The 72089-nt window shown below is 41.1% G+C and overlaps 2 protein-coding genes across 7 annotated transcripts in view; both read right to left on the minus strand.

Moving 5' to 3' along the window:
- Nucleotides 1–3537: 3537 nt before the first annotated feature.
- Nucleotides 3538–40181, minus strand: TBC1D8B (TBC1 domain family, member 8B (with GRAM domain)). Of its 5 annotated transcripts, none has more exons than XM_014955188.1 (21): nt 40017–40181; nt 33693–33803; nt 29850–29968; nt 29001–29226; nt 27836–28076; nt 26218–26425; nt 24643–24810; nt 23473–23622; nt 16829–16979; nt 15262–15476; nt 14705–14822; nt 13727–14012; nt 12223–12352; nt 8890–8988; nt 7673–7741; nt 7218–7458; nt 6260–6325; nt 5881–5964; nt 4973–5029; nt 4555–4655; nt 3538–4210 (listed from the first exon to the last, which is right to left on the minus strand). In XM_014955188.1, the coding sequence occupies exons 1-21, from the start codon at nt 40144–40146 to the stop codon at nt 3800–3802; spliced, it is 3381 nt and encodes a 1126-aa protein (XP_014810674.1). In that variant the 5' UTR covers nt 40147–40181; the 3' UTR covers nt 3538–3799. The 5 variants fall into 5 exon arrangements, 3 of the variants coding, with proteins under 3 accessions (XP_014810674.1, XP_014810675.1, XP_014810676.1); XM_014955189.1 differs by having other exon boundaries at nt 4555–4652; nt 40017–40169; XR_001413475.1 differs by lacking the exons at nt 3538–4210; nt 4555–4655; nt 4973–5029; ... (1 more) ...; nt 6260–6325; nt 7218–7458 and having other exon boundaries at nt 12207–12352; nt 40017–40169.
- Nucleotides 40182–46590: 6409 nt separating this feature from the next.
- Nucleotides 46591–72089, minus strand: part of RNF128 (ring finger protein 128, E3 ubiquitin protein ligase) — a 48814-nt gene continuing 23315 nt past the window's right edge. For both annotated transcript variants that reach the window (XM_014955372.1, XM_014955371.1), the window contains exons 2-7: nt 59806–60053; nt 53498–53569; nt 52825–52907; nt 50162–50258; nt 49148–49316; nt 46591–48146 (exon numbers count right to left, since the gene is read on the minus strand). In XM_014955372.1, coding sequence (XP_014810858.1) covers nt 48028–48146; nt 49148–49316; nt 50162–50258; nt 52825–52907; nt 53498–53569; nt 59806–60053 — 788 coding nt within the window. In that variant the 3' untranslated portion in view covers nt 46591–48027. The remainder of the gene's footprint in view (nt 48147–49147; nt 49317–50161; nt 50259–52824; nt 52908–53497; nt 53570–59805; nt 60054–72089) is intronic.

A 72089-nucleotide genomic window follows, 5' to 3' on the forward strand; every position in this document is an offset into this window, starting at 1 on the left:
CTTGTTCTAGGAATGGACACTGAATGCTTTTTCTGAATCACATGGCACTATTTCCATGTGCCGGGAAATGCTACCGGTTGAATTCCAAGCAGTTCTCCCCCACGGTGGAAAGGGCTCATATTCTTATTCCTATTAGTTGAGCTATTCCCTCACCTCGTGTGTTCAAGCCCTGAAATGGGCACAGACAGAGGTCAAGCAGCCAGGTCCTCCTGGTGGCCAGGGCTTCCACCATTCACCTGGGAAGGTGACAGGCTCCCTGAGCCACACACCAAGACCCAGACAACATCGTGGCTCTGCTGGCCACCCCCCTGGGCTAACGATTACATTTGACAAAAGGCATCTTATGTGCAAAACCACAGTAATCAACGGCCCAGCCATGAGAAGGGAAGTGCGGTGGGTGCTCAGAGCCACCGCGAATATTTGAGGATAACTCCCCAGGGCAGAGCTGCCAAGTCACACTAGTGACGCTGCAGCAGGTAGTGCAAGTTTAAAACTGTATAAACAGCATCACTAGTGTTAGCAATCTAGACCCTACCTACAACTGTCTATTTTGTACAGATAACTTCATGTAAACTGTTACAGAAAAAACCCACCCACCATAGATGATGAACTGACGCATCAGTACCGGTAGGTACTCTCTCACACTGCTTCCTCTTTGTGCAGGAACTGTTGAAAGAAAGACACATCTAAACACTTCCAAGTTACAATTTGAATGGAAATTCCCCCCGCTTTGGGAAGTGGCTGAGTAACTGTGGGTCAGACACCCTGTAACCTCTTGTTGGCACTTCTGCTTTGTTCCCAGCTACATGTGGCAGCCGATCTCCTGCGACAGACGTGTGCGCACCCGCGGCCGCCTGATGCAAGGGGGTGTGATCTGGGGTCATCTTTGCATCACTGAGAACTTCAGCTGGCCAAAAAAGCTGTATCACAGCTTTTGGGGAGCTCTGTCCCTGACTATGCAGGGCCTTGAAGGCAGGGCATCACCCTTTGGGACTGAAGAGCTTCTGTTGCCCTAGCTCCCCCAGTCCCAGCTGTGCCTGTGTGTATTTGTGAGCCAGCCTGTTCCACAGTGGGGAAGGGACCGAGCTGGACACTAACTCCAGAGTTACTCCACCACAAGCAAAGCAAGCACAAGTGCCCCGCCATGTTATGGCACACTGTGGAAGCAGCCCCAGCAAACACACCTCTGGGTCACACTCCGTGGAAATAGCTGGCATTTCTTACATCTAGATCTAACCCCAGGATCAGCTTGGGATCCACAGGCTCCCAAAGGAAGAACCTGCCAGGGAGGCAGTTGCCTGAGTGCTGCCAGCCTGCAAACTGAACAGAAAAACCCATGCAGTTAATAAAATTTAGTGTTCCCCTACATATCCTAACTTTTCACCTTAAATCTATTTTTTTAATATATATGTATATGCTGGTATTGTCTCTTTATACATGGATATGACAGCTGACAAGAGCTAATACATAATTGGTAACAGCTCTACTGTCTCTTGGATTGACACTAATAGAAAACAGTACTTTAAAAAGGTGCTCAGTTTTGCATAACGAGACCAAGTAATGTCACAAGGCTACTGTATTTTGCATATTCCTTCAGTACAGGCTTCCGTACTTAGATCTTAACATCTTGGCTGTCAATCAATAAATGTCATTGAGTTTTAAGACTTTCATATCTCTGGGCTACCTTGCTTAGCAAATAGTTCATAGCTTTGACTACTTCTTAAAATTAACAGCATCAGTCATAAACTTACAAAGCTTTTTGGGTGGGCAGCTGCATCTATTTTCATGGGGCTCCATTAATTTCAGCACGGCTGTTTGCAGAAGAATTACTCACTGAGCAAACCTTATCTGAGTACGTCCTGGACCAGAACAACAATATCATCTGCTTTGTATTTCTAAAACAACATTAGGAAAACAGTGAGTAAATACATTTTAAAATTAACACAGTGTTGCCTTACTTTGCCTCAGAAACATAGCTATATGAATGGATATATTAGTTTTTATATGGTATGCATACAAATACAAATCAGTATTTTATTGTATCAAGTGTAATTACTTTGTGAAGGCTTCTGAAAAAAGCTTCCTCGTTTCTCATATGTATAATATAGTTTTTGGAGTTACTGTTCATTCAATAAAACTTTATTTTACATTAATACCTGAGAGTATGGGGGAGAGTAGAAGAAATAATTCATAAATTCATTGCTCCTAAGCAAACATGTATTCGTTAGAAGCAGCATGGGAACTTTAACACCAATTGCAATGATGGATTTCACCAAGTGCTTATAACATAAGTCCGAATTTCATTTTACTCTTTGTTCATATTAGTATTGCAAGAAAAGCCTCTGTGAATGATACCATCCCCATTCTGCTTCTTTACAAAAAAAGCATGCACAGTATAAAAATAATGCTGCTCTGCAGAGGAAGATTGTCATACAGGCTTTAGAAACAGCCATTTTTAACTAGTTTAGCAGAAAGTCTCAGTTTACTTTTTCATTGTTAAAATACAAGCTCTTCCACTCTTTCTCTAAACCTATTATAGCACCAGCTACTGAAGGTTCAAGGTCAATATTTATCAGCACTAACACTGGCAGAGCTGGCTTCCACAGGATCTTTACTATATCATTTTTTAGATATTAAAAATTTCAAGTTACATTCCAAAGGATTTTCTTGTTGTCGCAAATCCTGGCATATAGACAATGTTACAGCAGCAATAATCCAGAGAGCTATAGAAAACAAAAAATAATTCCTAGGTTGAGGTATGGACTCACTCAGGGTCGGCAAAGGAGCAAGTGCAGTCAGTCCCTAGCAGCTCGATAGCCAGCATTCAGCTAACTATGAAGCAGCTACAGATGGTCTGGGCTTGGGCTTTCCAAACACAAGCAAAACTATAAATTTCATGAACGTGGTCCTAAAAAGCCAACAATGGCTCCTCTTGCAAGATGAACGACAACCACCACATGGTCAGACAGGCTTAGCCACTGCTTTCCCTTGATTTCAACCACTTATTCTAGCTTTTGCTAGACATGCTGCTGGTGTGCAGCCTGGATGACCAAACAAGCTTCCAACCTTTTCACCCCTACTGTAGGAGGATTGGTATAAAAATGGGAAAGAGACCTCTCAAATAGGCTGAGCTAGAAACGCAGGAAACCAGCTGTTTGCTGCAAAAACTGAGACGTGGGCTGGGAGAATGCAGTCTGCAAACTGCCAACGAGGGGCTGGAATCTGCAAGAGCCCAGGACCACCGGTAACACCAAAGCAGAGGAATTGAGAGCAGGGCAACTTCCTTCTCTAACCTCATGCTCTTGTGCCCACCATAGCCTCTATTCTTAGTCTTCAGGCTGCTTTGATCCCAGTCCACATACAAGTTTGGAAATAACTAATTAAACTAACCTGGAAGACAACCTCTAAGCTGTCAATACTCCTTTTAAACGAAAATGGCTGGAAGTCATTCTTTTTATCACAGTAATAGAAATGAACCTCTCACCCACACTGTAAAAGCTGTCATTCAGATAGGTTTGCAATAGGTCACATCCAATATTTCCAAGCAATATTGCATATTTTAATAACACAGTAAAGACAGTTGATTATTCAGTACTTTTTCGGGGAGTGAAAATTATGAACAATGCATGAAAGTGATTGTGCTTCAAACTATTTTTATTTACATTACATACCAGTAATCTGATATTTAAAGCTAACTCTTCAAACTCCATTCTCTATGTAAACACCAGACTCAGTTTCCATAGTAACAACCTTCATTTTTAAGTGCTTGATGCTGTGATGAATTCAAAGGTAAAGAAACTTACACGCTGATTCTTGCTTTAAATTGTAAATTTTTAGCACTCTCTATTTTAACTTTTATGTCATGAGGTTTCTCAAAAAATCTCACAAAGACTGGCTCATTTAATAAGGACGCCAGAATCTGTTCAAAGGCAAAAGACCATTCATGGCTCCCTCTCAAACCCTGTGCTCTGCTGCCTTCAGTCTGCTCAGAGCTGCTTTCCTCCTGCCCTTTTCTGGGGTTTTCAGCAGGCACTTCCACAATGGCAACTGGACTTTTGACTGGTGACGTGGGACTCTGCAGCCTTCTCCCAGCTTCTTCCATTTTCAGCAGGAGGCTGGTGACCACCGCTATAGCCCGATATAACAGCTCCTCCTCGGGATCCCCGTGGAACAGATTGTACAGAGTTTTTGAGAACTGGATGAACTGGGACTACAGAGAGATACAGAGGAGATTATTCAGAGAAAACACAACTGTCCTGTTTCACTACACGTTGTGATCTCAATCCAGTGCCTGCTGCTGCTGGGCACTTGGTACAACAACTGCTCCAATGACAATATGGGCATGGACCAGCCCTGATAAACCTAAGTGTGCCTTAAAGTCCCTCTCTTCATAAGCTCACAGGTACAGCAGTTTAAAAAAAACCCAGTCTAATGATTAACATGAAGTTCTGAAATTTAAGGGATCCTACAAATCCTTTAGAAAACTACTAATAGGACTTAAAGGATAAACAGCAGTCAAAGACAGACTTAAACAGACTCAGACAGACAGTTTACCTGATTCATTCTTGGCAAATCCTTAATGTTTTCTTCTTTTTTAAGAAGTTCATCTTGCCATTGCTTCAGATATGCCTGAATATCAACCTTCCCCTTCCCTACTTGAAAAAAAGAGAAGAAAAAAAAAAAAAAACCAAAAAAAGGAGGAAGTGATCAAACAAGAACTAAGAGGTTCCTGTGAGGGATGATGAGCAAAAGAACTGGTTTCCTTCTCAACAGAGTGGTGGGACCAAGGACTAAACAGGATCAGAGTTTCGATTACCTCCTCACCCCCCAGGACTAGACTTATAGAAGTGGATATAATGTTAACACTATGCTAGAGATGACACTACTCAGTATGTTTTGTCACCACACACTTTCCCATTTCTACTCAACCAAAAGACACACAGTTACCAAATGTTTCTCCAGGATTCTTTACCTTTCTCTGGGCTGCTCTTCAAGGAATCACTTTCAAGACTATCCCCAACAGGTGAAACTACAGTTTTTAGGGGAGAAAAAGAAGAAAGAGTTATTTATTAGAGAAAGGAGGATCAATGGTTGGTTTTTTCAAAAATTCCTTCCTTAAGGAGCATGATCCTCACCGACCCTCAATTTCTCAACACAGATTAGGCCAAGAAGAAACCACATGGTATACTTTGTACACTTTCTATACAAATAGAAGCCACCATGAGGCTGGAGATCACAAAAGAAACTGCAACCAGCAAATAATCTTCTTAATGTTCATGGCCCATGTCTTGAACAGTGTTGAGAACAGTACTCCTATATTATAGATAAGGTACTTTGGGGTCGTTTTTAAAAACCAAAAAGGATCAGTCTTCCAAAGAAGTAAAACCACCCAACTTTCCAAACAGAATATTTTATCAACTCCATAAACTTAGACCCCATAGAACTTATTTCAGCTTACCTATTTTAAGATGGAAGCAAGCGATTTTGAAATACTTGCTTATGTATCACAAAATAATTATAGATTACAATATTTTATTTCTTGAGGTAGGAAATATCATCCCTTTATGCTTTGAATGCAAAAGTGAAATGGCCATCACATCAACCACCACGTCAACAGGGTGCCCACTACGCTGCAAAATGCTGACCAAATACACTCCCCTGTTCCCATGTAAACGCCCTTGGCCTTTGAATTCAATCATCAGGCCAGCTGTCCACAAGTTCTGCACTGCTTTGTAAAAATGTAACTATCTACAGAAGATCTTTGCAGAGGATTCATGTTAACAGTGATATGACTTACTAGATCTACTAGTTCTCAACACAAGATAATTAATAGATTCCTTCTAATAGTCTGCAAGCAAAGCCTCACACTCTGGAGCTTACCACTGAGTTGGCTGAAGTGGATCAGTTCTTCTTTTGAAAGACCACCACCTTTGGAAGGGCTTAGAGATTCTACTTCAGTAAAAGCTACAATAAATAAATGAATAAAGTGGTTTAGGGGCTCTCAAAACAGTGATAAAAACCAAAGCTTTGTACAGACAAATGGTCCCTATGAAGAGAAATGGTGTTGGAGCAGACTGGTCATTCCCAAAGAATATATCACTCTGGAAGAAATACATATCTGCATAACAACTATGGGACTGTACTGTAGCCAGCACTGGTGGCAACAGGAAGAAAAGTAAAGCTAAGGAAAAGAAAAACCCCCACAAAGATGATAAAAGCCAGGAACAGCCCTCCCCAAATGCCAATGTCTCTCACTTACCTGGAGGGATGTGCAACTTAAAAAGAAGCTTGAGTTTGTCAGTGAAACTTCCATTATACATGATATCTGTTAGAGGAAAGAGGCAAGACAGTCTGTTTAACTGGACCAAAATTTAAAACACCTTCATCACCTAATGAAATACAACCCAGGGAGGCTGGATCTGTACGTGTGTTCTACCTTATGTGGAATGCAGTTAGAGATGAAGCTTAAGGAAGGCAGTATCACCTGCAGCTGAGCCTAGGGTTTGCCTACACTGAGGAAAGAACACTGTGACTCAACTACAATGAAATCACAGCACTGAAGAAATATAGCACTAATGTCTTCTTAGAATTTTCCCTTTAATTTTCGCTCCCTGAACAATACCACTTTGAAAACATGATGAAAGGAACAGAAGAGTAAGTCAAGAAAACTTTCAGTTCCCCAGAGATATAAGGTATTGGTCATCTTGCATGATGTGTGCATGGGATAGCTTAGTATGAGGAAGCATTTATCATCAACCAGACAGTCTGGGAAATGAGATCATACCATTTCCTAAATTTCTGATATTTTGATGGTAAAGCCACATTTTAAATTTAATCTCAAATAGGAGATTATTCTCCAGGGGATTAATGTCTCAGAAAAGTTACTACTTTGTAAAGCCTTGTGTTAGCTATTTCATGGTGAAATACACCCAAGAAAATGAGAACACAGTTCTGTACCCCAAAGCTTTTATCATTCACTTAAACAGTGTAGCTCCCATTCCCAATCTTATAAATATACTTGTGAGTATTTGGCTTGCCACTTAAACAGTCTCTGCATTGTAATGTCACATGATAAAAATCAAGACTATTTGACCCTAAGTTAAGAGGCTGGTCTCCTCAGGCTCTTTATATAATGTATGGCAGGTGATAGACTCCTGGACTACTCCCAGGATGGCGTTCCCTTGTGAATGCACTACATGCATGTGTTGTTCTCATACCAAGCACACAGGCAAATTGTTTGAAGTTTATAAGGCAGTCAGAGCTCTCATCCATCAGTCTGAACGTCCACAAGGCAAGTGAGTCTCTGTTTGCACAGTGTGACCAGGGGCTCAAGAGATGACAGAGAATCCTGAATTGCTGGCAATCAATCCGATACTGGTCAAGATACGGCAGACTGGCATCATGATGTTGCAAGACAGGACTATTTACATTCCAATAACAGGAAAGAAAGTGCTCCTTCTGCAAAGGAAAGACATAATGTTAGATTTTCTAAAATAACAACTTTCTCTGGGTGAAACATGTGGGAAATGAGCTATGTAATTTGCTTTAAATCTGACATGTAAAACATATGTTGAATCCAGCTTCTACCTCAATTTGTTAAAACTGTTTCACGCCCATAACACAGTCCCCCATTCAGATGGCTGTCTGGTAAGTGAGGAAAATGGCACATTACCTTGAACAATTCATAAAGCTCTTCAAGATCACTAGGACTGAATTTTACATCCTGGGCCACAACACGTAGCTGAAACAAAAATAAGAGAAAATTAATTAATGAGTCTTCTCTCTTTGGAATAAGCCCATAGAATAAAGTAATGAGAAACTTAACCTTACATTAAAAGACATTGTTTGAATATTCCAGGTTTTGGCATGTTATATTAGGAGTAAGAACAGAACTTCTTTTTATAAGCAATCAGAGGATTATAGACTGAAAGAAATAATTTCTCCCCCAAAAAGGGAGCTTAAAACTAGTCACATTACCTGCATACCTGGAGCCTACACTATGAAACCCAGGAGATAAAATTCAATTATTTATAGTGATATAACATACAGTTTCCTGTATAAAGGGCAAATGGATGTTCAGCTCTCAACAGCGAAGCTGAATCCTCATTTTTTAAATAAAAAAAAAAATTGTTCACAGCTTTTTAAAACAAAGTTAGCTACAAGACCAAGTTCTAGCTTCACAGTATGTATGTTTGCAAAATGAAATACAACACTTATCGTCTTAGCACAACCAACAGCATTTAGTATCAGTTACTACAAGCTACATTTACTACAGAAAGAACTGCTTTTACTATCATCAGTTATTGGAAATGAGCTGCTGAAGAAAACAAAGGAAGTACCTTGTAGTCTCTACCTTCTTTCAAAAATCTGAACCTAAAGGATGATATTGGCAGCTGAGGAGCCCCCACACCACACACACGCTACCAGACATCCACACACACCACAGACAAAATGCAACCCTTGTTGAATTAAGTACAATAATCTCTTCTGTGACATTTGGGATTGCTTCCCGGAGTAAAAATGCAGATGATTAACTGTGGACATTTTATGGTGCTCTATGCCTCCAAGAGAAATGCATTAACAATTTAACAACAGCAGATAGACACATAGGTCAGCCTGTTCCAATCAATGCAAAGTCTCAGAGGTATTCCAGCCTTTAGAAGTTGTCTGCGATGATGTTACTTGTGACAAGACCAGAAGGTCCTGCTGTGATTCACAGACTGAAAACGTCACATGCCGAACCTCAGATAACAGAAACCCTGCAGACGAGAGGGATTTCAGCACATAAAATTAAATATTTGGCCCTGGAAAACGTAGCCCTTCTCAGAATTTTCCAAAAGGCAACGAAATTTTATTTCATATTTTTTTTTAGCTCTTCCAATCACTCACCACATTCTGCTTAGTCGTAGCTTCTAACGTCTGGATGACATAAAGCCTGTTCCTGCAGCGCATGCTCTCAACATCCTCATATCGAATATCGCCGTATCTCTAAGAAGAAAAGCATTATTCCATGAAATCAACTATTGCTAAACACGTCTAAGCAGATATTTTTTGTCTTTCTGGCATCCACACAAAGGAAGATCCCAGAAACTCTGAGCAAAAAATAATTTATTGGAGCACTAACATTCTCCCTAAAGAGTGTCACTTTTAAAAGGGCAAGTGTTTCAACCAGGGATGGAGAAAGAAGAAACTGGAAAGTTCACTGCGTGGGAAGACAAAGGAAGGGATTTTACTGTGTGTCAGCTCTTTATCCAGCCCTGCTGTGACACGGTGACTGCTACTGCAGGGTAGCAATGTCTGAGATGTGTACGTTATCAGGGCTTGTAGTTCACTCTAGTGAACTTCAGAAATAAGCTGAAGTCATTTCTGAACCATTCCTAGCTACCTCTGAAATTTCTGAAGGAGACAGGGAAGGTGCCTGTGCATTGGAGTAGAATAACTACATTTACCTTTAAAGAAAAGTGGGATAGTAGGCAAAAACTAGAAACAAATTCCCAGAGAAATCACGGAACAAATTATTAAACAATTAAAATCCAAATAGAAACAGCTAAGATAAATCAAAATAGACCAACAACCTTTATCAAGATCACGTCCAGTCAATTTAATTTCCTCCTATGAGAAATTCAGTCTAGTGTGTAGAAATGGAACAGTGGATAGGACACATCTTTACTTCTGTAATTTTTTTGACACTCTTCAGCAATGCATAACTAGGAAGACATGGCCTAACCATGACCACCATGCACCACATGCACAACTGGTCCCAATAATAAATTTTGAGAACAAGTGAGTGATAAATGACTAAACAAGGCAGGATTTTCAGACGGTTTTCCACAGTGTGTTTTGTTCCCCTTTTCAGCAATGCACTTTAAACAAGATATGAAAAACTGCAACACGGCCATAAAGAGTCTGAGCACATAAGCTTTGAGGAAAGGTTAGAAAAACTGGTGATGGTGAATCTAGAAAAAGAAAAGATTGGAGTTAAAGGGGTAAATGATGAACAACAACAGCCTAATAGCAACAAGGAACTGCAGAGAAAACTGCAGTTGACTATCCTCGATAACACTTCATGAGCATCCAAGAGGAACTATGCTGAATATTAGGATATTTTCTGCAAGAGCAGAGACACCCTACAATGGGCTAAAGTTTTTGCAGATTCTCTTTTGTTGAAGAGTTTTAACAACATTAGATGTTTTTCAAGGATGATCTGGGTGTATGCTTAACAGGGAGCTGAACTGGGTGACCTGTGGAGTTCTCTTCCAGAACTGTATTTCTATGTTCCTGTGAAGACCTCTACCAGCATTCTTCTGACTTGGAACAAAGACAAAGCAGAGAAAAATTGTGTCTCCAGGCAACTCATTCACTGGTCTGGCCTCTGGGCTCTGATATCGTGCCATGGCCTCAGTAAGAATATAATCTAACTGAATTAGTGTGAGGTGACAAAATGTTACACGTTCTTCCGTTCACTAGTTAAACATGACTTCTTCATACCTGACTGGACTGCCAAAGAATGAGTCTTGCATTTGTGCCTAAGCCATAATGGCATGAAATGAACATAATTTTAAAAATTCAACTCTGTATCTTTTCACTTAACCTCATTTACTTTGTGAACACCCACACGAGGCAATAGGATCACAAAGAACATCTCTGTTTACTTGTTATTCATAATTTGTAACTAGACCTGTCTGCAGAATGACAACTCTCCATTGCAGCAATCTTCCCATTTTGCAATTTGTTTTATTTTACTTCCGTAGTGATATGAAAAGAAAACCCTTCACCCAAACAGAATTGTGTTGAAATTAACTGTCTGGTCAAAATGGGAAGCAGGAAACTCTCACTTTGTATCAGCAGTACTCAAACAAGAGGTTGTGACACTTACCAGCATTGAAGAAATTCAGTTTCAACGGAAGATAAAAATTTGCATCCAAAAAAGGGGCTATGAGATAGAAATGGGGAACAGGGCTGTCAACTTGGCAGTGGGAGACTCATGTTCAAGGATCTGCCCAAATCAATGTTCAAAAGCCATACCAAATCAGAAGCTATTGCTTTGGTCCAGTCACCTGCCTGCAAAGGCAGGGGAAAAGAAAGAGAGTTTGTTTTGCTTTGTCTTTCAGTAATGACTCCATTTATGTGAAAGCTTCAGCTTACACTTCAGGACGCAATATATAGCACTTCATTATTTACCACCTCTGTTTTAACTCTCCTCCTTTTGAGATCCTTCAGAGTTTTTATATCATTAGCTCAATGCTACAAAGACACTTCAAAAGAACTTGAATTTCTGATTCTTGTCTTTGTTCACCCAACTAAGGGCAAAGCCCTCTTCTCAGTAAAAAGCATAAGAAAGAGCTCCTAAATTATACAAATTATGGTTACTTAATCTTTTCTGAGTCAAGGCCAGGACATTTTTCCAAAAGAGATGGATTGTGGATCTTCCACTAGAAACACATAACTGAGAATCAGATAAGAAGAAAAGAAAAAGAAAAAGTATTATATAAATAAAAGAAATCAGCTAATAGAAAAAACAAAACGTGAACAAATCTTTTCTCTCAACTTGCCTTTCACTTCAGGTGGGCTGAGGAGAAAGCTATCTCCAAATGAATTAATACCCTGATACAAATCATGCCTCATGAAAATCTGAGGACAAAAGGAGAAGCCAGACCTATCTCTTCCCTAGAGCAGAGCTGCAAATCTAGATGCTGCAGAAATCAAATGTGCAAATTGAAAGAAAGTGCTAAAAGATCGTAACTTGTCTTCCTCACCCAACACATCTCTAACCAGTCATTCAACCCATACAATAAACTACTCAAGTACACAGTTTCCTGCACGGGTTGTTATGTCAAGTGTTACCACTACCTGCAATGTGCAGTGAGCAGTTTCAAATTAGTAAACGCAACGGCCATTTTTACTGTACTTTGTCATTTTGCTGACATACTAATAAAATGAATAAGAGGTGGTAATACATAACCTGTGACGAACCTAGGGAACTCCACTCAGGACAGCTTACCAAGCATATTCCAGGTAGTTAAACAAAACAATACCAAACCAAACCTATCCCAAAACCTATAGGGTTTTCAGTGAAGCTCAACAAAATACTGAACCCAATTTCTACCAATCTTGACAGATTTTTCTACTCTATTTTGTACGACGCAGCTGCACAATTTTAAGGTAGCCCATGCAACACAAACGCTGCACGGGATGGGAAAACATACCCACAAGAACACATACTTCATTTGACTCTCGGATCAAATCAGTAATGTCCACTTTTGGATGGTCACTCTTCGTATCGCTGAGGTTGGAGCCCTGCTGCACAGCTGGAGGCAAAGGACTGTCTTTGTTAGTGACACTCTCAAAAAATCTGCACAAAGCAAACACATGAGAAATCAGCAGGAACCAGTTTATCACAACAAAACAATAACAATAACATCTCCTGAACAAAAAGTGTGCAGAGAAAGGGAAATAGCAAGGAATATCAGAATGAGTAGCACAAATATTCTGTAATAGTAACAATGATACACAAACATGGGAACTGGCTACCCAGAGAAGACAGCTCCATCCTGGAGGCTGGCCAATTCCTTTGCCAGCATCGAGGAACACATATCTACAGACTGATGGCCTCCTTTTTCTTGAGGAGAGGCAAACTACCATAATAATTTCTTAAATATACCAGCAACGTGCAGGCCGGATTAACTGTGCAACAGAAGTGTTACAGCCAGATAAAACGCTGAAAGCAAGGCTTCAAAAGGAGTTCATAATAACCATCAAAATCTTGGGTGTCAAGTGGAAAGAGCAGCTTGTTTCATTCATATGAAAATTTAAATTTCATCCCACTTTCAGATTTTAAATTTTAATAGATTTAAACTGGGTGAATGTGCTCTAACTGTTAGGTTTTTTAAGTGTTAAATATTTAAATGAGTACAGCTAGGTTTTACAATAAATACCAGGCTGCATGGTCTCCTATAATAAAAATTACATTTTCCTCATTAATTCTGTAGCTCTTCCCCTATTCAAACATGCAACATTTAAGAGTCTCACTAAAAGGAAATTCTTATTATCAGTTCTTAACAGTCATAACTTGGAGGCTCCTATAGCACAGTCATTTTGATGTTTTAATACTCCTTGATACACAATCACAGCAGCAACAACAGAATTTAGGTAGGTAGTGAAGCAAAAACTCTGCAAGTTTGGCTTGCAATACCTCAGTTTAAAATGCACTTTATGTTGCGTATTTGAATTTATTCTTCAAATGTTAATACAGAATGAACATCTAGTCATGATTGTCCTCACTGCCTTTTTCTTGCCTTATTTCTATTTTAAGCCATTAGCAGCAGAGGTGCCCGTAGCCTAAACTACAAGAACTGAGCTGTAAAATATGTTGTCAGTAAGCTGATGGGTGAACTGTCTTAGTGTGCTCGAGATTCCCTCACCATTAAGGAAAGCCACCTTTTATAAGTGATATAAATTCGAAGTGAAAATCACGTTGTTTCTACTTTAAAATATACAAAATAGCAATGGCTTTAGATGAACTTTAATGGAGGATGGGACTTTCAGAGGCTCCAGGCACACTTTCCAGCCATCCCTTCCAGAATTCCAGCTTGAGATGAACACTTAATTTCTTTAAAGCCTTTGGAAGTCTTGGCCTGATGTCTTCTCAGCTGCCCCAGAATGACTTATCTGTTTGCAATTATAGCAGCTGCTACACAGCCTGTAAGAATAACAGTTGCACTGATACCTGTTAAGAACAGTGACTGCTTCTGCATCATCCTTACAAGTCAGCAACTTCTCCATGTTGTATTCCAGCACTGCAAGACCCAGCTGCAAGATTGCCTTTATTCCATCATAGAAGAAACAGTCCACCACATTGACTGCACTTTCAATGGGCAGCACGCTGATAAAAAGGGTAAGGAACCAGGAGAGAGAGACCGAGGAGAAAAAAGTCATGTCCGTCATGTGGTCTGTCAACTGAGGCAGGTGAACCCTGATGAGCTCCTCAAACACTGCCTGATCTACCAAGGCACCTGCAGGGAAAGGATAACAAAACCACCACCCAAATCTTAATACAGAGAAGCATACTTTTCTCAGAGCACCGGCCAGAAACAAAGCCCCTGCCCTCACATAACTTTGTTGTAAAAACAGGCACAGGCCCAGCTGCGTGGAACCATTGGCTTCCTTCTCTGTGCTGAAAGCTCTGCGCTCTGTGCATGGCTCCAGAGCCTTGCCATGCACTGTAAAGTGTTAGCCCTTTCCTGAGTGTGTGGCTACTTCAGTGATTCTCCTGAGAGCCCATATGTCCCCTCTGCAATTAGAAACGTCACATCCAATTTTCTTCTAGCATATACACCTGCAAGTACTGAGTTCATGACATCAAAGACTAAGTCTGAACCTGAAGTAACTCTTTTTCCTTTATTTAGGCTAAGTTTCAAATGATAGTATGAATTCCAAATAGTTATAATTCCAAAAGAACAGTCTAATAGACTATTTCCTGAGTAGTTATGCCTAGAATAATGACAACATCTGAAAATCAAATCCACTCCCGCTTAAGGAGTCATCTTAGCATGTTCTCTGGAACTTCCATTTTCTACTTCACAATACTAAACCAAATGCAACAGTTTCTCTCCACCGTTCAGCCTTCAGCTCATTCCTTATTTGTTCTTAATGCATCCTCATTTACATTCAATTCTAGATAGATAAAAGGACAGACGGATGTTACCAATGATTCGACGATTGAAATAATCGGGTAGCATCCTTTCACACACAGCAACCAAAAGCCAGAATGCTTCCTCCTCTTTAGCGTACAGCAGAAGCACTGATGTCAAAATATTCATTGCCTATAACATTTAAGGAAAAGAAGCAGTTATGAGGAAAGATGGTGAAAACACAACCGTTGTCATTTGTAAAATCTGTATTTCTGAAAGCACTTCACAGCACATTTTCAGAGTGCTAGGACAACCTACAGCCATATCCAGTAAAAGACTTTTACCTCTATATTATTAAATACAGTGCATAGTATTTAAACCACATAAAAATATTTAAGGTGTATTAAGAATGCAAAGGCACATATGAAGTGGACGCAACAGCATTTATCAACAAATTCAAGCACAATGTAAAAACTCAAGTTACATAGCGGGATGAAATTAGCAAAATAAGTGAACCATTGAGCAAGAAACCATTACATATTTATGTGACTGATTTTATGAGGTGCCACTATACTGACATCATGAACTAATATTTAGGCAACCAATACCAAGAGTCTCAAAACTACTGTACCTGACAATATCCAATCTGGGGGTTCCTGTATGCATAAGCTGTAAGAACTCTCCTGAGGGCAGAAATTCCTGTGTCACTTTGAAAAGCAGGATGCTCGGGTAAGGAGCGACGTAAATCTCGTTCAATTTCATCAGTAGCTAAAGTGCATGTTCCTAAGGACTTTTCCACCAACTCAGTGTAATAACCAGGGTTGGATGCCATATCATTTACAGCACCTGTCAATACAGTGTATTGCACAGTATTAGAGAACAACTGTAAAGTAGCTACATGATTGTCTGCAATTTGTATAAAAAATTTCGGTGACTACTGAGGTACTTCATGAGTCTCCAGATGTTACTGCAGTAATTCTACTGAAATTAAGGGAATTACTCTGAAATGAAAATAAAAAAGCAAAACGAAATAAGGCTTGAAAGAAATCTAAGTAACTTTCCATTATAAAGTTGATTTTTACTTACTTTTTTGTTTTCACTGGGGACAGGGGGAAGCTTCCTTTGCACCTACAATTTTGCCCAAGTTTTCTGGCAAACACAATACCTTTCCATTTGAAGAGCTGGGAACAGATTGGAAAAACTAGGCAAAGGACTGATATTTACCTAATTAATTCCGTAACTTTTATGTCAACCCCTTCCAAGACAGAAATATCGGTCAGGTAATAGAAGCATAAATGCTTATGTAAATGCTCAAAGAACACTAGCAAAGATAAATCCATGTTCACGTGTCCTCACATGTAGGGTGAATGAAGAGTATAAATTGCATCCGTTATGTTAAACAGATCCTCTGGAACAGAAGGAAGCTCTGCCCAGGGGAACAGAGCGGGTACAGCTGGCAGATAAGGGTGGCTCCTCAGAATCTGCAGCTCATTTTCTGACTCTGACACAGGCTTCCTGTATGACCCTGATCAAGTCCGTAGCTGTTGCTTTTCTAAGTGAACAGGAGAAGAAAGAGCACAGAGGTGTTGTAAAGCACCGTCTTAATTCCCTGGGCCTCCATTTCCTCAAGTGAAGTGCTCTGACACAGGTGTGTTCTACAGAAAAAAGGCCCAAAAGCACATTCAGAGCTTTGGCAAGAGATCCCATGTGCGTAAGAAAGTCCACAATTCCTGTGTATCTCACTTTTTAAACCAAGCAACAGCATATAGCAAAGAGCTGCCGATAACTGGGGCCGAATTCTGTCAGGAAAACACTTTTTTTGTGCATCTGGTAACACTATCCCCCTCTCAGAAAGCTTAAACCAAAAGAATTGAAACATAGTCCCATAAACATGCTATTCTTTTTAGCAAGTAAAGAGGCTTTGCTGAAACTGACTGTCCCCTGGAACAGCATGTATTCTTTTCCTTATGTTTCCATTGAGTATGTTGTAAAAGAAACAGATGCAGGTTTAGTTTGAGTCAATACAAAATAAATAATAGACGAAATTATCCTGTTCATCATTTTGAAGTGCCCTTCTTCAGAAAGATTTGGATAAATTGCCAGAGGTAACAGCATTTTTTGTCAGACTGCATTCAGTCAGTAACTAGAACATCCATACAGCAGAGTCCACACAATGAATCAACTTTACTATGCAATACCTGAGAAGAGCAGCCAGAGCTCCCCTCTCAATGCCTCCGGGATCCCTCTTACAACTAGGTCCCGAGTCTTCTTTGTTCGAAACATACTGACACCATGTCCACGTTCAACAAAGAGGATGTTCCAGGACTGTTCTTTCATTTTTTCTTTCAACTACAAAGACAACAAGCATTAAGCAGACTGATAAATTTTTCTTACATTTCAGAGAATAAAACCAAATTTTGCTCTCAGTTATATTCATATAAACTGGAAATGACAGCATAGGCACTCATACTGATACGTGAAATAAATGTTGATGCAAATCAGAGCAAAATTTAACCTGTCACCTCCTCAGCAGGGACAATCTCTGGACTTAACAACATACAGCAGATTTTTACCTGCAAATTGCCATCTGAACCCAGACAAACCTGCTGCCTCCTAACTTCACTTGAAGCTCCCCAGTTGCTGCATTAAGACAGCAAATAATCACTCCCTTTCACCTTTTCCAAGCCACTCCTAAGATCTACTTTTTTCCTTAACACCTACTTGAGAATGATTCCAACCCGTAAACAGTATGCAAGCTGGATTTTCATTTTAAATGAAGTCATCAGTATCTATTTGTTATGTTTTGTTGTTCGCTGTTCTGCTAAACTTTTTTTTCTTTTTTTTTAAATAAATCAATAGGTAGACACTCCTATTTGTTACCTTTAGGTTGAACCATTGACACCACATCAGCAAAACCTACATTATTATCCAAGGAACAAAAAGTACTAGGGGCTTAAAAGGAGTCAGTGGCCAGTGATAAGCAGTAAGTACCTTGCAGGTAACCCGTGCAAGGTGTAACTGTGCAGACAAATTCTACCATCACAGTTCTCCTGAGGCATTCCAAAAATGCATTGCCAGCATAATAGATTAGAAAATTTAACATGTGATATAATTCATATGGCAAAAAATAGAGGTACATTAAAACTTCCTCTTCTAAGATTCTTTTTCAGTTATTTCCATGTATATATATATATATGCATGATACATACATACAAACAAAACTGCTTATTGTAACTTGGGCCAATTTTAAAATATCCCATTTTTTGTTGCTGCTTTGTGATAAACATCATAACTTTTTCTTGGTAAAGGGTAAATCAATAGAAGGAAAAAAAATGAAATTGAATGAAAACAATAGAGAAGACAAGCAGGAAAATCAGGGTGAAGAGAAGGTTCAGATTGCTTATGTGTGGTGGCAGATTTCTCTGCACTGAAGACAAAAAGCATTAAGCAGACTGAAAGATTTTTCATTTCAGAGAATAAAACCAAATTTATCTCAGTTATATTCATATAAACTGGAAATGACAGCATAGGCACTCATACTGATACGTGAAATAAATGTTGATGCAAATCAGAGCAAAATCTAACCTGTGCATAGTATAAGTTTGGCATACAATGCAAGCTCCTACAAGACCTACTATTCTTTAAAGTATATTATTACACGAATGGCTACACCAGATCAGATGAAATGTAAATCTAAGCCAGTATCCATCTGGCAGAAACCAACAGCAAGTGCCACAGGACAGTAAGGACAAGCAAACATCTTCAAAATCCTTCTCCACCCTCCAGCAAACAAAGCACAGGCACCTCCTCAGCAGGGGCAATCTCCGGATTTAACAAAATACAGCAGATTTTTACCTGCAAATTGCCATCTGAACGCAGACAAACCTGCTGCCTCCTAACTTCACTTGAAGCTCCCCAGTTGCTGCATTAAGACAGCAAATAATCACTCCCTTTCACCTTTTCCAAGCCACTCCTAAGATCTACTTTTTTCCTTAACACCTACTTGAGAATGATTCCAACCCGTAAACAGTATGCAAGCTGGATTTTCATTTTAAATGAAGTCATCAGTATCAATTTGTTATGTTTTATTGTTCGCTATTTTGCTAAACTTTTTTTTTTTTTTAAATAAATCAATAGGTAGACACTCCTATTTGTTACCTTTAGGTTGAACCATTTGCAACTTTGACACCACATCAGCAAAAACTAATTATCCAAGGACCAAAAAGTACTAGGGGCTTAAAAGGAGTCAGTGGCCAGTGATAAGCAGTAAGTACCTTGCAGGTAACCCGTGCAAGGTGTAACTGTGCAGACAAATTCTACCATTACAGTTCTCCAATTTGTTATGTTTTATTGTTCGCTATTTTGCTAAACTTTTTTTTTTTTTTAACAAAGACAACAAGCATTAAGCAGACTGATAAATTTTTCTTACATTTCAGAGAATAAAACCAAATTTTGCTCTCAGTTATATTCATATAAACTGGAAATGACAGCATAGGCACTCATACTGATACGTGAAATAAATGTTGATGCAAATCAGAGCAAAATTTAACCTGTCACCTCCTCAGCAGGGACAATCTCTGGACTTAACAACATACAGCAGATTTTTACCTGCAAATTGCCATCTGAACCCAGACAAACCTGCTGCCTCCTAACTTCACTTGAAGCTCCCCAGTTGCTGCATTAAGACAGCAAATAATCACTCCCTTCCACCTTTTCCAAGCCACTCCCAAGATCTACTTTTTTCCTTAACACCTACTTGAGAATGATTCCAACCCGTAAACAGTATGCAAGCTGGATTTTCATTTTAAATGAAGTCATCAGTATCAATTTGTTATGTTTTATTGTTCGCTATTTTGCTAATTTTTTTTTTTTTTTTAAATAAATCAATAGGTAGACACTCCTATTTGTTACCTTTAGGTTGAACCATTTGCAACTTTGACACCACATCAGCAAAAACTAATTATCCAAGGACCAAAAAGTACTAGGGGCTTAAAAGGAGTCAGTGGCCAGTGATAAGCAGTAAGTACCTTGCAGGTAACCCGTGCAAGGTGTAACTGTGCAGACAAATTCTACCATTACAGTTCTCCTGAGGCATTCCATAAATGCATTGCCAGCATAATGGATTAGAAAATTTAACATGTGATATAATTTGTATGGCAAAAAATAGAGGTACATTAAAACTTCCACTTCTAAGATTGACAGCATAGGCACTCATACTGATACGTGAAATAAATGTTGATGCAAATCAGAGCAAAATTTAACCTGTCACCTCCTCAGCAGGGACAATCTCTGGACTTAACAACATACAGCAGATTTTTACCTGCAAATTGCCATCTGAACGCAGACAAACCTGCTGCCTCCTAACTTCACTTGAAGCTCCCCAGTTGCTGCATTAAGACAGCAAATAATCACTCCCTTTCACCTTTTCCAAGCCACTCCTAAGATCTACTTTTTTCCTTAACACCTACTTGAGAATGATTCCAACCCGTAAACAGTATGCAAGCTGGATTTTCATTTTAAATGAAGTCATCAGTATCTATTTGTTATGTTTTGTTGTTCGCTGTTCTGCTAAACTTTTTTTTCTTTTTTTTTAAATAAATCAATAGGTAGACACTTAACCTGTCACCTCCTCAGCAGGGACAATCTCTGGACTTAACAACATACAGCAGATTTTTACCTGCAAATTGCCATCTGAACGCAGACAAACCTGCTGCCTCCTAACTTCACTTGAAGCTCCCCAGTTGCTGCATTAAGACAGCAAATAATCACTCCCTTTCACCTTTTCCAAGCCACTCCTAAGATCTACTTTTTTCCTTAACACCTACTTGAGAATGATTCCAACCCGTAAACAGTATGCAAGCTGGATTTTCATTTTAAATGAAGTCATCAGTATCTATTTGTTATGTTTTGTTGTTCGCTGTTCTGCTAAACTTTTTTTTCTTTTTTTTTAAATAAATCAATAGGTAGACACTCCTATTTGTTACCTTTAGGTTGAACCATTGACACCACATCAGCAAAACCTACATTATTATCCAAGGAACAAAAAGTACTAGGGGCTTAAAAGGAGTCAGCTAACCTGTGCATAGTATAAGTTTGGCATACAATGCAAGCTCCTACAAGACCTACTATTCTTTAAAGTATATTATTACACGAATGGCTACACCAGATCAGATGAAATGTAAATCTAAGCCAGTATCCATCTGGCAGAAACCAACAGCAAGTGCCACAGGACAGTAAGGACAAGCAAACATCTTCAAAATCCTTCTCCACCCTCCAGCAAACAAAGCACAGGCACCTCCTCAGCAGGGGCAATCTCCGGATTTAACAAAATACAGCAGATTTTTACCTGCAAATTGCCATCTGAACGCAGACAAACCTGCTGCCTCCTAACTTCACTTGAAGCTCCCCAGTTGCTGCATTAAGACAGCAAATAATCACTCCCTTTCACCTTTTCCAAGCCACTCCTAAGATCTACTTTTTTCCTTAACACCTACTTGAGAATGATTCCAACCCGTAAACAGTATGCAAGCTGGATTTTCATTTTAAATGAAGTCATCAGTATCTATTTGTTATGTTTTGTTGTTCGCTGTTCTGCTAAACTTTTTTTTCTTTTTTTTTAAATAAATCAATAGGTAGACACTCCTATTTGTTACCTTTAGGTTGAACCATTTGCAACTTTGACACCACATCAGCAAAAACTAATTATCCAAGGACCAAAAAGTACTAGGGGCTTAAAAGGAGTCAGTGGCCAGTGATAAGCAGTAAGTACCTTGCAGGTAACCCGTGCAAGGTGTAACTGTGCAGACAAATTCTACCATTACAGTTCTCCTGAGGCATTCCATAAATGCATTGCCAGCATAATGGATTAGAAAATTTAACATGTGATATAATTTGTATGGCAAAAAATAGAGGTACATTAAAACTTCCTCTTCTAAGATTCTTTTTCAGTTATTTCCATACATATATATATATATGCATGATACATACATACAAACAAAACTGCTCATTGTAACTTGGGCCAATTTTAAAATATCCCATTTTTTGTTGCTGCTTTGTGATAAACATCATAACTTTTTCTTGGTAAAGGGTAAATCAATAGAAGGAAAAAAAATGAAATTGAATGAAAACAATAGAGAAGACAAGCAGGAAAATCAGGGTGAAGAGAAGGTTCAGATTGCTTATGTGTGGTGGCAGATTTCTCTGCACTAATTTGAGATCTCTAAAAATCAAACTATGAGAAAAATTATTTGGCAATGATGGCACAATGAAATCAAGCAAGTGATTATTTGTAAAGTCAAGTCATTGTCACAGACACCTGCTTAATTACTCTGATAAATTAACATATTTTTATTTCAATGTGTCTATGAACTGTTCTTGGCTAACAGCAAAAAAAAAGTACTAACTCTGTTACGGATGAAATAATATTTCACAGAAAATCAACAGGCAAAACAAGTTGCTGGCTTTTTTTGATTCATCATGCTTTGTTGCATTATACTAGTTGACAGATTTGGAACAGAACAGCTACAAATGGTGGAAAGCACACAGAGGGATGGCATGACGTCAGTGACATTATTCTCCCACAGTTTCTCAACCTTTCCTCAGTTTATTTACATGAGCTCCAAATAGCACTAGGAGAGAATAAATAATCACAAAAATTTGCAGGAGAATGAAGTTTAGTTGCATTAAGGAGGGGAAACTAATAGGTGGAAACACTTATGCCCATATAGGTTTTACGTTTAATCAAGTATTTATCAACCAGATGGCATGTTTTTACAAACAAGCAATTTCTGTCAACAGAGAAGATAACACTGTATGCAGGTAGGACAACAACACAGGTAAAACCTGTTTCACATAAGAAAAACTGGCAAAAAATTCCCCATTCAAACAAAATTGAAGTTACAGGCACTTTACCTGCAGAGTAGGAGAAGGCAGAGATTGTAGAAACAGCAAAATAGATCGTTTTAAAATTACAAGACTACTTATAAACTATTGACTATGCGCCAAAACACAATTCAGTTTCTCTGGAGCAAAGCAACTGATGATCAGATGCTCCAACTCATTCGAGGCTCCAGGGCTGAGATAGGGTGAATGCTGCCACTGCGTCTCTGTGCATGGAGCAGTAAGATTTAACATTGGTAAAGCAATTAAAGGTGCCAAAATGAAAAGCAGATTTAGTCCACTTCTGTTCAACATACTATAAAAAGCAGAACTTAAAAAATCTGGACTCCCTGTTCTCCTGTCCAAAGGGTGTACATATTTTTATATTTCTAATATCAAAAATTCCGTAACTTAATCTACCCAATTCTGCTGAAAGACTTAAAGAAACCTTTCTGTCTTCTTGCACACACTATGGAGAATCAAAAATAGGATGTCCTACTGCAAAAAACATTAAAAAAAAAACCAAAGAAAAAAACAATCTTCAGAGGATATCTTTTCTAGACAGAAGTGCAAAAGAATGGAGCAAGGAAGAAATGAAGTCAATTTCTTGATAACATTCTCCTTGCTCCCAAAGAGTTTGTAGCGACATTGTATCCTGACAATTCAGTTAGATATGAAACATGCTCACTATCACAGAACAAACAGCCAACTCTTCCCTGAGGGGTGGAAGAGCAGGAGGCATTAGCTCCATGAAGATAAGGCATATCATTATTGAACAAGATGAGCAGAAAATTGAATGGAGCCATGAAGAAGCACCCTGTGGACTCCAAATACAGAAAATGCAGATGAAAGAAGATTGGCAAAGCCCCAGAGGAAATCAGCAGCCTTGCTGGAATATATTTTGAAGATACTTCAGACCTTTCCAATTAAGATTCCAAAAACTGTTGGCCGTTTTATCCCTTACCATTTTAGAGTCTAGATTCTCAGCATCCTGAGGATGGTAGACAGTCATTAGGGCTTCTGTGCTGACAGTTTTGCTGTTATCTCTCTGATCCATCTTCGACGATCCCGCCTCAAAATCCTTTGGAACATCAGAGGCAGAACCAGCTGCAACCTTGAAAAAAAATTTAACAGTGGTGTTTATAAATGCCAAACAATCCTTCAAGAAGCAGCACTGATAGCAGAAACCGTTTTGCTTCTAGACCATCATTGCTCATTACATTAAGTTACAGGTACCAGATACAGATTTCAAAATAAATGAAAAACAGCAATCCCTGCTCCGCACAGTTGGGCTTTCAGGAGGCTGCACTTAAAAAAATAATCCATCTCTTCAGCCAAAAACTTAATTATGAAAGGACAAATATTAATAATGAGAACTGTAATAGATAGGGAGGCCTGACCATCAACCACCACTGAAGTCAGAAGACAGACACTAATTTAAATAGAGCTATATTCAGAACTATACAGAAATGCTGAGAGCATTTAAAAAATACACTAGAACCTGGATTGCTTTTCAAATCCTGATGGAAAACAAACTAAAAGAACCCAAACCAGAATGCATTTAGAAAAGAATATATTCTTTTTCATATGGGCACAGAGTTATTTATTTTTCCACACCTTAAAAAAAAATAAAATTACTTAGCATGGTATGTCAAAATAATCCACAGGAAAATCAGGGAAGAGATACAGCATCTATAATAAGTAATGCTTGGTAAGGATATTTTGTCATTTCTTATTTCTCATGCATGAAACTACACATGCAGATATTTTCGCACCTAGAAAGAATCTTACAATCATTCCATCAACTTTAGGAGTCAAATAGTCAGCTGGCAAAAACAGACACAGCTACACCTAATATGACATCAAACTGGTGGACTTTCGTTTTAATGTGAAAGGTCTGAAGGCAAGAGATGGGAACACGAGTCTTTAAAAAGAAAAAAAAAAGATTTAGACAACTTGAAATATAGAGGTCCAGCAGACATTGTTACTTATCTTGTGTCTAGACTCAGGCTTAAATATAACTGTATTGCACTACACAGCAAAACACTGACATTGACACATAAACTCTTAGTAAGACTACACACCTTATTCCTAGGAACAGGTACTAAGAAATTAGAATTAACAGAGCAGTTACCTCTGTATTTATGACATGTTGTGGACTTGAAGTTGCACTGCATTTCATTCTGAGCTTTGCCACAAGCTGTTCAAAATCTCTAACCTCCGTGAAACGAAAAGCTGTTTTTCCTTTGGTACTAATGCTGACTCCTCTGTTGGCTGGATCTGCCTTATCCACCCCCGTGACCTATGGAAGCAAGGATAAATAAATTAGGCAAGAAATTTTACCAGCTTACTTCCAAAAGAGAAAATCTGCATATATGAAACAGTTAGTATGAAGCACCATTACTTTAAAGCTCAGTGGTCTGCAGCTCTTTTAGCACAAGGTATTATGTGATAGATTTTTGACAGAGTACCAAAAATCTTTGAAAACATTTTCCCAGCTGTGAGAGCTGAGCTTATTTGAAAATCTTGCCTCCTTCTACCCGCTGAAGCTGTAACTTTTTTTCTTACTATCCAAAAGCAGACAAAACATGGCTTTTGCAAGTAATCAAATGAAACAAGTTTCACAAGAATGAATTTCCACTGAGAATACCCTTTCAAAGATAGCTGTCACAACACATGACAGCTGGAGCTGATTTTAATTGCCATGATGGAACAGTTACAGATTAGAGCAGTTAATACACTTTAATAATGCAAGTACAAGTGAGACAATCATGAATAGTTAGACTGACTGCTATTGCTGATGGTTTTACACTGTTATAGGTAAAGAATGAAAGATCCCTGAAATAAAGTAACTCTGCAGTACTGTAGAACGAATAGCAAGGGCCTGACAATCTACAAGAAGAAATTTAGAGTCAGCTCCTTTAACACAGCCTCTTCTTGTTTTTCATGTTATGGAAGCCTCTATTGTTTGGAGGACTATTTATAGACGATCAAATAAATTGCTTTATCTGGGTGGGGAACAGCAAGGCTATTGCTGAAATTAGCTCAGCTTGCCCCCCCATGTCGGGCAGTATGTACACAGAGAATGTAGAGCAATTGCAGAACCTGGTTCATTTTCAGGCTACTGTAAAATATATCTGGGTGCCGATGAGAAGTTTTTAACACTGGAAGACTGAAATGTGGCAATGTCACAGATCACATGAAGTCAAGAGAGGGATGAAGAAGCTGGTCTTTTTCACTGACCGTCGATGGACTTTCCTACAGACTTTTGAACAGACAGCGCTGCTGAACTGCCGCCAAAAGCACAGCACTACTGAACTAATGAAACTCAACACAGCAATCACCAGTCTTCAAGACCCTCTACCCTCTCCAATTATTTATATCTTGAGAATCACTTATTAACTCAAAATCAACAATTAAGCAAAAGTTTTTTCATTTAAAAAAAGTATTAAAAAATTTAGATTCTGTACCCAGCAACAGAAATTGGAATAAATACAAAAGGGAAAGAGCATAAGGGAACAAAGCTGAAACTTGAAAGCAGTTCTATAAATACACAAACAGAATTCCTACACGCAGTATCCAAGGCAGGGGGAAATGTATGACATCATGTAAAGTAAGCAAATTCTAATGAAAATCTGCTACAATGGCACTAAACTGCTCAAGTGCAAAACTTCTGGTGTAACTGGCTCTGACTGGAAGTTTGCATTACCTCCCTTAATGGAATGATTACACTGCACAGGCTGCCATCCTGGCTAGCAAAGCAGACGTAGTTTTCTGAAATGCACATTTTCCCATGGGTGTTGTAATGACTGAAAGGAACCCATAAGAAGCACTCATGAACTTCTTTCAAGGTCTCTTCTTTTGGTAGCCTGAAGAATGCACTAAACTGTTCACTGTGGGCACGGCTCTCTAGGCCTCTAGATAAAAAAACAAAACAAGAAACAGGGGAGAAGAGAGAAAAGAAAAATTAAATAAGTTTAAAATGTCTTTGCAAATACAGAAGTTAAAAAAACCCTTGGGAAAAAACAGTAAAGCATCATGCTGTCCCACAGTCTGCAGGGTCAATCTGGAGGGTTCAATGTTTTGCTTGAAGAGGCAACAAAGGACAGGACCACAGATATCTATACATCCACTTAAAATACTTAAACACTTCACTAAACAGGAATAGATTCAAGCATGTTCTTACACAGTAAAGCACTTTGCTGAATCAGGGCCTACAGGTAGCGCAGAAAAACATCCTAATAGCCTAATCTGCTCTGTTTCCCAACCCACCAGAATAGTCCATTTAAACCTAAAGCAAGTTTTGTCTTGACAGAGGGTTAATTAGCTAGAAATGTAGCACATGTTGTAAACATCTGCCATGGGCTAATTCTTCACAGGTAACTGCAGCCAGAAACAATGTTCTGGTAGTAGGACAAGATCCCTCTCCAGCATTGCTACAAAACTGAGGTATCAATTACCCAGGAAATACAACCCAAAACAGGTTTTATTATCAGTGTACTATAAAACTAAACAGCTTTTTTTTTTTTTCTTAAACCATAGGGACATGGAGCTTTAAGCAGGTAACATTTTCCAACAAAGATTTCGTCCCTTTCTGTTAATTTAAATTACCTAACAACAGACTTGCTTTTCCTGGTTACATTTCACAGTAAATAGCTGTGCTCAGCAGATCAAAACCCGAGCATTTGAGTGAGAATTTGGACAGCTCTGAGGAAAAGGCAATATTTGCTTCCACAGAAACCAGAACTGAAGAGAAACCCTAAAATTGCTACAAGGAATAATCACATGCCTTCCTTGAGAACAAAGGACAATAACCATCAGGTTGCTTACATACATATCTTTCCCACTGCCTAAAATACTGTTGTAAATAAGGAAAGCCATGCACCCATCTGCAACTTACTGATTTTATCACCCACTTCCAGTGGCAGAACAGCCATGCAGTTATCATTTATACATGTTTATCAAATGATTTATTCTCCACGTTCTCCTTCTTCATCAGGTCTCTTTGGAGACACTACAGCTTCATTCTTATTTTTCTAACCCCAAATGCTGCTAGAACACCTTTTAAAAATTCAAGCTACTATAAAGCTTATAGTTGAAGACCAGCTCTGAAGGTTTAATCACTTCCTGCCTTCATATGGACTTTTGATACTGCAAACAAGAAATTATAAGGCCCCACATTACTATGATCCCAAATTTTAATGAGACACTTAAGAGAACACCAGCTTTGCTGACATTTACATATCTCCTTGAGACAAGCATTCTCGTCCCCTTTGCCTAAAAAAGTACAGGGCCCAGAGCAGGTAAGACTCAAAGTAACATATTACCTCTTGGTGATCTGCAGGGGGTCATGAAGGACTGGGTCATTTTCAAATGTCTCCTTGTCAAAAAGTCTCCTAACAGCATAGTTTGCCAGCTGCTCCATGAGAAGGAATGTTTCACTAATGTGCAAAAACATGGAAAAATAGTGATCTTCCCCATGAGAGCACACATGGATGCTCTCTGTCAGAATCACGTTGGAAGTCTTCTCAAGTTTTGATATTTCATCCCAGGAGATAATAAGTTTTACTGAAAATACAAATACAAGCACATGTGAGTAACTTCTCATTAGCTGCTACCCTCATATTAAAAAAAGAAAAGTAGTAGTCAGCAGCCCTAATAAAATATAATTAAGCAATGCGGTTAAATAACCCACTTGGAAAGGGCTATAAATTCATAAGCTCAAAAAACACTCTCTTCAAAATTCCTGTAAAATCATTTCATTAGAAAGAAAAACATTAAAGACACATCCTGTACGAAAATACAAGCTTACATCACCTTTTTTTGCTCTCATGTGAAACTGCAAATTGCAAATAAATATCATCATATACACTACCCCACTTTACAGGTTAGCAATAGGGCTTCTTAAAGTACATTGATCTTAAAGTATTGGCAGGAGGAACCATGCCCAGTAGCTATGACATTTCCCACTACAATTGAGCAGTGTCTTAGAAAGATTCCTACTTTCTTTATGCTTTCTAGTTTTGACATAAATACAGTTATAGCTCACATTGTTAGAGGTATTTGATTTGGCATTTCAAATTAATATTACACAGGGGAAAAAAAAAACGTGTAATTATCACCAGTGTGTAATGCACTCGTGTGAAATATCAAGTCTGTGTGGGAAGGAATAGCTGTAATCCTCACAGACCAAATTAATATGCAGCATGAACTAAAGATGCCGAACATCTTTTAGTTAACAGCCAAGTGCAACAGGTCTGCCTTCTCTCTGAAGCTTATATAGAGGAAAAACACTAATGGACATTGTGTATTAAGTTACTCAAATGTATTCATTTCCATAAAGTATTTTATGTTTGCAGTTTTTCCTATTCTGTGTTGACATCTGCTCACGTGGCAAAATAGCTCCCTTAGGACATAGGAAGAATTCTTCCAAATCTGAAAGATAAACAGTAAAATGTGAAGGGACCAGGCTTAGTATCGAGGCTTACTTACTTTCTGCTCCCAGCAAAAATGAGTAAAAGCTAAGGAAGTTGGTACTAAGATAAAGCCAGCCTTGACAGGGCACTCTGCCCTTCCAGTAACTGCACGAGTAATAGGTAACCAACTTCTCCTGCTCTGGTAATCCAAAACACTTTTCAAACTTCATAAGACCTTCACGGAACTTCTCAGGATCTTCTTCTTTTACAAAAGAACCTTTTGCCTCCTCAGCAATCAAACCCTAAAACAAAAGAACCAGTTACCTTCTATATGGATCCATGTGGGTGGGTGTCATATATGCACCCGCATACATACTGCGTGGCATTCTCTTAACAGGATAGTAAGTTTTAGAACAGGAAGAATAGTCTGAGGATCAAAACACAGGTCACAAATCGAATGTGTGTGCTATTTCAGACTCATCCACCAAGTTTCCCACACAACTTACGCAAGTCCAGGTTCTCTCTTCTGAAATAGCTATGTTTTCCCCACTTAATCACAAGAATTCCTGGACTAAATATATAATGTATATAAAGTGCACCCTCACAAAAATATATCATACGTTTTCCAGGTATTATTAAAATTATTGGGAAATAATTTATCAACCGTTTTAGTCCACTATCTAAAGGAATTTGGTGTATCATTTACCAAGAAGAGTTTATGTCAGTCAACTGTACTTAACCATGGGACAGATAAATGGGAACCATGGAGTGTGTTGAAGTTAACAGGCACATACTACTCAATAAGAAGTATGTAGCATTATGATGCTGTCCTTTGATATTCTCAAGAATATTCTCATTATTTGTGTACATTTAGAGGAAAAAAATACACAGCCTTTCCCAATTATGTTATGTGCCTGTTACTTACTCTTATCTTTCCCTGGACAAAGCTCGTAATATCTTCATTTGAATCGAATACTGATAAAGTCTTCATAACATTGTGTTCTAACCAGTCCCAGTGCTCTGTTATTTCTTCTCTGCTGGATCCTGATTGAAAGAGAAAGTTAGCATTACTTGAAATTAGAACAGGCTTTAAACTTTTCACTAAAAAATATAATCAAGAGAATACTTAGCAAATTCCCAATTCACAGAGTTAGATAATCAAGTCCAAATCAGAAGTCTCAAATTTATTGTCCAACTCTTGTGTACACTAAAAATGTATTTGGTGCACATGAAAAATGCACACTGCTGTGTTTTTATCTTTCAAGCCCTCTATATTTCTAGCCTTTACATCCAGAAGCACCTCAGCTTTGTCAACATTGTGTGGCTCAGTGCTGTAGCCTGTACTGCCCCAACACGGCCGGCAGAGCATCGTTAGAACACTCCCAGTCTAATAGTCTAGAAGGTGAGAAATGTGAGATCAAATTCATGAGACTAAGAAGAAGATGAAATCTGATCCTTAGACATCCTCAGCTGTGATCACTGGGACACAACATTCCCCAGAGTAGAACTCCAAGACTTGGACCTGCTGTGCAAATCCCTTCTAACAAGGGTAAGGATGGAAATCACCCATCATTGTAACCAGGAAGGTAGCAAAGATTTATCTTTGGATACATGAAACAACTATGTGTGCTACTGACAGCAAATAATCAATTGCTACTTCCTCGTACTCATTATAGGCCATGGTTTTATCTCATTCTATCTATCAATTATATTTCTAACTAGGCTAAAGCTTAGGCAACTGCTGTTCAGGAAACAATGTCATCCTACCTACAGTAAAGTTCTGCTTACGCTGTAATTCCAACCAACGCACTGTCTTCATGCAGCTGCAGGCTTCTGCAAGGGGAGAGAAGCACATCTGCACAGCCCCATATGGAAAACACACCAGAGCTAACTCCTGATGCAGGAAAAAAGGCTCAGTGATTTATACAAGCTGACAGATCGTTGAAACAATGTTTGGCAGCACCTGAATTAGTATTATTTTTCTTCTGGACCCTCTGGGACTCAAGCACATGGGAATAAGGAGTGTTCTCTTTCATCTCATTACATATGTGCAAGAGGAGCAGTAACTTAAAAAACCTGTTATCAATAACTGTAAGGAATGTAGAAACCATCAAGCAAAGACAAAAGTAAACATACTGCATTTTCAAACACCTTAGAGAGAAGCCAACCTTGTTACTTTATTTACTTTACACTGCTTTGCAATCTAGGTTTCAGAGAGTGCTCCCCTACTACATGGTGAATGTCACTGCAACTTTATAGCAGAGAAAAAACTCTCTCACCTGAACTTTCCAGAAATACATTTAGATTACTGGTTTACTTTAAATACAAAGTAACACTCTTACCCACTAGTTACTTCCTAATTAGAGAAATGCAGTAGGCCAACTTCAAAATGCTTATCTTAATTCCTCTTACTCTTTCCACACACTCAGTTACAAATTGTGCAAGTGGTAATTGGTAATGAGCAGAGATGACATCAGTGAAACAACAGTAGAGGTCCAGCAAATTCAGTACTGAGTCAGTTCTTTAAAGACAGGTGGCTCCTCATCAGATGGTGGGAGGCAAGGAGAGGGAAAGCATTTACATAGGTTTGAATAAGAGGATTCTAGAATATAAATTAATTGGCAGTTTCATCCTCCACAGGAATGCTCACAACTAAAATCAGCCAGCATAATCGCATACTATCAATACCCCTAAGCAAGAACACACCTTTAACAATTTCTTTATTCTTAATTTACTTTATAAAGACTAATTAAACAACTTTAAATGGGCTCCACAGAATTAGTTAAAGGTGCCTTGGGAATGAATAGAAATTGTTCTAAATATGGGTGGATTCGCAACAACACTTAAAAAAATTATATGAAGTGTAATTAACATAGCAATTAAATTGCAAACTAATTATTTTCCTCAGACTACACATGTAGACCAATTATTTGAGTCACAGCATGAATCAGAGGCACAGATGTGACACAGTAAAGATGAAACTTTTTAATAAATATTTAAATGATTTAAGAGTACCGCTTCAGATCCTTAATATGTAATAGCAGGAACAAAATGTAGTCTCTTCAATTTCTTCACTTCACAGAATGGAACAATCTGTTTTCTAACACAAAGTACAACTACATTATGTAGCCTTTTGTTGTAAAGTATACTTGTGCAGCACAGAATTGATATAAACTCAATCCTAAAGTGAAGATTACCCTTTGTATTTTCCCAAGGGCTGACCTGACAGCATGAGAATTCCCTGGAGTAGATTTTGAACGTACTTATCAAAGTACCTTTTTGATAACCCATCACCATCAGTTCTGAGTTCTTCAGAAGTAGTCTTAAAATTTTATTCACTGCCAATTCACAAACTGTTCAAATTCTACCAACTTTATAAGGCTGTCCTTTTAAAGTGACATGTAATGAATTACATTAAATCATTATTAAACAGTTTTCTCACTGACGATGCCTTTCAGAGAAGTCTTTGCACAATGTGAACAGGAGCAACAGGAGCAGATTAGCATTACAGCAAGAAATGTGTAAACTATACACTAAACACCTAAAGGAACAAATCTGTATTTTGAAAGTAGCTAACTGTATAGAAAAGACAGCAAGAGGCCCAATTTTTAATTTAAGTCGAAGCAATGAGGATTGATAATAAAGCGGTAACAGCAAGGTCGAATGTGACAACCACACAGCACTTACTGGTGGCATTACTCATGCATGCAAGTGTTTTCTGAATGGCAGATTTCCTGCAAAGCTCATCTTTTGCAACAAGCAACTAAAAGGAAAGCCCAGAGCCCAGAGAATTCTAGATGGAGTCTTGTTTCTTTAAAGAAAACTACTAATGAAAAGAAATTAAAGCATTGAAAAAGAAACTAAAATATATGGTTCTTTTTTACTGCAATTATTGATGTTTTCAATAAGCCTAAGAAATAGATTAATTCCACAACAGTGACTTTTTAGCATTAGATCAAATGACAATATTAATTTACTTCAACATAAAGACAAGACCATGCCTCAGAAAAAAAACAATGATGCATGTACAGAATAAGAGTTCTCTTTTGGAATGGAGGTCTCTTTGGACACACAGAGGTTAAGCAGCAGGAATTAAGACTGTTTTCAGGAGAAGCTGTAAAACTAGAAATAAATCTAAAAACCCACAAGAAAATAAATCCATGTGTGATATCAGAAAGCATGCTCTAGGAAAAATCGCATACTCGACTCAAGGTCAATTTTTGTTTCCATTTCCTACTGATTAATAACACAACATGAAAAAGAGAAAGAACTTCTTAAACTGCAAGAGCAACAGATATGAAGAAGACTTCAGCTCTGACCACGACTGGGAACCTGGCTCATTTTAACAAGCAATGATAAAGTAGAAAAATACATTTGAATAAGCAGCTCCTATTATTCCTACCTACGGCACACTTAGTACTCCCAAGGGTCATTTTATCCCTGTCATCCTGAACTGTGCCAAGACACACTTGCAGCTGACAGAACAAAAGATGGTTCCTCTGTTGGAGCACCAAGGCTGTTCTTCAGTACTTCACAGACTGCTGCAGAGAGCAGGCAATCGGAGGCTGTAATATGAAGAGTCCGTAGATACCTCCAGAAAAATTGGAACCACACACTACTGTCAACCACAGGTTTTCAAATAACTCTGAACCATGTAGAGGTCACAGGAATGAATAATGATGTGAGAGGACTAACCCAAAAATGGATCCTATACTTTGCACCCTCATCTATCACTTTATAAACTCAGCTTCTAAATCATAGTACGTACCACATGCAATGGACCAGTAGACTTGAGAGTCTGGTGTCTGATGCAGGATGCGAAATGGGGCGACTTTGGATGTAGAATCCAACACCGCATCTAGTGTTCCCACCAGAAGACCTGTTGTGTTCAAGAAAATGTATACAGCACAGTGAAACTAAGGCTTTTGAAATATACTATTCAAGTTTCAGAATGCTTTGGCTTCTCTTAAAAAAATGGAAGTGAATAATCATAAAAAAACAAACCCAAAGACCAGTACATTACATCAATGAAAAATACTATATTGTCTTGTATGCAATTCATAGATTGTAAGTTACTTCCGGAAAGCAGATTTTTTTTGTAGTTTCTAACTGAAGTCAGACATTGAATAGATACCACCGTTTATGTCTGTTTAAAGAGCTTTGGGTACTGAGTGAGTCATAACACTGAGCTGATCTCAAAGTTGGCGTTGCTTCAGCAAATGTTTTATTATTTCATTCACAATTCTCCTAATAGCATTTTCTGTTACGATATACAGTACAAGGACATTAGTCACCATTTATAAGGTTAATGCAACTGCTCAGTTGAGAGAATGATTACAACAGAGCACTACAGAGCAGCGCTCCTCAAAATGCCATAACGGCTTCTCTCTACTGGAACGGTCATTAGATTTCAGACACAATAAACTGTATTGGGTTAGTACCGGTTCAACAGTCCCACTAGTCAATACTGCTTTGTCCACGAATGTGATATAGAATACAGGTTTGCACTTAAGCCGATAAGTGCTCAGTACGTGATGAACTAATTCCATGGCTATGGACACTAGCAAAATTGTGAGGAATCAGGAGAGCCTCACCTTCTTACCCTACTTCTGAAAGCGCCCTAAGAGCTGAGAATTTTTTGAATACTGTATTATCAGCCAGGGTTTCCATAACTACAAGTTGTTGGGTGCTTCACAGCAAGCACCCCCTTTAATTGCTATTTCCCAATGGGAAATGAAGGACCAGGTTCACCCCGGCTAGTAAGGTCACTGCTGAGCAGTTTGCTGGCACTCTGCTAACGCCATTCACACAAACCTAATAAAGAATTATTCACTTCCAGGGGAGCAGAGATTTAAAATTCACCTGTACAATGTCAAGGATATTAATTGTAAAATAAGGGAGTAGGTGACAAAAAAATCAGTAACTGCTCAGCCCAGGCACTAACTCCACAAGGGAGGCAAGGGGGAAAAGCAGCTCAGACCATACTTGCCAACCCCTCACTAAAGAAATGCAGCACACGTTGCTCTCAAACAACCAATTTTAAGGACAACCTACAGAAGGGCATCTACTCTCATCTCTGCTCAAAGCCAGACCCGACAGTTTCTACTGGAGATTCCACCTAAATTTTGCCTCACGTGGGGCATGACTTCAGCTGTAAATATGGAAGGAGACGCACATTTACATGGAGAAAGTGTTCTGCTTTTTAGCAAACATTTTCGGTTTCATAGCTACTTGAGTAAAAGTAGTGGGAAATGGCCTACATACTTAAATAAACAGGGTAAAATACTCTAAAAATAAAATAAAGGGCCAGGAATACAGAATAGCTTTGAAATAAGGATGTGTTCTTCCCAAGAGTTTCTAAATAAATATCAACATTAGCTGTGGAGACATGCACCAAAACATCAGCAATGAATTATGCTCTCATTTGTACTAACGTAGGTAATAGAGCCATGACAGTAACTGCCCAACATTTTGCTATTCGGGGGCAACCCCACTTTGTTCTTCTATATTTATTTCACCAAATACATCAAGAGACTACTCATACTCAGGGGGTGGGGGATGTTGTGGTCCTTTACAACCCACAATCTCAAAGAATTTTTTTTTTTCTTGGAATAGCTGTCAGTTACACCTTTTTTACTGCTGACAATCTTCTTTATTTTAAATAGGTATATCATACCCAGCAATACCACTATTTCCTATCCTTTGTGGGACTAGTGTAATGCAAACAGAATAACGTAAGTTCCATTTTACCAATGAAGAATCGGAAGGAAAGAAAATGTGCTGCTGTCTTTTTTTTAAAAGAGCACTGTTGTTCTGAAGCACGAGCCTGTTCTCTCCTCTAATGTGTAACAGTACCTTTGAGGTCAATAATTAATTATATTAAAACTGGATCAGACAGCCTCCCGATTTGCTACATTAGCAGTGTTAAGGGGACATTAAATATTTATAAGACCGTAAGAGTTCCTTACAAACAAAAATGTTCTATTAGCACAACTCTGGTCAGGCCCATTACACTAAGGATTTTGAAAACTAGACACTTTGATGTACAGCTGAGTTCTCACTCTTAGTTTATTTACATCATCATAAAAAGGAACTGTTTGAAAATACTGTAAAAGCTTTCCCTGAGTGGCAACAACCACAGAAAGTGATATTCTGCAGCTACAGTTATTCAGCAATAACTTCTCACTTCTACAAACTGAAGAGTTCAAAGGCTATTCAGAGCTGAACCAAAGGGGAAAAAATACTATAAAACAAGTAAGCTTGTGACAGATAGCTGTGATGAGCTGACCCTGGCTGGACAGCAGGTGCCCACCAAAGCTGCTCTATCACTCCCCTCCCCAACTGGATGGGGGAGAAAAAACATGACAAAAGGCTTGTGGGTCAAGACAAGGATAGGGAGAGATCACCCACCAATTATTATCATGGGCAAAACAGACTCAACTTGGGGAAATTAGTTTAATTCGTTGCCAATCAAATCAGAGTAGGGTAATGAGAAATAAAAACTAAATCTTAAAACACCTTCCCCCCACTCCTCCCTTCTCACCAGGCTCAACTTCACTCCCGATTCTCCACCTTCTTCCAAACTCCTGTGTCTGCAAGCCAGCTAGCAATAATGCAGATAACAAGCTACATCTTTTGAAAGGCAGGAATACCAGCAGGAGCCTTCTAGAGATTCAGGATGGCAATAAGTGCTGCAGGAAATCCTGTACTTGAAGAGTCAGGGTTTTTCCCTACCCTTCCAACCTCGGCACATAAAACAAGCAGGGAAGACTAGTTCCAACCATGTATTTCACTGATAAGTTTTTCTCCTCTCACAGTTGCATTTTACTTAATTTTTCTCAAGCAGAAAGAGGTGAATTGAAACAATCAAAGCAGAAAATAAATAATTCTTTTCTGACATTTCAGTGGAAGATTGGTATTTTATGACACCACATACTCATTTGTATAACTACTCCAGGAACACCCACCTCCTAATTAAAGTCCTGTCTAAACTATAACCAAAGCAACTTCTTTGTGACAAACATGCTTAATCTCACTAGACCTTGGTTACAGCACATACATTAACAACACAAGTTCTGTGTCATCACAACTGTGCTTCAGCAGACGGGCCATTTTGCCTAGCTATATTCTTATCAATGCACTCCAGAAAACCTGAGCAGCTCTCCCACAGCAGCTCTGCAGAAGACAGACCAACCAGAGGTCACGGTGACATGGTTGCACTGCCAGACATACAGCAACATACTTTGGGACAGCCTATTGCAGGCTGAATTATCAGGAAGTAGAACCAGTCAAACAGGTTACAATACCGGTAGCCTTAGGTGAGGTCTAAGAGAGGAAAGGGAATGAAATGTAAAGGTAAGCAGGTGCACACCCACAGGAAGGGAGCCAAGACTGAGCAAAACCAGCACAAGATATTTCTGTCCATTTTTACCCACACCAGCCAACTCAGAACTGTGCTGTGCGACGGCACAAGCTGGAAGAGCTAACCGTACCATCTACAAACTGGTCCTGCTGTAGCAGTCCAGAAGGGTCATACGTACACAGCCAACTGCAGCCTTCTCTCTAAAGCTAGGACAGCACCAGAATTCCCAGCCTTCCTTCAGGTAAGCGTCTCTGCTCTCATCTCTCTTTCTCTCCTTGGTCTGTACCGTCTTCATCTATTGGCTGCTTCTTCAAAACTCACATCTCCCCTCCTTAAAGCCTGTCTTACCAAGCATACTCCCATATTCCTGGGAATCCTTTGCTACTGCCTCCTCAGCTAGTCCCCGTTACTGCTGTTCAAACCCTGCAGCCCCATTCAGCTTTATTCCCATTCCTGCCTTGAGGCATTGCCCCTCTCTCCCCTCAAGACACAGTCTCCCATTGCTGTCTCCCTCTTTCACTCCCAACTCCCCAGCCCCTCAGTGCTGCCAGTCACCTCTAGCTTTGTCCCACCAGCTGAAAAATGCTGTTCAGAACAAGATTGTACTTGGCACATTTGCAATGATCTCAGAAGATAATAGCTCTTCATTGTTTTTTTCTAAAGCGCTAATTTTCTTGAGTGACACACAGCAATATAAAATTAAAATCAGGCACAGCAAATTATTCTAGCTTATACCTAGGAGGTTTGAATATTTTCAAACCCACAAACCCAAATTTAACTGCATTTTTTCCAAGTTTTTGTTAATCTTTCTTAATCACAATTTTAATTCAATAACACCTCACTCTTTGTGTTTCTGTCCAGTGAAAAACATAACTTGCATAGATGAAATCTGTATGAATCTGACATTAAGAGAAAAATGACAGAAATAAAATGTGCAATGCCAGATTAAAAAAAAGCATACTACAGGAATTACCCCATTCAAGTGTTTTTCCATGTTGTCAAATGCCATCAAGGACAGAATCCCTTCTATCTAGGGACAGAAGCCCACCTTCAGCAAAATCCAAAGGGCACTAGGAGGTCCCAGCTGCCTGTCCAACTGTCAGCCTACAAGGACGTTTTAAAATGAATACCTAATTCTAGGTCTTACTATTTCCCTTTAGTCACAGTTCTTAAATGATTCACACAGAAAGACAGCCCTCATACCAACTCAGCTTCCTTGGCTTCCAAAGATACCAGGACAGAGAATGGCCCATTTAGCCTAATGACCACAAGACTTCCTAGGTTGCAAAATATCACCCCTGGTTCTAAGTCAAAGCCTAATATCCATCTATCTATCTATCTATCTATAATATTATGATATGCCTAGAAGAGAATCTGGGATTTTGTGATGCTTTCTTTCCACACTTTCCCTGTGCCCTCCAAGTAGCTACGAGGCCAATGAAGAATTCACCACCTCCAGCTAGGAGGACTGTATCTACATCTGAAATTCACGAGCCAAAAGTTTGGACGTTGTGTTTTTGTCTGGTAGAATGAATAAATGTTTCAACAAGACAATTATGCTTCACATTTCATACAGTTTGCTTTATGATGACACAATAAGAGAGAGCCTAGAAAACCCAGAGAGATGCAACTCACGCAGAACACCGAAGAACCATACGCCACCCAGGAACAACTTTACTCTGCTTTCCTGGAGCATTTCTCCTTGACAGGGTCAATGACAGACACCATCAACCTATGAAGGAGTCAGTTCTAGTCCGAATAGCTACCACCACAACAGAGGTCTCAATGGCAGCTGGGGTCCCTGCAGTGCGTAATTTTACAAACAAACAAGAATTAAAAATAGAAACTCAGCTCCATAGCTTGAAGTTCTCATGAAATAAAGTGTATTATATGGTGGTCAATGCCTTGTCACTTTCCTAATTCACACCTCCTGACAAGCTCCATCAAAGCACATGCTTGTTTTTAAAATAAGTGACCAGAAATGCCTGAGCAGGAGTTCACTTCGGCAGCCTCAGATGCATGCGGGAAAAGGGACTCGGAAATGAGCATCTTGCCAAAGCAAGGCAGATCCATCATTTCTTCTGACATCTCCTCTTCCAACGAGCTACAAATCTAACCCTGTCAGGGTGTCCCTTGGAGCACAGGGCTGTTACACTAGGACTAAGTGTTGGGCTACGCTGACCTCAGCTCGATGTACCACCCCCAGGGTGGCTGCTGGCCCTGGGCAACCCGATGTCCGGGATGCACATTCCCACCCGGCTCCCCCACTGCCCCTGGCCCAGCAGAGCCCACCCCACGGAGTGTGCAGAAACCTCACCAGTCCCTGGAGGTGGTCAGGGGGCTCTAGTGGGAGGTGTCCCTGTCCACGGCAGGGGGCTGGAACTGGATCACCTTTAAGACCTCTTCCAACCCAAACTATTTTACAATTCCTTTTGCTGGTGGGGTTTCTTCGGGCGTGCCTCTCTCATGCAATGAAAATGGGGGGAAGGAGGAAAAAGAGACCCACCTGAGAAACCCCATGAAGGTCAAGGGCTCCAAAACTCGGCCAGGCGACCCCCCTCCCCCCTCTCTAGAGCCAGGGTGACCCACGACCGGCAAACGGCCATCCTCCCCCTCCAGCCCTCCCTCCGACCCTTTCCCCCGCCGGTCCCCTAGGGCCCGGGCCTGAGGCGACCCCGCCGCCGAGCCCCCGGGAGCCCCTGCCCCAGTCCCCCAGGGGGTGGGCAGTACCTGCCAGCCCGCCTCCGCCCTCCTCGCCGTAGCCCCGCCGCCTCTGCAGCACGAAGTACTGGTTGGAGCGCTCCTGCACCCATAGCTTGAGGGCATTTTTCAGCAGCACCTCCTCGGGCTTCAGCCACATCGCGACGGCGGCCCCCTCACTCCCCGCCGCTGCCGCCGCCCATACCCGCCGCGCCGCCCGGCCTCCCGCTCCCACGTACACAACCCCGCTGCCAGCCGAGCCCGGGGAGCGGGGGGAGCGCCGCTGCCCCGAGGCATGCTGGGAGCTGTAGTCCTCTCGGCCCCTCCTGGCCACTCGACTCAGCTGCCTCAGGACTACAGCTCCCGTCGAGCCCTGCGCGGCCGCCCGCGCCCTGTGGCTTCAGCCTGCCCGGCCGTCAGAAGGGAGGACGGCGAGAGGCCGCTCGCAGGCCGGCGGGGCTCGTCTCCGCCTGGGGAGGCGACCAGGGAGTTGTGGCTCCTTCTGTCCTACAAGCTCAGGAGAGGCTTGTCGTCCCGCTCCCTGCAATACAACACTTCCCCCGTCCTGTCCCGGAGCTGACCGGCCCCAACTCCGCTCCTGTCAGGCAGGGCCGCTGTAGCATCCGGCCTCCCCCACAGGCCTCCAGCATGTCAGTAAAATGCCTTTATAAAGCGGGGTGGGTTGGCTTTTTTGTTTGTTTTGTTTTGTTTTTTTTCCCTCTCGGTCAGTCAGAGAAGTTCCGTTCTCCATTTTGGCCAAAAGTCATTCCCTGCCCGTGTTCCAGTCCACAGACAGGCGGCACACCAGAGACTTTGGCTTTTCTGTTTGTTTTCCTGTTAGCGCTAAGCCCTACGCTGCAGCAGGAGGCCGGGGCACAGAAAACATGAAACCCACAGGAAAAACCTGCCACACAAGGAATAAAGCCATGTCCGCCACCTCCACCAGCTGCAGCACCCCAGTCACCAGGCCGTGCATGTCCCCTCCCCGGTCACAGGCCGCACCAGGAGCAGAGGAGTGGCCCCAGCAGCTGCAGCAGCAGACACACTGTCAACATTGCCTATTTACATTTCACATTATAAAAAGACAATCTCCCCTCATTGCTTCTATCACCCAACAGGATTCAGCGCTAACTTGGAGTAGACATTTTGGTTGCCTTAACAACAACTTGACTTGCGGTCTCAGTATTTTCATGATTTGTCTGCAAGACCTTCAGCATTTGTCCTCAATGACTAGCTCTTCAGATTATTTGCAGACTGACTTTACCAGTTGTTCTGTGCTAGAATAAATCAATCTATCCTGTTAAGGAACAAGATTGTTCCTTAACTTTCATGGTTAGCAGCTTTCATGGTTGAAGGAACTGCACTTGAGCATCTGCTCTGACTACTGTCTTCTGTTGCCGTCTCATGATTTAAAGAGGAGTTCTCTCACAGCCAGATTTCAAAAGACATTAGGTGTTGGAACTATTCTGCCATACGTACCTGGCAGTCCAGGATATCCCAAGGCTGTGGGACGACTTGTTTTCCACAAGCACTGTTCAGCACAACGTAACTCCTGGTTGCCCATGAAGTCACGATCACAGGTCAGTCTGCCCATTACTAAGCCCCATCTCTTGCTGTTTCTTCTCCAACCTCTTCAATATGTCCCAAAGATCTCCAGATTTCTCCCTGAGGCCTTAGATTTGATAAGTGGGATCTTTTGGGGGCTGAGCAAAAGCACAAATAAAAACTTTCCAGGAGCATAAGCCTCACTGCCTCCTCCTCCGCGCCAGAGACTTCTCAGGATTACCATCTTTTCCCACCTCCATGTTAGATTCACTCCTGGTCCTGTCACAATCTGTCATTCAGTACAAATGGAACAAGTAGGACATTCCCATTTCCCAGGAACTTCTCTGCGGTTTGCTGTCCTGGCAGATCCTTCCTTTAGCACTCTCGTTCCAGCATAATTGACCTTCCTAAGATTTTCAAGAATAATGCTTTATTGATTGTGTATCATATGAAAAATTCAGCACACAGTTGGTTACACTCAGCCTCTACTTCGAGCCCTTTCTAAAAATTATGTGCGTCATGCACTAACTACAGGATGCAAACGTGGCACTTTTGCTTCATCCTGTCTTCCTTTCATCAGTCCCAAATGTGCTTCACTACCAAAAATGCTTCTGCCAGCACTGATCTATTTGTGAGCACAGGCACAGCGAGATTTCGCCAAGCTCTCACCGAAAGATGTTTGGCAATGCCCATTCAGTCCCAGCTGCGTAAGGAACCACCTACCCAAAGGCACTAGTGTGAGAGTGAACTGATTGTGCAATCGCATTAAACTCACTGGAAGGCTTCAAAAACAGGTGAATTGCACTGCTATGAGACTTTTTTTCTTTTCTTTCAATAACTCATTGCACCACAGCAAGGCAAGCTGTAGTATTAAAAGGTTTTATCTTTGGGACTGAATATAGCCTTAAGTAACACCACTATTCTTTTAACCTCTTTTTATAACAGAGCAGAAAGCAACAAATTTCTGATGCTTTACCTTTACTAGACAGGAAAAATGAATTAAAAGTCATTAGCCAGCATGTGGTAACTAACACAGATAAAACATTAATGACACAAGGCAAACAACTCCTAGATAAATGAGCCCATCACTCTTCATGAGGCAGTTTCTTCAATCCCCCCACATGAAGTGACTGAGAGTAACAGACATTAGCAGGTTCCTGGAGATTTACCAGCTGAACTGACAGAGTGATTCCTGCATGGATGCTGCTCTCTAAGAGCATTCCCAGAGAGAACGTTTACCATTTAATTTTCCACAATTAGCCAAGCCCTTGGATAGGAAATACCCATTAAGGATCTAACACATCTTCTAATTCCAATGCTAATTGTACAGAGAGATGCCCTTGGCCTTTCCGACCCAGCTTTTGGCATCTCACACACTGGACATGTTAGGACATATGTTACTTTCTTATGTAAGATTCAAACTTTGTTAATTAGATAAAAATTTAACAGTAAAATGCTACTGCTTGGAAAACATCTGTTTTGTTTTCCTCTCCCTTGTTCAAGGTCTTGAACGTCTTTCTTTTTCCCAGTTCCCTCAGGCACTGGATTCTTAACCAAATACTGTTAAGATGCAAGAGTGCTCCGCTTTTGGCTTGGAGGAATTTATTTATAGGCACTTAAATTCTTTCTTAATCAGTGCCGTCATCTTACAGTCTAATCAATGCATTCTACAGCAACAGAGATCCATTTAGCAATGCAGAATTTTTCTTTCACTTCATTAAAAGGCCTCCTAGAAATGGTAAATTACTTCCCTTAAGTAACCATAGCCAAGATTATATAAATAGATAAATAGCTATATAAATACATTTTGGCTTCACTCAGTTTAACCAACAGTTGAACACCTAGCGGAGAATTACATAGCTGTTAATTCACAATGGGCGAACACTGCAGTTTGGTTTCAAGTTTCCCTTAAAGCCAAAATGAAATTGCCAAAGCCAGTAGATTCTCTTTCATCCATTCCAAAATGCAAGGCATTACACCCCCACAGAAGTGGAACTCTGTTCCAATCTGCACGGTAAAACCATCAATATAAACCTGGGTGAAAAGGCAGGGATACCTGGTGAGCTGCTGTATGTTAACCACAGAGTGAAATTACATTAAATCACACAGCCAAGGTAGATGTGTATATTTATTCTGGTCCAACTGTTAGGTCATTGGACAAGTGCAGATCTTTCCATCTATAGACTGAGATGGACCAAGTTTCTCCATTTTATGGGATGTGTCCAACTGCCCTTCTGATTCAAACTGCTTTTGTATGTTTGCAGCCCCTTATCACAAGTCCCGCTTTTCTCTTAAGCAAAAATCTCAGCTATAACTACATTTCTATAGGGACACCTGAAAATTTTCATCAGTATGAAAAAATTGTACTATTTTGGTTTGGGATTTAAAATAAAACCCTGTAGGGGTGTAAAGCCTGATTTACAAGAAAGCACAGAAATCCAGCACCAGGTGACAAGGCTTCCTCTCCTGTAGGGATAAAAAAATTTTTCCCATTCCCCATTCGAGCGCATGCAGGCACTTGATTGAGGTGTCTAGATCAGAGCTTTCCCATGGGAGAGATAAGTGACAGCAGTGAGTAAACACTCAGAGATTATGCTGGAGCCTGTTCTGCTTTCTCTTTGGGGGCAGAATAATATCTGCATGACTCAATGGGAATATTAACAGAATCAAGAGGCACATGTTTTAGCAACCGTTACCACTCATGGGCACATAATTTCCAGCATCTTACATGCAGGCACTAGTGTACATATAGCAAAACCCCAAACTATTGCAGAATAACAGCAAGCTTGCATCACATTTCAGGAATAACCCCATCATCAGCTTAGAGGACAGTCTGTCATGCCATAGTGCACATATATATGTGTACATAACACAAAGCCTTTCAAGCCTTTAGCATCATCAAAAGGAAAAAAAAAGTCTACTGCACAGTGCTTTAAGCAGGGTCAGCTAAAGACAGGTGCTATCCGTGGAAACTTGAAAACACAAAGAGAGAGTGGAGCTTTGAAATGTCTTTAAAGCAGGTAAAACTAGCAATGTTCTCAAAGGGGAAAATTTCTGTGGATTTCAGTGAACTAAGAAAGTGCTTTTTCCAAAGTCAAACAGCAACAGACCCAAGTTCAGTATCACAGACTGCATGCATGAAATTTGCACACTTTCATTTTTAAACAAAACCCCTTGCATAGCTAATATTTACAAATAAATCAGCACGCACAAGAACATGGCAGACTCTCAGGCTAAGCTGCAAAACCAGAAAAGCATTACATTCATCTTCCTACCAGTAACACAGATACTGTCCAGGTACAAGTGCTGCAATATTCCTTTAGCAGTACTTCACATTCGATACAAGAAAATTAAAAACCTGGAAATTAGTATAAGTGCCTTAAGCTCTGCCATGGCTTAACACCAGCCAACAACTAGGACCACACAGCCACTCACCAACTCCCCCCTCTGCCAGTATGATAGGGAGAAGGGGGAGAAGAGGAGGGGGAAAAAAACCATCGTGGGTTGAGATAGTTTAATAGAACAGAAACACAAGAGGAAATACAGCCACTCACCAACTCCCTCCTCTGCCAGTATGATAGGGAGAAAGGGGAGAAGAGGAGGGGGAAAAAACCATCGTGGGTTGAGGTAGTTTAATAGAACAGAAACACAAGAGGAAAACCATGACGATGATAATAATAATGGTAAAAGAATACACAAAATAAAGTGATACAATACAAATTGCTCTCACCACCCCATGATCAATTGGCCAGCCATCTCAAGCAGTGATTGCCAATTCCTGTCCCCCAACCCACCCCTGGTTACATGCTGAGCACAGCATCTATGGTACAGAATATTCTTTTAGCCAGCTTGTCCCATCTAAAATCCCTCTCAGCTTCTAAGTGAAGCTGAAAACTTCCTTTGACTAATGCAAACATTACTTAGCAACAAATAAAACAATGTGTTACTAACATTATTCTCATACTAAATCCAAAACACAACAGCTACTATAAAGAAAATTAACTTTATCCCAGCTGAAACCAGGACAAGCTCCAAGCAAGTCCACATCTCTACAGAACAGATACACATCATCTGAGCCTACAGCAGCAGGAGTTCACTGACATGAACTGCTGCCTCCCCCAGCACCCTCAGGTGCATTCCTTGAGAAAATGCTCTATATCCAACCTGACCCTTAGAAATATCAGTACTGGAAAAGAGGCAGGTTTATTGCTCTTCACAGACAGTAAATAGAAAAACTTGTTCTAACATACACATTTGGGTTACTTTGTTTCAAGTGTTAAAGCATTTTTTAATGTGTTGAATTGATCTGAACCACCATCTTCCTCCCCTCTTTTTTTTTTTTTTTTAAGGTCAAATCTTGTTCCTGTTAAACACAGAAGACTGGCAGATCATTTCATGAGAGCATATTATTGTGAAATTCCACTATGTTACAGCTTACACACCACAATATGTTTATAAAAGATTTTTGAAATGAAAAATGACATTAAGCATTCAGAGGTTGTGTATTTACTGCTTGGCTGTTACTTTCTCTGCTCAGCACTTCAGATGTAGAACAGAAATGCGATCACAGCAAAACAGCTTCAGAGTAAAGTCCAATTACACTAAGTTTTGCAATTTGAGCCCAGAATCAACCAGCGCTCCCCAGACTAGACTGGGAACTCAGATAAAAAGAAGCAAAAGACTAACTACTACCTAACTGGCCAGGGGAGCAACAAGTTTTCACTTAGTACAGAACAAAGGGCATTTGATTGGTTTTAAAATGCTTTGTTTTTCAAAGCAAGCATAAACTGTTGAGTAAGGGAGGATGCTGAGCAACCTGGCAGAGGCAAGTGAGATGGAGCCTGTCTGATCTGAAGAGTTCATGTGAGACAGACTTGTGCTGAAGGTGCCTAGAACAGTTCAGAGGGGTATCAAGCAGCTCCCTGCATACACCCTAAGCTGTCTGGTTTTTCTTTTATATTAAGCACAGCTACTAGTCTCAAGCCTCTCAACACAATCACAATCCATGTAACAGTAGCACCCCGCACAGAATTAGCCCATGGTAATCAACATTTACCAGTCAGGGTCATCAAAATATAGTTTTATTTACAATTTCATATTCAAATTCAATACAAATCATGAAATATTTACAACAATTTTAATTATACTACAGATAAGAAAATGCATTGCTTTTCCCTCCAGATTCAATAGTACTTTACTGTGGGCTTTAAGACAAAGTTTTGCTAACATTAGAAACAAGCCATAGATACAGAGATTAAAAGAAAAAATAAAGTGCATCTGTAAGATGTCCTTAATACCTTCACTGGGCAAGGCCCTACACTCAGTATCGAGGCACTCCGTGTTCCTCCTCCACCCCAGTTCAACTCCCCACCGATGACAGACAACTTTACCCATCCTCTGTTACAGTTACAGGACGCCAGCTCTCCCTGCAGCTTTAGCACACAGGCAAGACAGTGCACAGCAACAGTCCAGCATTTCTCAGGGGCTGGATCATTCTCTGATTAAAACACAGCAGATCCTTTGGGAAGAATCTATTTTTTTCACCCTTAGTTCAGTCTTCCTGAAGTTATCCCAGACTCACAAAGCCAAGACTCTGGCATATTGCTGGTGCTAGAGACAGTTATAACTCCAAAGATCATGGAGGATCTTTCAGGCTATCTAATATTAACAGGTTTGAGAAGTTCCTACAATTGTTCCCTTTACAGTATTGTGCAAGTCAGATTTGGCCTGTCATCCTGAAGCTCTCTTTTTCCCTTTAGGAATGTGTGGTTGGCAGGTTGGAGTTGAGAGGTAGAGTATCAATCGGTTTACTAGAAAACCAAGACACTGTAGGCAAAATCCAGTTTGACAGGCATTAGTTTGTACCCTCTCCTACCAAATTAGTGCACCTGCAAAAGAATAAGCAATCCTCTGATGCTTAACCTTATCTCCAGGGAAAGTGTGCTGGTATAATTCCCAGTACTGTTCCTGGAAAGGGAAAACAATACAAGTCTCAGCAGGAGCAAATTAGTGCACAGAAATATTAAATACGGTGTTGCTTTAAACTAAGCTGTGTCTGGTAGATGAGTATTAGACCAGATCAAAATAAATTTGTTTACAATGAAAATCCACTTGAATTAAAACAATGAACAACAAAAAACCCAAGTCAAAACAATTCCCAGTAGAGACAGCTACAACAAGGAATCTCCTCCTTATTTTTAAATGACTCAAACACTGAAGAGAAACTTTGCTGAAGATGGAACTTTTGTTTTAGTGTTAAAATCTGATGTTTTTCTTTATTTTTAAGATAGCTTTATCTGAAGAGTGCTAAAACTAAATTCCACGTGGGAGATGCAGTTTTAAGAATTTCAAACCATACAAATATGATTTGAACAAGTCCATTTGATCTCAGCATTGCCAAGGCAATATTCTTCTGCTTCAGTCTTGCAATGTTTGGTGTACACCTGCCAGCAGCAGGCTCCTTGCAGAAGGCTTACACTATGTTGCTGGCACATTCTTAAGACTTGACTTCACGAACTTGTGTTTCATCTGCCTCAAAACTTGGGTTGTCCATGTGGGGAAGGACATTCACATTGGAGGGCTGGGATTCGCTGTTTACAAGATGCATGTTGTCATCTGTCCAGAACAAAACCAAGAGAAGACAAGTTAAGAAGTGTCATAGGAAAGCTTTACAACCTTCAAGCAAACCATGCTTCCTTTATTTCCACGAGGCACTGCAGTGGGCCCTCTGCTCTACTGGGGTGCCTAACGGGGCACCCCCATACACAGGGCACTCCCTGGAGCAAGGTGTCCCACAGGAGGCAGGCAGGAAATCCTGTACTTTCCCATCAGCTGGGCTTCCCACAGGAAATCTATGCGGACACAGAGCATCACTTTCACCTCTGAAAGCTTCCCCACTCGCTCCTGTTCCCAAGGCCATTCCACAACCTAGAGTACAGTTACTTTCCTTTGTTTACCTGGAACCTTCCAATTTTTAAAATCAAGAGCAGCACTAAGAAGGTGTTGGCAAAGTTAAGCACGGAAAAGACGTTTTCAATTAGTTTGCTCTTCTTCAAAAAGATAAGGTATTTGGAAAAGCTGATAGTCTTCTCCAATTAAAATTCTGTGAAAGTGTTCAAGAATGACTCAGCCTTGGCAAAATCTGAAATTCAATTAAAGTATTTATCATCTCTATTTTGCATCATCTAAGCTACAGGAGGACTGACTCCCCAAGTTTTCTGTAAGTTAATTACTTAAAACAGACAGATCTGGTGGCAGAGCAACACTCACTCATCCAAATGTAATCTCCAAGGAGACAACAAGATGAGGGATTCTAAAAACTCAGTGAAATTCAGTGAAATCTTCAGAAAAAAAAAAGCTTTGGCCTTTCAAGTAGTAAGCCTCTGATTTTCAACTACTCTTTTCATAGACTTCAGTTTTTAATTCCTGTTTAGCTTGTGATCAATTTGAAAACAAAGACCAAGCATCAGAGCCAAGTTCCAAAACAAAAGGGGAGATTAAGATTACCCTGAAAAAACAGGTATTCAAGCACAGTGAGATGTTATTTACAGCAAACACCCTTAATTCACATCATAAGCAATGAAGTGCAACACAATCTAGCGAGACAGTAGACGCACTTTCTGATGGTGCATATTCCTCCAGCACAGATTCCTCTGCTCCTTGTACAGAAGCATATCCAGATGATGCTGTTTCACTGTGATTATCCTCTTCATTAACTGTAGAGATATTTGATGTCCTACTGGATACTGTGGCTTGCACAGACTCAGTGCCACCTTCTACATCCTCCTTTGTGAAAAAAAGAGAAAACATTTAAGTTACAACTTTGTAGGAAGCTGCATCTTTCCAAGAGACCAATCCCTGCAAGGACTGGAGTCTAGTGAACTTTTACCCAGGAAAAAAAACAATTACAACTGAAAAAAAAGCTCTGCTGTTAACTTTCACAGGCAGCATTATAGGTAAAAACCAGTTACTGCCTAATTCAGTGGAAAGTTCACATGCAGCTTCTACATTCTTCAGCCAGCTCTTCCCTTTTACTGCCCAGTACCAGCAAAATAGATTCCTCCCTCCACTCAGCATAGGTCTCCCTACCCCAAGCAAACTCTGGCATACATTTTAGCTGGTCCAGGCAGTGTCAGGCACTGGCAACAGCATCCTCCTCTGGCACTTACCACAATGAGAACTTGCAGAACACGTCAGAAATTCCTTATATATCCCAGGAAGTCATATGGCTCCAGGGAGTCTTACATGCTAACACATTTGCTTTACAAGAACACCGTGTACTTAGTAACTGAATAGAAGCTGGTTTCAAGGACAGTAAGAATGGTCAAAATCTGCCTGAAGCTTTGAGAAACACCCTAAACTGCAAGCACAAGAGCAATTCTTTAGTCATGCATTACAATCAATTTTGGTTGACATTCTGCCCAAGGCTTTAGATGATTCCACCTCAGACCAGGTCAAGTGCAGGCTTTGCTAAAGGGGCCACAGCAATTTGTCCTGTAGCATCTCACCACTGGCACAGCAACGCTTATCACCTGTGCTCTGGAGGGAGCATGAAATAGCTCAGTATGTGGTTACTACACTAGCATAACACCAATAATGGCATCTGCCACTAAGGCAGACTACAGGCTTACCTCAACACCCAAAGCTTTGAGTATGTCACATTTGCACATCGGGCATGTCCTGTGTTCCAGAAGCCAGGGGTCAATACAGCTCTTGTGAAAGAGATGGCTGGTGGAAGAAGGTAACCAACACGTTAGGGTTCACACCAGGAAAACTGTTTATGTGGCAGCTGTGAAGGCCTATTTAGAAACACTGAGAATGTATTCATTCTAGAATGGATGACCTTATTTTGCCACAAGTTCTAGTTGATAGTTATGGATAGTTGATCTCTCAACCTGTAGCTGGTTTATGTTTATTAGTATCTCTATACAACTTGTTAGAATTCAGCATGATCAACTTTGCTACAGTCTTAAGCATTTTTTTTTTTAAATCTGTGCACAATATATTCCCAGCTGCTGATTTAACTAATACAAATGTCGACATCTCAGCCTTAGCTTTAAGGTTAACTTCTATCATGCAGATGCAAATGACCAAATATCACTTGTTTCTGTTAAAACTACATAGAAAAATCATCTCCGAGTTATGCCCTCAAGATAAACTATGCTCCCACACATTTACTTTGGAATACACAGTGACTGCATAGACAAGTGGATATCTGGCAGGCTGTGTACTCGAGAAAATAAATATAGTTCAGCCATCACAGATGCAAATGTGTGCTCCTATGAAGACACTCAATTACACAATGGGTCTGAATTAGGCCACAGATTTAGGAGGACAACTGTAATCTGCCTGTTCCCTCAGCCTGAATAGAAATAGCAAGGCACTGCTCAATGTTAATCAGAGCTCTATTATGAGACGAGTACAGAGATCACCCATCCAGTGCTCAGTATCCTATGCCCCACTATGATACCAGGATTCTCCAGCTCAGCCCACATAATCAGCACCTCCTTCCAGCTGCACCAACGTAATGTCTAGAGTACAACCTGACACTTCCTTGATGCGTGACTATTTTAAGTGTTTGGACTTAATATTTGTGTATCTCTGCTACTATAAATGCCTTCAGTTTGACTATCTGGACAAGAATGCCTTCTGCAAATACACACGCCCCAGATACTTAGATACCACTGATGTGACTCACAGGAGCTTTCGATTGCTTGCTTCTTTCATGGATATAGTTAAATGCTTTCAACAAGTAGGGTCTCAGTGTTGAGGTCAACCACCACCAACAAGAGTATATTCTTGCAGTAAATATATCAATTTATAACTCAGTGAGAGAATTTAATATGGTTGATGCTGGCGGAGATCACCACTGGTGAAGATTATCAAGTAAATACAATTATCTTAACCTAGTGCCTCTTAGAGTTACATCTGGGTCAAAGAGGAATGAAAGACCACAAATGTATGTAAAAGCAGTCTCAGAGCAAAGCATAATGCAGCAGACTTGTATATACAGAATACGTGCAAAAGAAGTTAGTCCTGTCTTAACCCAACAAGTCATGCTTCGTTTGCAAGTTGGGATCAAGATTAGCAAGGTTTATAGGAAAATAATGAGAAGTCATCTCCTATCAGCCAAAAGTATCTAGAGCCTGTCTAAATGCTTCTGTACTCATGGGACTCATTTCATTAGTAAACAGGACTACCCACAAGCATATACCTGGCAAGACAACTGAATAATCATTAGCACGCATGCCTGAAAGCTTATTTGCTTTTCTTTTTTCCAAACTATTAAGCATCAAATCAAGGAAGTTAGTTGACAACACCTTAACAGCCAACTTCTTGATATCAAAACAGCTTAGAAATAGTACTGCTTAGGAGCAGAGAAAGCTCTGGCAAACCTGTAACCTGGTGCAAAGGTAGCCCCAGCTCAGATTTGATAGTGTTTCACAAGTAACACTGCTCAGCAGCTACAGATTTTTCCATTCTTCAGAACTTGGTTTTTCCTGTATCAAAATTTTTCCAAGTGCTTTTTTGTAGCACTCCAAGGGTTACAAAACTCTTCCCATACAAAATTTGTGCAGTTCACATTGCAGCCCTCTAATTTTAGAAGCTTTGCCAGAGCAGCCCTATCCAGGAAGCAAAAGGGGAAGTCCCACAGAACAAGTTTCCTTAAGCCCTGAAAAGGCTTCTTTGCTCATCTTAGAAGCAATCAAATCAAAGTCTTAGTGCTACAATACTGGGCTTCCACAGAAGCACAGCAATGAAATACTACAGTAGAGAATTTAGGAAAGTAAATTTCTATAGCTCTATTTTGGCCTTTAGTTCAGATGATGCATACAAGAATAGAAATGCTTTCTTCTAAGCTACCAAAGTTAGCATGGTTTAACAAGGTTAGCATAAGCACAATCCTCTTAGTAATCAGTAAACTAAGTGACAATAAATGGGCATGGTTTTGCCAGTTATCTGCAATTCAGAGATAATAATCTTATACACCAGCAAAGCAAGATATCTTTAAAAAAGCCCTGGCATCCCCTGGAGAGGCACTGTGGTCTGCCAAGTCATACTTGTCAGTCCACTCACAGGGGAAGTTATGAACACAGGCCACCAGGGCACACTACAAGGGTGTATTTACACAGTTCCTGTTGTTCAAAACATTGTTTAACAGAGATTGAAGAATTCTTGCTGTGCTACAGCTTGATTAAAGTTTGATCAGCTTTGTTAACATAGCAGAAGTAACAAGCAGTAAGAGGCATGCTTCCAGATTTTGGATTAAGGAGCAGTTTGGAAGACAACTTACTTGCAAATCAGAATACGCACTACTTCGTTGGGCTTGTACAGCTCAATGCACACAACACAGCTGTCTCCATCAGGACCGGTTTCCTAAAGCAGGGAAATGAATTTACAGCGTTAACAGACTTTGAAAGCTTCCTTTGAACTACAGTCAGATTTACTGCAAAGGGGTCTATCTGAAGTAATCCAAGCTCCTTTATATAATCTTACATAAACACATTGTGTGGATTACTCATAGTCAAGCTGACACTTTTAACAGAAACATTGAAAGTTTAATCCCATGGTTTAGAAGCCCAGCTGCAAACCATCATTGGATTATTTGAGGCACTACTATAGAGGTTTAGAAACTGCTACCTCCAGTTTCAGTTACAAAAAGAATAGCCAGGGAAACTGGTTAGATACACTGATTTACCTTTAAGCATCCGTGCCAGCAAATTAGGACCTCTCACCTCAGCAAGACTACAAGCGAGCAACTAAAAAGATAATCTGATTTATGAGAATGTGCAAATTGGAAAGTTTTGCACCCCGGAAAAGGGCCTGAAAGAGGAACTAATCTCCACAAGAGACAGTTGCAGCGCTCAGAGAGACTTCTGCATCCTGCTCCAGTACCAAGGACCACTCTCTGGGTGCTGTACAAGGAGTGTGCCATAATGCTTGGGAAATCATAGGATCAGTCCTACCTTGTCCCCTTGCTTCAGGGTGCGCAGCTGTAACTGCTCAATGGCCTTCTTAGCCTTGGCCTTCAGTTGTTGCTGTAACAGAAAGTGGTCCTGTTAAACACAGTCATTTTTCCCATAAGTGGTGGTTACTAACAAGTACCATGGCGCTTACTGCAAGCGGGCACCAGTTTTATAACCCAGATGTTATCAAAACAAGCCAAGTAAGCATGACCATGCTATTTAGAGACAACATGAAACCAAGCTTCAGGACATATTGACTTGGGATGACACACTAACAAGGCATTTGCATATGCTTTGTTTTTACCTAACCTTTTCACAAGGAATTTCAAGGGTTTCTTCCTATTTGAAAAGATGCAAGGTAATACCTTGATCAGATTAGACGGAGCCAAAACAAACAGCAGCCTTCAAATTGACTTAGTACAGAAGACTGAACATCGAGTCCTACAATCAATAATTTTAACTGCTCACTTTATGACAACTTCCTGGCACAAGCTCACATCCTGATGAAAGGTGAGACTCTTTACCAATCAGCTCAGCTCCCACCACCACACCCTGAACTAGTCCTCTGCCATTGCTACTGAACAGAGCACACAAACAGCTCAGGAGCCTCCCAGCACCGACCGCTCCTCTCAAGTGGAAGAATGCAGTTTTATCTCAATATTGGTTCAAAGTAACATGCACAAAGGGAAAAAAAAAAAAAAAAAAAAATCTCTTTACCAATCAGCTCAGCTCCCACCACCACACCCTGAACTAGTCCTCTGCCATTGCTACTGAACAGAGCACACAAACAGCTCAGGAGCCTCCCAGCACCGACCGCTCCTCTCAAGTGGAAGAATGCAGTTTTATCTCAATATTGGTTCAAAGTAACATGCACAAAGGGAAAAAAAAAAAAAAGAAAAAGTCTCAGAGCTTTTTCCTCCCCCTCCCTGTGACCCAAGGCATGAAACAAATGAAATGACAAGCCCCAGGTGGATCACCTGCCCCAGGCAGCTTTAATGAAAGCAGAGAAGGAAGCATTGCCCTTCACACACTGATTTGCCTGCTGCCCTCAGGATGGCAGGACAGAGATGAGCAGACAGCAGAGGCCAGCTTGCCTGGCAACTGTTGCTGCTCAGCTGTCACTGCAAAGCATTTAATTAGCACTGGAGCCAACATCTCTGTTTAAAGGTCACAGGTTGGTGCTGTTCCACCAACACGAAGAATATGCCTGTCCTCCTCCTCCTCCTAGGTGCACCTATTGCCTCGCGACATGGAGGTATCAGAAAGTGCCATCCCAACACAGCACTTGTCTTGGGGACAGACTGGACTCAAGTTTTACAGCTAACCCAAAATCCTATTCCTAACTCAGCTGCTCAGTGCCGGAACCCTGCACTGCCAGCTTTCCAGCATTACTTCCCCTTATGCTTTTCAGTTCAGTTACAGAATCTTTCCTGGGATGAAGGTGCAGTGCTGGTGGCACAAGTGCAGAATGAACAATTGGGCAGAGGGCTGCTGCTGTTGCCACCCAACAAACTCAGGGAGAACTGGTAATTCAAGTCTGCATAAGATTCCCTATGCTGAAGCAGCTAATGTCAAACAAGTTAATTTATATGGTCTGCTGTGATCCTGCCAGACAATTTGGGTGCAAAAAAGACATTTGTGTATCAGTTTTGTTTGGGGATCCTAAGATATAGCATCAATATGCACAGGTGAAGGATGCAAATGAGTTTAAGTATATTTCTTAGGAACAAGAACTAGTCGAGTTTTCTTTGAAGCTTGTAAAGTTGTTCTGCTGAAGACATCGCTGTATGTTTCTGTATGTCACTTAAGATTAACTTTAGAATGATGTTCCCCTTGGCAATGTTTCAGACTGAAGCCACAGAGAAGCAGCCACATACTCATCTCAGTAAACAGAGACCTCCAAAAGTTTCAGCAGCAAATGTGGTAACATCAGGAATGCAGCAACATTAGTACTTCTCATATGCAGCCAGAACTGTCACTGCTACTTGTTACTAATTGAAACTAAACTTTCTAGGAATGTACTCCCTCATCAGTATCTAATCTACACATCTAATGTCAGGCCAAGCATATCAGACAGGACCCAACTGGCTGTATTGTTAATAATTTACTGAAGCAATATTTTAAGTTTTGCCTGAGCACAAGTTTAATTGCTTTTCATTAAATGCTCCAATGGCAAAGTCACCTTTAACATTGCCTTTGGGAAGTACAGCAGAACACCCCTCTGGGGAGATGGAAAAGGTTGCAAGAAGCAGCTTTTACTGAATAGCCTACCAGGAGATCCAGGATACTCGAGCTTGGAATATCAAAGCATTTTGTGAAGCCAAGTTTTCCAAGCAAACATTAAAAGTCCAAAACCCAGCAACTCTAGAAAAAATAGTTAAGTTTAGGCAGGAAAAAAATAAAAAGAATCAAGATATTACAAAGCAGGTCAGGTCCCAGCTTCTATCCAGACTCTGGCATATTTGAAGCTGAGAGATATCTAGTGGGAAAATTACGTTTGCTGTTGCTTTATCCTCCATCTTCCCTAGTCCAACACTGCAGATTTTATCTCCTTCTGCATAGGGGTGTCTTCCTGGCACTCTGCAAGCACGGTCATGGCAATGCAGATCGGCGAGCTCTATCAGCATCAGGAACTCCTGCTTTTCTCCTGTAAGCTAAGGAAGTTCTTCCCCACCGGTAGCTACTGCCATGAAAACAGTTCTGAATTGTGGGAAGTTGAGCAACTCACCTCCTCCAAAGCCATTAGTTAGGTCATTTCTCAGCTGCAACATCTAATCTTTATGAAATCAATGGAAGTGAAGACTTGAGCTTAAATTAGAAACCAGGCCACAGATAACATCTCTGGCCATTTTGCATTATTAAGAAAGGTTAATTTATTGAGGAACTGAATTTGCCAGTACTTCACTGGCTAGAAAGTTAGCAAGCCACCTACCACACTGCCCTTGTTTTTCTGCCTTCTTGTTCACAGACTTCATGATGCAGTAAAAGATGGCAGAGGTGGGGACTTGAATTTCAAGCCCAGAAGAAAATATGCATTCAGACAGGAACTATCAAGCTATCAAGAAAAAGTGCTTTTACCGGAAGAAGCACGTAGTCATTCAAAGCAGTACAGAAACTGTATTGGCAAATAGTGAAGTTTAAAGGTATTCAACAGCCTGTCTATAGAACAAGAGATTGCTTCAGAAAGCACTGAAGATTTTTCTCAAGCCAAAAGAGAAGGGAAACATATTGCCAATATGTTAATACCTGGAAGCCCTCCAATTCAAGCAGAGGTTTCAACTAGTCCCATACATGAATGAAACACGTATCTAGCCAGGCTCTTTGTTTCAAGAAGCCTTTGCAGGATAGACAAAGGATCTAGAAAATGTTCTCCCCTCTTTCTGTTCTCCCCCTCAGGGACTCACACTTCATTGCCTTTTTCAGTCCAGGGCGAGAACTCTCCTGGGGCTGTAGCTCAGTCCACAGGAAAAAGCCTAATATTCAGGAACTTAAACATAAAAAGAGACAAGCTGCATATAACGTATCACAATTAGCTCATCATAGTACTCAGAGCAGTTCAAAACACATTAGTTTTGGTTCAAGTGGTCAACTTTAAAGGACTCCTGACACCACAGCAATATAATCCCACAGGAAAGGTCAAAAAAGCAGACATACTTTGAAGAGTAGTAACACGGGCTTAAAAGTGATACATTCAGAGCAGCAGTTCACTTCTGAAAGGAAAAGCTTTAATACTTAACTATTACACACTTGACTGTGTCCCAAAGGAACCCTCCAAAAAGAACATATAACCCTTCAACATCTGTGCAATAAAGGAGGCAAAACACACTCCTTTACTCCACCAAATAATAGGCTGAAGTCCCAGCAATCCAAGTTCGCAAAGAGCTGAATGATGACAGGGAAGCTCCCCATCTAGCATGCAAGCTGGTGAGTTGTTTGACTAATATTCAGTATTTCATAGAACCAAAGCAGTCAAACTTATCTCAAACTTTGGATATACACTGAAAATCCAATCAGCTGCCTACCAGGGAACGCTGTAGCATCACCTTTTAGTAGTTCACCTTCACTAACAAGAACTTTCTAGTTATTCTTTGCTTATCTAAGCATTGTGAGGTCAGTTTTTAGATGCCATGGTATAAAAGCAATTGAAAACAATTCTGGATTGTCTCGAGTTTCATTTTTACAAAACAGTACCTTTTTACCCCCTGATAGCAGAGATGCTTTCTTCTATTCTTATACTTTATAAAGCACATTTTAAGGCTCCTTCATTCCAGTTCAGCCGAAATCATGCGGAACTGGCATGTCATTTATCAATGTTATTTTTCAATCCACAGTAAACTCCTTGTGCACACAGAACTCAAGGTAGAAATGGTTTGTCAAGGTGCTAGCCAAGCAGACTGGATTTTCCCAGTACCATCTACCACCGAGGCATTAATAACATTTGTAACTTGTTGAAAACCTGATAGGTCAGAATAGAGCTGGACTTCCAAAACCACTGTTAAATACCTTCAAAGGAGGAAAAGCTTTCATGTGATTTGATAAACAGTGTACTTTGCAGACCATCTTCTAGAGTGCCCAGTTTCTCCTGCCCAGGTTTGTTTAGCATTGAACAGAGTTCTCATACTAGGGTAGATGGCAGGGAATGAAAAAGGGAATTCATCAGCAGAAGACAGTGGACATCTCTGTCCACAGATGTCAGCAAGAAGACACCATCAAGTTACAGCTCCAGGCCATCCCTCATGAAAGGTACTACAGAGACAACTCCTGTTGACACCCAGGACTGGCAATGAGACATCTCACAGGCAGATGGCAACTTCCAATACTGCTCTTTCAGCCATTCTCCTATTGTATCCCCACTTCAGGTGTGGCACAATACCAAAACGTGCACTTAGAGGAGGCCTAGGCCAGAAGATGATGCAGTCCCAGGCACAACAAGGCACAAATACAGTTTCATCTCACTGTCAGATCTCTAGTTTCAGTAAGGATACAGCCATCATCCACAAGATTACACTTAGACAACAGGGTTTCAGAACACAAACTGGACTGAGTCAGTTTCTGTGATTACTTGAGAAAACCCAGCATTCAACTCTGACTAATACTTGAATCCATCATTCAACTCTGGGAATATTCATGCAACTCTGCCATTCATCCCAGCTAGTCTCTCTGCCTGCCAAGAACACCAGTGGTTCTATATGTTAGCATTTTAAAGAAGCCTAAAATGATACAGGAGCCTGAAACTGGCCTGAATTTCAACACCTGTGTCCAGCTTTATCAGCTTATTTCAGAAGGATCTTGCTGAAGAGGCCCAAATTCTCCAGGACAGCAGAGAAGCTCATTAGGGCAGGTCTTCTGCAGTGGCAGAGAAGTCTGTCACTTTAACTATCTAACGACTGATGCAGAAATAATTCACATACCCTGAGCCCAGCTAGAGTGTGATGCTCGTGCTATTGATGTTTGTAGGAAATGACTCTATAACAACTCTCCTTTCAGAGTTCCAGTAGATCCTGCAAGAAGAACTGCAAATATCAATGGTCCCCTTTGCAGCACAGCTGTAAGGGCAAGGCCAGTGCCTCTCACATCCTGTCCCTGCTGCTGCCCATCACCTTCAACAGATGTCATGCCAGTACTTTATTCTCACTTTTAAGTCTTTTGACTTAATACCTGCTACTTCAGGGCTACAGTGGGTCTGATGAGACTGAAGACAAAGCTATAAGCACAGTCCTACCAGCTGATCAGATTATTGCACTGAAGAGAGTGACTTGGAAACTTATTAGCAACTCCCTGCCTGGGGTTTAAGACCACAATTTAACTGTGCTTTTTTTCAACACCTAATTGAGACTGTCATTGCAATTCTCAGAAAGCAGCTCTCAACAAGCAGCAGTTTCCTAACTTGTGGTCTACAGAAAGGCAGCCAAAGTCATGCACCGCTTTGCAGAGGCGTTTGCAGTCGTGTCTCACGTTACAGCTCGCACCAGGCACCGCGGCGTGGGACGTGTGAGGGTCACCTAAAAGCAGTTCAGCGCTCTCACCGCCTCCAGTACATCAGCCTTACAGCTCCACTGCAGTTCAGGGAGTAAGATTTGTAAGAGACAGAGATAGCTAAACCTGATCGGTTGCTTTCTCCAGACAGTTTACTTTTTTTTTTCTTTTTTCCTTTGAGAAGTTAAAGATTAAAGCACTTTAAAGACCACGCTTCTTCCTGGGGAATGAACAAATCCAGTAATTTTGGTGCTTGCCCAGTATTTTGCCCTCAAGATCTACAGCGGGGAGGTTCAGGGGTACGAATAAAGCAACAGCACACACAAACTCACCTGATTCCTGGACTGGGCCCTTGCAATCCTGAGTCGCCGAGCAGAATAAAAAATAAAGTAGCCCATGGTTGCTGCTGTGACAATGAAAAATGACACTGAGATGAAGAAGACGGAGTACTGATTCATCCAAGCACCATGCTTTTTCCCCACTTCAATGACCATAGTCACTTTCATGCCACTCTCAATCCGGTGTAAGATCTCCATGCCTTTCAGGTTGCCAATCATAATTGCAACGATATCTTCAGCACCTGCAAAAGGAGAAGGGAAATCCATGCTCAGTTCCCAGATGTTGTATAAGAGTCATTGTCTTAGATGTTCCAGTTCAAGTGCTACAGAACAGACTAGAAAGTTTCTAACTAGCATTTGCAAATTCAACATGAGCTGATGGAACGAGTGCCACATCCATGTGCTTGATCAGCTGAAAAATATGTCCAATTACCTATGAGCTGCATAAGTGAACGATATTTAGAATTCATTCCTCTCCATAGCACTCCTCACTCCTGTACAGGATGTGCATTGTCATTATTTTAGACTCAACACTTTGGCAATTTACATTTTAACATGCCTTTGAACTACATGAAGTTAAAAATAAAGCCTACACAGAGCGAGGTCACTAGGGATTGTGGTATCTCCAGGAGCTCAGGGATGGCAGGTACCCAGCTGGTGGCTTAAGGATCCTTCCTGTAATGGATCCGACTCCCTCCCTGCTCCACTGCCACTTCTTAACACTTCTTTTCTAAATTTGACACACTGTTGAGTACCTCCCCAGACACTGAGAAATCAAAGCCATAGATCAACTTTTGCTTCTGTATTTTCAGAAGCAATAGAGAAATGTTTGAGTGAAATTTGGTTGTGAGCTATAAATGGTGTTGTGGGTTTCTAATGCAAATTCAGAAGGAAGCAAATATTGAGGTGTGCTTGGCTTTTAAAGGGTTGGCAGCAGATGACAAACTCCATCCAGATTTTAACAACAGATTTCATTTACTCAGTTGGCCATCATGACAAGCCATCAGAGGAACCAAGGGGTTTATGGTAGGAAGAAATTCCAAGGAACTCTGGTCACCAAGCACAGACCAGAACAAAGCTGCTTTCATTTTGGTGACAAGGAAGTGCTTGAGGACACTTGACACTATTCGCAGGAACCTTAGGCAGTCCCAATAAAACAGAAAGCCTTCTAAGATGGGGGGGAACTAAAAGGGAGAAAGTGAGACGAGTAAATTGTTACTGGCCTTGCTCTAAATACAAAAAATGTGGATTCAAAGACTAGCCAGTGAGGACTCTCACTGCCTTAAATCATCAGCTGCACAACATTCATAATAGATATTGCACAGTGAAGGAATAAAGACAGTTACAAAAGTGCTATTTTTAGCTAACCTCCCAGCCAAGGAAGAGACCAAATTTTTTCCCCTCCATTAATAGAAACCTTATCCAACTTTCAGCTATCAAAAAAGCTAGAACTGGTGTTAAACCACAAAGGCCATAATTTAAGAAAACGCTTTCTAGTTTTTCAGCTTGTTCACATAATGCCTTTGATCCAACACAGCTAAGCATGATGTCTAGCAACTCTCCTCAGTGTGACTAAACTCATCTTTTATTCAGAAAGCTCCTTGTAATGAAAGTACATCACAGAGAAAATGAAAAAAAAAAAAGTCAGCCAGACTGCCACTACTGTCCTTTGTGATGAACTAGAGCTTATACAACAGTTATGAAATGAGCTGGAGTCAGGTGTTAGTAGCAAGCAAAAAAATTTAGCAAGGGTCAAGTCAGAAGCTGTGACTTACTTTCATAAGCATGGAAGAAAGTGTGGAAGAACAGGCTGTGACAACAAGAAAATAAAGACTGCCAAAAAAAGCTTGTTCTGCCTTATTCCCCTTTGCTTCTGCACGTCTCACTAGTCAAATATAGCTTGTGGTTATGCGCAATACAAGATGTAGTATAGGAATTCCTGTTAATGAAATGTCACCATCAGCCTGCAAAACCACTGCAAACTGCAAGTTACTAAGCCATCAGCTGTGAACAAATTTCACCCCTACAGAAAAAAATCTTCCATTTAAGTCTCCAGCTAATCAGTTCACCAGGATGTCATTAGATGACAGTATTAAGTCTTTTCCTGACAGTTTTCCCCCCAGAGATTTCAGTTTCAGCTCAGTTTCAGCTCTGCTCTAAATAAACCTGTGAGTGGCCAGCTGGTAGCTTTGACACTGGGCTAACAAGTACAGAAGTGAGAGAGGGACCATTTCCATCAGCACCTGCACTACTTCCCCCCTTGGAGCAAAGCCCCACTGACATACATCAGCATCCACCTTCCACACTTTATAATACTAGCTCTTGGGACCAATTTCTAAAGGCTATTACAGATGAGCTACCCTGACATCACATGAAGTTAACCAAATGGCCTTCTGCCAACAGCAGGGGAAAGGGAGTCCAGAAATTGCATCTTAATATCTGGCCATCAGCAGCACAGCAGTTTGGTCACTTCAGAAACTCCTTTTGGTCAGGGACTAAACAGGGCTCTGGTACCACCACATAGGGCCTACCATGGGGGCGTCACCCCTACCTCTCAGAAAACAAGGCCTCCTTCACCTGCCAAGAAGAGATTCAATGATGCCCTATTAGCCTGAAGCTAAGACAGAAGCCCAGAATCCACATTTAGGACTACTGCTGTGCTTCTAGAATAAAAGCAGCTAGGATCACCCCCACCACCTGCTAGATGGGTCCCATCACAACAGGTGATGTTGTGATGAAACATGTTACTGTGGCCTGGAAACCACCAACCTAGACAGAGGCTCCTGGCAGTGCTTGGGCATCTTAATGGAAACAAGCTATTTGAGGGGACACCTACAGATGTACAAGCTCAGCAGCTGCCCTGAACTGTCAGCTCCCCTCTTCTATCCTGTCTCCAGCAAAGCAAGAGGAAAGTCTTAACAGTTGTGCATGGCCAAAACCTCACAGAAACCCAAGTTCCTTGCCCAGGCATCAGCTTTTGTGATTCAGGAATACTTTCTCTAACAGTTTAAGGGACATTAGAAGGTGAGATTAAGCTGCCGCCTGTTTAGCTAATAATGGGCTCATAGCTAAACAGAAGCAAGACCTGTTTAGTTAAACATTTCCCAGCCTCTCTCCTTTCACCATCTCCTGTGAAATTGGCGAGAGAAAGTTACTCAAGTTTTTCAACAAATACAATCTGCTTCTCAGATGTGGAGTTTTGCAGAAGACACCTCCCAAATCACAAGGCAGGCACGCTGGTCAAAACCTGAAGGTTTCGCAGATATGGGTCGGCACAGACGAGGCACAAGAACTCAAAATGGTTTCTTGGGGCAGGAAAGAGCTGGGACACAAGCACATTTGGCACACAAGGGGAGTGCATGACTGGGATCAAAGTTTTACCTTCCTGTATCAGGTTTACTTAGATGTAGAGTGGACTTGCATCTATTTATACCATGTAAATACCTATATTAAACTCTGCCCTGCAAAGACTTCACTTGTTCTGCCATTGCACTTCTGCTCCCTGTAAACATGACGTTACAGGTTTGGCAACTCAGCAGAGAAATGTAATGTGCAAGAGGTGCACAGAACCAGGAGCATTAACTTTTGCACAGCAAACACCTGCTTTTTCACATTCGTTAAGGAGATTATTGTAATCCAGTGCTACTCTGTGTGCTACAGATAAACCTACTCCGAACCAAGCAAATTGTAGGTCCTGGAGAACAGTCACCCCACAATATTTACAGACTGCAATGTAACTGAATCAATGCCTTAAGAGTAGTCATTTTTAGCAAAAAAAATCAGTCTGTTCATGCATTAAAGCACATCAAGGCAATGATTAGATCAACCAAATCCCCTGCTTTAAAACAAGGTATGGCAAAGCATTGCTTACCTCATTCAGATTAAATATACACAATGCACAGGGTAACCAGAACTTTAGTTCTTTGTGTCATTGCTAAGTCCCAGGAGAAGTAGGCCCCTATATGTCATTGCTCAGTATGGTGGGACTCCATAGCATACCCCCAGGCAACACTTGCATTGCAGATCCATGCTAGAGCATAACACTGATGCCTCCTGGGTCTCCAAATTCTTGCACAGCTAACATCATAAACCTTCTCCCCACAGAAGCAGCTCAGAAGGGCTGTCACAGTGTGTTCAGGGTGAACAAAGCTGCAAACCAATTCTTACAGGAGGGGAGATTTTTCAGACTTGCCAAAGTGGTGAAGGAATGAGAAACCCTAGCAGCTTAGAGAAACTATGTTCTTCCTAGGCATATTACAATTACAACTTCTACAAAAACTACAAGCAGGTTTCTCTGGGTGTTACAGTGAATTTATTTTTTTTTAATGAAAAGGGAACTGGTTTTACATATATATATTGATTATTAATATTCAATAATGAGTATTCCTTTCTTGCTTCTCTGTTGGAACCTGCTGAAGTTAATCACCTTTTCAGGTGATTACAGTACAGCTTCCAGGACTGAAGTTCACAAAGTGTCAAAGAGATTCAGGTTAAGGAATGCACCAGGTTTTGCAGTAATTAGAGGCAACATGACTGAAGGCTTTCTGCCCAGCCCCCAGAACTGTTAAAGCCTTTTACCATACGGAAAGAGAAAATAAAACATTACAAGGCAGCTACACTAGCACTCCAGGTGAAATAAATACAGATTTCCTCACCTGGGATGAAAGCTGAATGCTACCTTAACCATCATTAAGATTTATCCCTCATATCCTGCATCTCCAGCCTCCCTGTCAAGCCACTCACTGCATGAGAAAGAACATCAGAACAAATACGGGGCACTACCTGAGCTTCACCCGTTCACAGCAACCATCCCTTCAGAGACAGCTTTCGTAAGCTAATCCTCCCCCGAGGAGAGCAGGGAGTTACCATAGCAGTGTGTTTTCCAGGGTAAAATCCTGCCTCCTGGACGCTCCTGTGCAGGCTCCTACAAGTTGAAACCACTCCACACACAGCAGAGAGCTGGAGAGGAGGAAAGGAGCCTTTCTGTGGACGCTGCTCCTCCTCAGAGCTCCAACCGGTTTGAAGTCAAACTTTGCTGTCGCAATTTCAGAGCTTTGCCTTTTCTTCCAGATGTTAGGAAAAAGAAAACTTTGCCCCTGTCTTAATCCTAATGTAGCTTTTGCATTGTGCATTTAATAAAACTGAAGCACAGCCTGGAAAAGGGGAAGAAAGAAGCCCCTCCAGAAATTTAAATCTCTGCAGTGTTATCAAAACTCTGTCAAGTTACAAAGGCCATATTTAAGTTCCCCAGCTAATGAACTGTCAGCAAACAAGTTTAACTTTAAGGAAACCTTTTTCAGTGTTTGAATTTAAGGAATCTTTATTGTAATACCACCTTTCATTATTTACCACTTGAGTTCCATAACCAAGAAAACCAAACTGACTCAGACTGCTAACCACAAATGCCAGCTTTGCAACGGAATGCTGTTTTCTGGTGCAACCCATTTTAGGGTCTAATATACTAGGACCCAACAGAAAATATCATGTGCCTTCAAAACTTAAGCAAAAAATCAGTTATGGTACTTGCTATCTCTGCACACTTTCCCTTCTTCTACCACTGACTTCAATACCCCACCTGGCACCACAGAGAACTTTAATTCAATCTAAAAGAAATATTTAACATTCTTTCTGTGCAATACTCTAAGGTGACACTGACAAACACCATGTATGTTTTTCCGACTCTTGTGAGGCCCTGGCAAGGCTTTTTGCAGTGAATAATTAACTTCCAGCTGTTTGACAGCTTTGCATGTCATGGAAGCCAACTCAAGAACTTCAGCTCCAAATCAGCTCCTCTAGCCTCACTTAAAATTGGTTTCTCAGCTTGTTCAGGCACTGGAAGTGTTTTACATTGTTCAAGCATGCTTTAAACCAACCAAATCCAGCTCCAGTTAAGTCAGGAAAGACCTTTTCATTTCAGTTTAAAAGCTTCAGTGTAACTTGGGGGAAATTCTATCGATCTTTATTTTTCTCAGATAGCAAAAACCAAATCCCTTTAATGCCTCTATCACCATTTACCAAGAACAGGCTGTGAAACATCATGATGGGACCCTTTCCCCTTTGGGAATGGACCTAGCTACAACATAGTCTGGTGAAAACATTTGAGGAAGGCAACAGTTTTGTAGGCGTTTTTAAGAAAGAAGGTATAAAACATGGTAAATAGACAAGTTATTTCTGAACACAGAAAAAGCTAGCACGCTGCTCACAAGCTCCAACATATTGCATTTGGTAATTTTTCTCCCCCTTTCTCAAAGTCCAAAGTGTTGCATCATCTTTAGGCAGAGTGAAATGAAGCGCCCAGAGCTTTGCCAGTATTATTTCACTTCGTCCAGAGAGCACCTTGTGCAACCAACACATCTGCTGTGGCCCAGCCACGGCTCCCTCGCCCCGGGAACCAGCACAGCTCATCCATGGCTTGGCCCAACGCCTCACTCGGGTCTCCTCCCTTGGTGGTATCAGCAACCCGTTTTGACCATGCTGAAGAGAAACAGTTCCACAGAAGTCACTGGAAGGGGAAGGAAACAGTACAGCAAATCTATCTGAAAGTTAAACATTATCTTTCCCTGCGTAGGAGGGGTTTTCTGACAGGTTAGCCTTGGCTAGCTCATTGGAAGTTGTTTAATAACACCGTGGCAGAGTGAGTTCAGATAAACTAAGACATTTAGGTTTTTTTTTTAAAAAAAAAGATGACCTTTTTTGTTTTACAAAGGAATTAAACAGCAATTCAGCAGACAACCCATGAACTGTTTTCTCCAAATGCTTTAAGAGGACTTAGAAATGTAGGATGCAATTATTAACAGATTAAAGGCTGCGGGCATTTTGCTACAGCTGAGTAAGTTCTGCCAGAGGACTACTACAGGATGAGGGATTTTGTTTTTAAAGAGCTTGTATGATCTTGCAGAGAAGTCTTCAGAGAATGCAGTCACACAAGAACTGTTCCACGTACCACAGCAATAACCCATCACACCCCCTTTCTGCAGCTATATAAAGCCCCAGCTGACCACCATGTAAGCCATGTGCTCAGAAAAAGCAGAATGGAAGAAATTACATTTGATTTTGATTGCTTCATATCCAAAAAGGAGCAGCAGAAAATAGACTTCAGAGGTTGAATTTTCAAGGAAAGGATAGACTCTCCTTCACCACAGCAGAATCACTGTCTGAAGACTCTTTAGGGAGATGAAATGCAAACCCTGGTCTTGGTCAGATGGCGGCTGGATCTTTGCTTTTAGCTACCTGATGTGGTGCTGGCAGCACAGAAGATCAGCACGAGCTGTGCCTTCAGCTGTACTGATAGGAGCTTGTAGTATTCCCCTGGCATCCCTCCAACCACCAACATCAGCAAAAAGGCAGGAGATCAAGCCATCTCCTGTACTTTAACATGAAAGACATTGTCAGTTGACTCTCCCAACAATTTCCAACCAGATTAGCACACCTGGTTCTTCAGGCAGGTAAGAAGAATATTTAAAAAAAAGTTTAAAGGTTTAAAAAAAAACAAACAACAGTTTTCAGGTTTAAAAAAAAAAACCAGCAAAAAGATTGCTTGTCTCACTGTATTGACATAGTAAGAAACAGGGGATTTCTGGTGGTTATCAAACAGGCTGGTACAAGTTTACTGTTATCTGTTACAGTAAAAAGGAAAATAAACTAACAGCATACACAAACGGAGCCAATATTACAGACTCAGTGTAATTCACCTCGGGTGAAAGGCCAGCCCTGCAGACAAAACCCATTTTGTCTCAGCACCACACGGTGAGGTGTGGGGTGCAAGGGCTATCTCCAGCCTCAGAGGAGTGCTATAGAACCAGTCACCCACACACTTGCTCTGCTCTCATCAATGGTACAAGGTTGACAAATAAAAAACGATTGCTTTCATCCACACGCACGAGGCCAAGTCTTATCAGCAGTGCAGGTCTGACCGAGCAGCACCCATCCCAGCACTCATCCTCCATCGCAGACTCTGACTGAGGAAACATCATCCTCTCACCGTGATTGCCCTGTGATAAGCTCTCCCCTTTGCAAGAGGGGAGGGTGACCAAACTCCTGATTTTAGGAGCAATTTAAGCCTGTACAAGCCTACCATATAGGTAGGCTTGTCCCTCCCCCTTCTCCTGCTCTGCATGCTCTCCACCCCAAACATTACCTGGCACCAAGATAAAAGAATCACTCCTTTCCAGGCTACTTTACAGTTATTCAAAGCAACAGCCCCTTATGACCCCAGCTTTTTGATCGAAGTGTCTTCTTGCTCACACTATCACCTAAGCTTAATGAAATCTACTTTCAGCCTGCTTTACTTGGCAGCTGGCACTATGCCTGATCTCCTCCTCCACAACATACACGTCTTTCAAAGTACAGAGATAAACATTCAAAAGCAAGATACTTTAAAAAGTTGCAAAAATTGGCAGGAGTACACAGGAGTAGGAAGCAATAGCTAGAGCTTTAAAAAGAAAATAAGAAAATAAAAGGGGGAGGGAAGGGAAGGAACATTACATGAAATTTAAAGATGACAGCCTTAGAAGATCCTCAGCATGGTAAGGACAGAAGAGAGGGAAGCAGAGAAGCTCCCTGGTGGTTGTGCCGCACAGAAGAAACACCTATTTTGGAGAACTCATGCCCACAGCAGTCTTTAGCTGGAAACACACACCACCATTTATTAGTCGACTACACTGCTAGGGAACTACTATGCACATTTTTCCAGGGAGACTCTTTGGTGGGGTAGGCCTGTAGATCAGTCATCCAACAGTTAATGTGGATAAGGAAGATTTCCACACTAGAAAGCGTGGGGAAGCTCTTTACCAAACAGGCTGGGTGTCTAAAGAAGCACATCAAGACCAAATGAAGTTTTACATGACACGAGTTTCCATGGATCCCCAGGGGATACTGGAGGTGGAAAACAACCTGCACGCCATTTAGTTTAAATAGTGTTAAAAGTTATTATTTGCCAAGGGAATCCAACAGTTACCAGCCTTTACTTTTTTTTTTGCTTCTCAGCCTTTCAGACTTAGGTAAATGCTGCCAGGCCCTAAATCTTAGAACATTTAGAACATGAAATCATCCTTTAAAACAGCAGCCAAGACAGGATGCTTATTAAGGGCACTGAGATGAATGAGATCTGTAGGACAGCTCTCTTAGCATGCTGTTTGGTCAGTAGCACTTGCAAGAGGGAAGTGTCATCTTTCAGTTCAGCAAACAGCATCTGAAGCCCTCTGGAGAAACAGCAATCCACATTCCCTAATGAAAATTCTTCAGTGAATTTACACAACAGCTTTCAGCAGTTTTTAGTAAACACATCACTCGCTCTCTTCAAATGAGATTGAGCTCACAGCTAATATCCCTTGCTCTCAACATACTCGTAGCAGCCTAGTGCTCACTGGAAACAGGCAAGTTTGAGGAAGCTAATGATAAAATAATATAAGCCAGCACAGCATAAGCCAGGAGAACTGCAGAAAGACACATTTGATACAGCAGTGAGCAGCCCTGAGCCCGACCCGCTCTTCGCTCACAGCATGTTCACAACTGGAGGCAAACAAGCACCCTCATTGTTTCAGGGCCATATGTCCCACACCATGAAGCCTCTGCTCCCACAGCTGTCACTTGGGATTCTAATCCATCCTTTCACATCTCAGCAGCACAGTAAACCCAAAGAGCAAGAGCCTGGAACAGGTCTGTGAAGTGCCATCTGAGGGTTGGTGCCCACCCTGCTGTTTTCCACAGCACAGAGGTACCTAAACCAGACCAAAAAGAGCAAGATCAGAAGCTGTCAGGAGCACTGATTAGTCTATCCTCCTCTTAGTGCCTCATGCTTGCTCACAGACCTCTGTGCTGTGGGGCAGCCTCAACTCACTGCCACGCACCCACCATAACCTGCAGGTGGGGATCAGGGTCACGAGTGACACCCCCTGTCCCATGATCAGTTATCCAAGTACCACTACAGCCATGACATTAACTTTCTCTACACCAGGCAGCCAGGAGAACTGAACTGAGCTCATAAAGACAAAGTTGCAGTACATACACATCAGCTATTCCCAGATTCCAAGAGCTATGAACTCTACAGGCTGCCAATACCATTCAGGTCCAGGGAGTCCAATTCATTCATGTTCATTCCCAACAAGGAGCTGCTGGTAGGAAGGGCTAAATAATCCACAGAGGCTCACCCAGCCGTGGCCAGGGAATATGGGTCAGCAAGTGGTATTGCTTAGACCTTGCATCCTCATTCCTCACCTCGGATGTGCCCAGCACAAGCCTTCACTCCCTGCAAAGCAGAGGTGCGCCATGTGCTTACCCAACATTGACAAAGCCTCCGCACAGCCTGCCTTGGGACTCCTGCTCTGTCTCAGTCTTAACAGGAAGGGTTTTACAGCTCACACCAGCCTTTTAATATCACAGCAGAGTCTTAGCTTCTTTCTTCAGATCGTGCCTCACATGAACTTGAAGCAGAGCACAATTAAACACTTCTGCCATGCCATGCACTAGTTCCTCTAAGCATATGGAGACCAGCCTTCACCTCAGTGAAATTCCTGCAGAACAAGTTAAGTGGCAGTGCTACATATTTAACCTTTCCTTCCCCTTTCCCCCATTGATGCGAGTTTACACTTGAACCAGATCTTGTCAGCGTAAGACATGCTCTTACTGTTCTGTTTTAGGCAGAATTATTTAGCTGTGTTCCCCCAGAATAAGCCCTCTGCAGATCAGGTGATGTGCTTCTCAAGGCTAGAGTTACACGACAAGAGGGAAACCAAAGAAAATGATCACAATAGCTTTCTGACCTGCAAAGAATCCTTCTTTACCAGCTGCGGGGAAATACTCAACAGCAAAGAACACTTTCCATGGTTATCACCATACCCTGACCCCAAGGCCACCCAACAAACTGGTTCTACCTTAAGTCAAGGACCACCTTTAAAACAAAACAACTCTCCTTGTGCACTTTTTGCCCACACACTGCTTTTTCTCTCTAATCAAATGCCTTTTTCAGAAGGTCAATATAGATTACAGAGAGGTGCAGTTATATGCACACAGAACTGTACTTTGAAACCCTGCTCAGCCTGCCACAGAGTGGTACCATCCTCTTAAAATGAGCACAATTAAAACTCAAGTTTGCTAATTGATATGGTTTTATGCTTTTAAAAGTCCAAAGTAAATACTTGATATTCTGTGCATCAGAGAGGATTAGTCAGGATTTGATCGTATCTGATTTGGCTATTTATTGCATTCTGTTGTTTTTATTGCCAGGGTGGTTTGCTTTTTGCAGTGTGTTTTGTTTTGCTTTTAAAATTAGCACACCAAAAATTTTCCACACAGAGCACTGATATAAGCAATAAAGAATTCATCAGACTAAACATGACTATTAGAAAAAAAAAAAAGCCTGTGGAAGCAGGATGACCAGGACAAACACTGCAGTGAAGTACAGTCACATTTAACTCTCTAAACAAGAAAGCTGCTTCAAAAGCTGAGCTTGACAGCCCCAGAAAAAGGCACACTGTACTTTTAGATAAGCTTCTGTGAATAACTTTGTGTCCTGTTGCCACCAAAGTTCTGCAGAGAAAAGCATGTTGTGCCAGGCCAATGCCAGCTCCCGTGCCCCGCTGGGGAGAGCAGAGCCCTGGGGGCAGGAGATGTACCCCCAGAACCTCAGGAGATGGGAAAGCCCCGGTGCTGAGCTCCCCCTCTCCTCAGCAAAGCCACCTCCTGCTACTTCCCACTGCCTCAGCTCGGAGGAAGTGCCCAGCCTGGTTGGGTTTCACTTGACAGCATATGATGGCCCACTTAAAGCAGAAATGAAGCCAATGAGGAAACCCAGATTGTGAAGTCACCGTTAGCACAGATACGGCCGTTACAGCAACGGCGGGAGTTGCAGCTGGACAAAAAACATTCTTTAATGAGCAGGGCTACCTTCACCACTGCCTCCAGAAGAGCTGAAGCACCCAGTCCACCATGGGAGGCCAGAAGAAGAGACCCATCCCATAGGGGCAGCTCTTATCTCTTATGTTTGCGCACGGCATTTCATCAGTATTATACAAGCAATATCCTGCACTTGGCAAAACGAATTAGGCTGGTGACTTGCAGCTTGCTTCCTCTTGGCCATGCTGTGTTGAAAGCCTGCAATGTTTGTCAAGTCTGACTGGAGAGCGTTGGCTCCCAGCAGGGACACAGGGCAGGGGTGGCCCAAGGACAGCGTGCCACCAAAGCCCCATGAGCAGAAGGAAGAACATCGGCGCGGAAAGAGGTGAGAGCGGGGACTCGCAGACGACTGCAACAACAGAAAAAGATAAGTCAAGTCCAGAGAG

The sequence above is a fragment of the Calidris pugnax genome, unplaced genomic scaffold (assembly GCF_001431845.1).
Source record: "Calidris pugnax isolate Ruff unplaced genomic scaffold, ASM143184v1 scaffold38, whole genome shotgun sequence".
NCBI classification, from domain to species: Eukaryota; Metazoa; Chordata; class Aves; order Charadriiformes; family Scolopacidae; genus Calidris; species Calidris pugnax.

What these genes read in the sequence shown, in the direction of transcription:
- TBC1D8B (XM_014955188.1), bottom strand. Translation starts at nt 40,146, where the DNA reads ATGTGGCTGAAGCCCGAGGAGGTGCTGCTGAAAAATGCCCTCAAGCTA. An exon ending in AGCTTTATGAATTGTTCAAG is followed by an intron (nt 7,459 to 7,672) that starts GTAATGTGCCAT and finishes TTTCCTTTGCAG; the next exon opens with AAGGAGCACTTTCTTTCCTG. An exon ending in ACAATTTGCCTGTGTGCTTG is followed by an intron (nt 6,326 to 7,217) that starts GTATGAGAACAA and finishes TTCCTCTAACAG; the next exon opens with ATATCATGTATAATGGAAGT.